This window comes from Mustela erminea, chromosome 9 (genome assembly GCF_009829155.1).
Source record: "Mustela erminea isolate mMusErm1 chromosome 9, mMusErm1.Pri, whole genome shotgun sequence".
In the NCBI taxonomy this organism is placed as follows: Eukaryota; Metazoa; Chordata; class Mammalia; order Carnivora; family Mustelidae; genus Mustela; species Mustela erminea.
The window spans coordinates 40,522,392-40,594,480 of NC_045622.1; the positions used below are offsets into that span (position 1 = coordinate 40,522,392).

Below are 72,089 nucleotides of genomic sequence, written 5' to 3' on the forward strand. Positions count from 1 at the left end.
AATATAATCAGTTATTGAGTCAATAGCCTAGGAAATAAGAATCAAAAAAATAAAAGTTCCTTTAGTGGCTCTGCTTAATGTACAGTGACTCATTTCTCAGTTTTTAGGTGCTCTGATAAATCTTGAATGAAAAAAAAATTTTTTTAAGACAGACACAATTTTTAAACTGTGGTTAGGCTTAATTAACTTTCTAATCATCTTCTGAAATTTTAGAAATACTTAGATATTTCTAGATAGGAATAGAAATCTTCTATTTAGATAGAAATATCTTCTGGGGGCACCTGGGTGGCTCAGTGGGTTAAGCCTTTGCCTTCGGCCCAGGTCATGATCCCAGGGTCCTGGGATCGAGCCCCGCGTCGGGCTCTCTGCTCAGCAGGGAGCCTGCTTCCCTTCCTCTCTCTCTGCCTGCCTCTCTGCCTACTTGTGATCTGTCTATCAAATAAATAAATAAAATCTTTAAAAAAAAAAAAAGAAATATCTTCTGAAAATCTTCTGAAAAATTTGGCTGAATATGGTTATCATAGAATCCAGTGTTTAGTATTTCTAGAAGGTGAAGGCCTTCCTTGATTCAATTCCCCTTTTCATTTAGAAGATAGAGATAATTTTAAAGTAATTTAGCTAATCCACATATCTTCAGTACCATTAATTTTTACCAATAAAACCCATTTCCGATTTCCATTGTTAGCAAAACATGGTGAGGAGAGGAAAAAAGATGGCCCAGGTGTTGTAGGATTGATTAGATTTTCGTTAAGTGGGTTTTGAAAATAATGTGGTAATCAACCAAGTACTACTAGATTAGAGAAAAAAGCTGTGTATCAGAGTGTGGCTTCTTTTGTTTTGTTTTTGTTTTGGTTTGGTTTTAGTGTAAACTCTGTAATAGCTGTGCAGAATGGTTCCTGGATGACTCACACAGGCAGAGACTGCAGCAAGTGGAGATGTCCAGAGAGGACCAGACGTGTGTGTCTAAGAATCAGGGAGGCTGTAGCCCAGAGGATAGAGAGGAAATGATGCTAGAGGGGAGGTCAGGAGCCAAGTCACATAGTGCTTTACTGTCCATGGTAGAGACTTGTTTTTTATCCCAAGGGAATAATCCAGAATAGAAAAGCAGTGGGGGTGGGGGAGAAAAGAAAGGGATAGAAAATGAGAGCCACAATCCAGATAAATGAAGGTTGATGATTTAAAGGAGAAGGGGATGAGATCCAGAGCACAAGCAGAGACACCTGCATCGCAGAGGAACAGACACACTCCCCAGGCTAGAAAGTGGCAGTAAGATGTGGGAAGGTTTGTAAATTTATTGGTAGGAGTACAATAGAATCTTTCCTTTGTTTCTATAGTATCGGTAAATCTGGAAGGAATTTTATTAGATGTTAATATCCATAAGTGGTGTGGTGGTCCTTATGAGGGGAAAAAAGGATGGTATGAAGCTAAATCTCCAATTGGTATCTAATTTGGATTCACAGAAGAGGACCTGTACGGTGTGGAAGAAGAACATGGTGGAAGAATGTTTACTGCAGCACGCAACCTCTCCTCCATCTTTCGCAACGAGTTAACTCTGGACCCTCAAACATTTGCTCCATCAAGTAAAATAAAAATCTCACAATTAACACAGCTCAGCACAGTTCAGTCTAAATAGCATTCCCCTTGGAGATGATGTCTTCCCATGCCCAGTGACTTATCAAAGTGTTCTTTCCAACTACCTTTAAGTGCTTCTGGCTGGATACACGGGTGATTGCTGTGTTTTTGTCCTTTTTATATTCTCAGAGATGTTTTAACACTCCAGGTTCTTTATTTTCCAGTATAGACTGATATCCTAGGCAACCTTCCGTCCCTGAAATCAGGCTTTGTCTCTTTGCAATTATATTTTTACTTGACTCTCAGAGCCTTGAAGTGCTCTTCCAGAGTAAGGACTATCTCATAGTTATCAGTGTTACTAAAAGTCAGTCGACTCTCAAAAAGACTTGCTGAGTGGGAAACACTGATTTAGGGGAATTAGTAGAGAACTCATAGGCCAATGCAATTGTTTGTATTACGTAAAGTTAGTCAATTCAAAGAAAAATCAGCCTTAAGGAATTGCACAGCATAGTAAGTTATTGGGTATTCGACATTTTCATTTTTAAAAGAAGAACTTATATTGGTGGTGTTTAGTTTAGGCTTTCTTCTCAATTATAATTTGTAGGAGCTGTAACCATGGTGGAGGTGAAGTCTGGGTCCAGCGGGGTTGTGCTCTGGGCTGACTCTGCCTATCTGTGAGTGGCAGACTAAGAGTAAGTGCTGACAGCCAAGGCATGAACCTGGGGGAGCAGTAAGGATATTACTGATAGAAATAGGTCAGGAAGATGGGGAGGAAGTGGCACAATTGATTCTTGATTGATATCCTGAACTGAGGGCTGTGGGCAACATATCCCCAAGGAAATGTGGGTAACTCAGTACCTCTCGTAGGCCCGGGAAACCAACATAAAGCCATTTGACATCTTGGCAGACTCCTCAGTAGGGCTTGGATAGCTCCGGGCACTGTATCTTGCTTGGCAAATGGGAAGGCTGTAAATTTTCACCGAAAAGATAAATGAAGCAGGCACAAAATTTGTGACTGTCATTTCTGTGTTGTCACAGCAATTAGAAAAGGGCTTTTGCATAGTAGGTGCTCAATAAGCACTTGTCAGTTTAGGGGGGGGAAATGACTTCAACTCTTGGACACTTCAAACTAAAATCTCACCTAAGTCTTAAAAAGTCTGGATTAACTTTATTAGCTTCATAAACTTTCTCAGTGCTCTGAAAGCCTTTACCAACTGAATTTATAGTGCTTTATGAACTGGTTATGGGTTTATGACTAAAAAAAAAAAAAGTCCTCATTCCAACTTACATTGAATTAATCATTGCTTTAAAATCACACTTTGCAACCAGCAAGAGACTTTCATATACATTATTTAATTCTCACTAGGATAACAGTGTTTTTAATTATAGTTTAAAGGTATAAAATTTAAAGGTTTGAGATGTTAAGCAGTATACATAATGTGTAATCTGCATAATCCTTTGAGATAATAATTTTCACAGGTTTACGATCTACAGATAAAAGATTTCATCTTGTATATTTTAAAATGACCTCCTACATGCTTCATAATTATATCTATTATTTATCGAGTTCCAGGAATACGCTAGTTCTTTACACATCATGCAATGCAGTATTTATAATGAAATTATGAAGTAGGTGGCAGGAAGTGGAAATCAATACTCAGGCTGTCTTATCGCTGGTAAATTGAGTTAATGTAATACTATCTTTTCAAAGAGCTAATCAAACCTAATTTGCTATCTGATTCTAGTGGACTCTTTACCTGCAATTGGAGGTACTTCATGGTCAGTTTGCAAACTTTTCCTAGATTCACCTCCACTTTAATTATTCCGTATACCACTTCTATTGTCTCATCTAAACATGTTCATTTTCTAAATTCCTACCTTTGTCTGACAGCCATGCTGCATGTTGCATTATTTGAAGTTCTACTTGAATATCGAAAGCTAGTTGGGCTTTAAAAACTTCAGTAAAATTAACATATTTTGCCTAATTCAAATATGTATTTGTTATTTCTATGTTGTAACCTTATAATATTGCTGCCCATTCTTCTGTATTGGTAATTGCATGCTTTATGGTTTATAGCTTAATGATTTTACAGTATTTTAATTCTCATGATAACTCTTTGAGAGAGTATATTATTTTACTTTTTAAAATGTCAAAAATGAGACTTGGAGAAGTTTAATGGCTTGCTCAAGTTGATTACGTGTGTGTGCATATGTATGGATGGGTAAATATACAAATGAAAGAGAACAAAAAAAGGGGAAAGAAGGTCCTTTCCTACTACCATACATTTTGCTAAACATTTACCATGTGTTACCTTCTTTGTTCTCATTAAAACCTTTTGAATAGTAGTTCATTATTCACTCCACTTACAGGTGAGAAAATTTAGGAAGAGAGATGTGAATTAACATTCTTGAATTTATACTATAAATAGATGTTAGATCTGGATTTAGAGTAAAATAATATGACTGAAGATCTCTTGTTATTTTTTTATAAAAATTTCTTTGTCATTCTTTCCATATTCTCAAGTTCTGATATCTGTGTCTCCTTCCCATTTTCTCTGTGCCTATTATCTACCCTGAAAACTAATTCAAGAGTCTTGGTTAAAGCCTCCAAGTCTTTGTTGAGGAACATTCTCCAATTCATCCTTTATTTGGGATTAGAGATTTCCAGTGCATTCCAAGCTTGTATTGGGATCAGAACTGTTGCCAGATTGTGGAGAGTTTTGGTGGGGGGAAAAAAAAAGAAGAGCCGCACATAGGGGAATTTGGTAAAAAGCACTACCTTAAGGCCCTCCAAAATCAAGGGTTGCTGCTTCGCAGATAATCCCTAGTTCTCCTTCCCATGGGCAGATTCATACCCAAACAGGAGTACATAGCTTGGTATGCAGATCATGAGTGGATTTCAGCCACATTCACTCCTTTCGGCCAGGCATTGGCATTCAGCACACACTGTTCTGACTGGTTCTGCCTATGACTACAGAACTGTGATTTCATGTATTCCATCGACCTCTATTCCCAGTTTATACTGAGTAGTCCCCAGGCTTCTTATCTTCACTTATAAGCAGGATGTCCCTGTTAATAATTCCAGATCAGCTCTAGAACTATAGGAGACTTGTCTAAACTCCAGCTCACACCACTTGCCAGCAATGTGCTTACAAGAACAACAGAAAGTTTTGCTCTTGTTATTGTTGTTACTGTTCAATTGTATATATTTTTGGATCGGTGCCAAATCATGGTAAACTTGCAGTTCAATATACTATGTAATATTTCTATGTCTGTAATTTGGTCATGAAACCTCATACTGCCTCTTTAAATTGTTGCCTTTTTATGTCTTCATGCTTAATTTCAGGTGCTAGTTTCCTTCCTAACTCTCTTCCTAGCATCTATATTGCTTGCAAAGAATTCAGGCTATTTTTCCAATTTTCCAGCTTCCATGAGGGAAATTTGGAAGGCGTCCAGATGATATACCAGATCTCTGACTTGCTCAATTCTAGAATTTCAGCGCTTCCTCATTTTGTTTTATCTCTTTTATTGTGCCTTCATTTTTTGTTGCTGTGCCTTACGTCTGTGTCAGCTTCCCATTTAAGATTAGTGACTAAATCCCTTTATATCATATTGTGGTAACAACCTGGAAGTCCTGCCCAAAATACCTACCCCAAAATCGTTGCTGAGAATCTGTTTCGACTGATGAGCCTGTCTAGTTCTAGATCACGAACACACCCATAAGTGTCTGGTAATATATTAGGGTGGTTTGGATTGCAGAGAGGCATACTGAAGAAACCCTAGATTTTTAAGTCATTTCCTAGGATTTGAATCTTGTCTACCGTGATTATCTCCTGGATCTTGGAAGAATTACTTACACTGGTGTGACCGTATTTCCTCACCTGATGTAGTACCGTTAAAGAGATTATCAATATAATCCATTTAGAGTGCCTCCGTGCTGGGTTTTATAGTAGGTTGCAATAAAAAAATTGTTTATCTTGTTTTACTAATAATCTGATAATTGAGTATCTTGCATACTTTAGAACTAAAATCTAGCTAGCACCTGATTTAAATAAGGTGTGGGGAGATTGACGAGGGAGAGAGAGAGTCTTAAAGTAAGTTCCATCCCCAGCACAGAGTCTGATGTGGGGCTTGATCTCACAACCCTGAGATCATGACCTGAGTTGCTTAACCAACTAAGCTACCTGGGCGCCCTGATTCGGACTTTTGTTTGTTTGTTTGTTTGTTTGTTTAATTTCAGAGGGAGATCACAAATAGGCAGAGAGGCAGGAAGAGAGAGAGGAGGAAATAGGCTCCCCACCGAGTAGGGAGCCCGATGCGGGGCTCGATTCCAGGACCCTGAGACTATGATGCATGCCGAAGGCAGAAGCCCAACCCACTGAGCCACCCAAGCACCTCTGACTTGGACTTTTTATTAGATATTTTTCCCCTCACTAACAAGTTAAGCACTTACCTTATCACTTTTCCCAAACGCCCATTTGTATATGAATTTGGTTCTCACTATGCTTAAAATTTTGTTTTGAATCCTTGTCTAGCTAATAAATGACTACACATCTTTCAAAATCTGGCTCAAATAATATCCTTTATAGGACGTTTCTCTATACTGACCATCTCCTTCTACCTCATATCCACCAAGTAAAGTTAATCCTGCTATAGTTAACATACATACTTCCATGTGCAACACAGTATTGATATTAGTATACATACACATGACTGTGTGTGTACTTACACACATATACTTAAAAATAGATGAGCTGCTTTAAGGCAAGGATAGCATGTCACTCATTTTATTTCTAAGTCTGGCACATAGTATGAGCTGAATTTTAAAAGAAGGTCTGATAGACAAAGTATTAGATCTTCTTCTCTATCCTTAATTAACTGAGTCTGGCTTCCTACGGTGCTCTCTTTGAAGGATTCTTGGACTTTGATCCAGGTTCATGGAGAAAGGTATCTTGTTTGGATTTGTTGTTGTTATTGTCGTTTATTTTTTGCTTAAAAAATGTTTTTCATGCTATGGTTTTAACTGTTAGCTTGACTTTAAAAAAAATGGTTCCTACCTCTTTCCTTTTCTGTTACTATCTGTTACTATCTATACAAGAGCTTAATATTTGGAAGGTAACTCCCAGTAGATCTGACTTGTAAGTCTACTCCCTTTACACTATACAATGTTATGTTTATACCAGAATGCTATAAACATCTGGTATAAATGTTTATACCAGATGCTACCACATGAATGAAGGTGCATTCATGTGGTAGCATCTAACAGTACTTCATGCCTATATTTGGCTGAATGATACTCTATAATATGGATGTATCCCAATTTTTTTTTTTTTAACTGCAGAAGGGTTAGTAGTAGCAAAGTTTTATTTTAACGTTTTTTTCTGCTCATAAATGATTCTGAAAAAGCCCATATGCAAGAGGCAAACCCACCCTTGTCTAAAGGCAACATCGAGGTCACTGAGAATGCTGCTCAGACGAGACCTCGAGACCTCCCCTCTGCCGGGGTGCAGGCAGCAGGAGGCGTGGCTCTGGGACAGAGGAATAAATACACTTGTCTTAGCTCCACCATCAGCGCTGGCGGCCCAGAGACCGAGGCGGGCCACCAGACTGACAGCTGGGAACGCCCAGAGCTGCCTGAACGCTCCGGTGCTTTGGGGAAGATGCGGAGGCTTCCAGAGGGCCCGCGTGCCCACCAGAGGAGCCCTCGGTCAGGCCCCGCCTCCTACTCCATCCTGCGGGGGGTGGGGGGGTGGGGGTGGTAGGGGGACCAGCTCCCTGCTGGCTGGGGCCTGCCTGGGTCCTGGGGTAGAGGTGCAGACTCCCAACCCCACGCATGGCCCCTGCCCAGAGGACTTTTGGGTGTTACCTGTCATGTAGCGTCAGGTGCTGAGGCCTGGCCACGGCCCTGAGCAGGCAGTGAGGGGTGGCTGGTGAGGGTCCAGAGGCAGTGGCTGGGGCATCCCTGGCACCTGCCGCTCTGGGCTGCCTGTACGTTTGCGTTTATTTGCAGACTGTGGTCTGCCCTGGGAGGGGTGGGCGGAGCATGGCGCTGGCGCCTCGGCCTAGTAGCCTGTGGGTGGGTGAGGTGGAGGGAGGGGAGGGCCGGCCCCGCCCAGCATCCGGGGTGAGAACCGAGGAGGGCCAGACCCGAGCCTGCCCCAGAAGGTGGCCAGCGGCGGCGCACGTGTAGGAGAACCCTGCTCCCAAAGGGGTCCCTGGGGGAGCTCAGCGGGATACCCAGCCCAGCACAGGCAGGCCAGGCTGAGCCCGGGGCCACGGCATGAGATGTGGGAGAAGGAAGTGATGTTACAGAACAGTGACAGGAGGAGTGAGTGTGGACAGGGCACAGCGAGTACGCGGGGCGGGCGTGCAAACAGCCAGGGCCCTGCCCTCAGAAGGCGAAGCAGCGCTCCTTGGGGTGGCCCACGCGGTCCAGGTTGGGCAGGCAGGCATACTGGATCATGGGCGGGGGGCCGCACATCAGTATCAGCGGCTCCTCCTCTGGGGGAGGAAGGTGGTCCCGGATCATCTCTTCATTTACGAAGCCCTGGCTGTAGTCCCAGGCTTCAGGGGCTTTGTCCACAGTGTACCAGAGCTTGAAGCGAGCAGAATGTTTGTTCCTCAGTTCCTCTAGCTCCGGCCGCAGCAGGATGTCCTTCTCAGTCTGGTTGGCAAACAGGAGGTGGCACACGGTGGGGTCATGTGGGTCTTTCATGATGGCGCGGATCACCTGTAGCATTGGGGTGATGCCCGTCCCGCCAGCGATCATGCCGACCGACTTCACTGTCTTGATGACGGGGCTGGACTTCTTGTCTAGACCGATGGCAAACTTCCCTTTGCCCTGGTAGACCAGCAGCCCGTTCGGGCCCCGGAACTCAATGGTGTCGCCAATCTTCATGTTTTCCAGGTACTGGGACATCTTCCCTCCAGCAGGGAACTTGGGATGGGTGTCTTTGAAGTAAACCTTGATGACCAGGTCCACAAAGCCCTTGTCGTCATCGCTGGAGACGGGCGTGTAGGGCCGAATGACCAGGTTGCCATCGATCCGAGCTGAGAGGTAGATGTGCTGGCCGACGGGGAGGCCCAAGATGTGCTGGGGTGACGGCAGGGCGAAGCGGAACCGCCGGGTGTCGTGGCTGATCACCTCCTTGTTGATGAGCCGCAGCGGGTACTTGATGTCCGGGCTCTCAAGGGTGATGGCCGGGGCTGAGCACTGGAACAGCTTCATGAGCAGGTTGTAGAGGAACCAGACTGGGGACAGGACCACGTGGCCCAACGTGCTCAGCTGGGCCCCCATCGTGGCGCCGCACGGTGCTCCTCCGCCGCTGCCGAGACAGTCGGGCCGCCGCGCCTGTATCCCAATTTTTTTATCCAGTCATTAGTTCATGGAAATTTGTGTTGCTTCTACCATTTGTCTATCATGAATAAAGCTGTTTTGAACATTTGTGTACAGGTATTGTTCATATTTTTATCTCTTGAGTTATACATAGCAGTAGAAACACTTGGTCAAATGATAACTTTATATTTAGTTTTTTGAGAAAGTTTCAGACTGTTTTCCAAAGTGGCTGCACCACTTACATTCTTACCAGCCACATATGAGTGTTCTGAGTTCTCTGTATCCTTACCAACAGATGTTATTATCAGACGCTTTGATCACAGTCATCCTAGTGCATATAAACTGGTATCTCATTGACATTTCAATTTGCATTTGACTAATGATAATTTTTTCATGGGCTTATTGACCATTTATATATTTTCTTTGGAGAAACATTCAGATAATTTTTTTTAGTTGGGGTATTTGTCTTTTTATTATTGAGTTGTAAGAATTCTTTAGATATTCCCAATACAAGCCTTTTTCAGGTATATGATTTGCAAATGTTTTCTCCTATTCTGTGGGCTCTCTTTTCATGTTTTTTTTTTTTTTAATTTTTATTTGGGAGAGAAAGCATGCAAGTGGACATAAGGGGAGAGTGAGGGGAGAGGGAAAGAATCTTAAGCAGACTCAACACTGAGCTGAACCCCACGTGGGGATCAATCTCACGACCATGAGATCATGACAGGAGTCAGATGTTTAACCAACTGAGCCACCCAGCTGCCCCTCTTTTCATGTTTTTGATAAGGTCCTTTAAAACAAGCTATTTTAAAGTAGGGTCCAATTTAGCAGTTTTTAATCTTTATTGCTGGTAATTCTGGTGCTGTATCTCAGAAACTGTTGCCAAATCCATCATTATGAAAATGTATCTCTATATTTTCTTAAAGTTTCATACTTCCAGCTCTTACATTTAAGTTTTTAATTCATTCTCTGTTAATTATTGCATATGGTGGGAGTTAGGGGTCCAAGTCTTGGTTGTTTAATTTGTATTTTAAAAAAGCATACCTTAGCATATCATTTCCTATTGCCAATCCAAGTCACAGGAAGTATTTCTACTATAAGAGCAAGCACAAATGTGGAAGAAGAGATTTTAAATATATGTCAAAACCTTTATTTTAGTTGTTCTTTTTCTTACAAGGCAGTACAGTGTATTATGAAAATGTACACAGGTATTTGAAAAACAAGTGACCTCAGTTTGAATTATATTTTACTACTTTTTTGTGACATTGTAAAAATTAGAAAGTTTCTTCGATCTTAAAATTTTCTCTGAAAAACAAATTACAATGAATAGATCATCTTACTGTATTGAAGGTTAAATGAGATAATTTCTGTCAAACACCTAATACAGTTCCTATGAGAAAATGTTAAAGTGGTGAGCTTTCATTTTCTACCATCCTCCTTTTTTTGTAGTCTGTGTTTCCCAAACTACTTGCCTTAGATTTCTGTTTGGTTTGCTTCTCCAACATCTTCCTTAGATGGGCAAACTTAACTGACTTCTTCCTCACAGTCCTACCACATTTAACGCACTCCTCACTGAATAATAAAGCCAAAATGTATGTACGATTAATAGACACACACACACACTTCCTAGGAAATAGAAAGTGGAAATAGAAGGAAGTAGAAATACCAGCATTAGTACAGAAGCAGAAACCCGAAAATGGCACAGGAAAATAATGTAAAACAAAACAAAGTGCTAAACTAAAAACAGTTCTCTTTTCATTCAATACATGTCTGAGTCTGTTCCAGACTCTGTTAAGCAATGACCGTGCATAGTACTGCAGATGTGATCTTTGCCCTCCTGGATCTGGCAGCTTTTCGTGAGACTTTCCAAGCTAAGTAGTGGATAACTGGAGTAGCATTTTCCAGTTCAGAGTGTATTTCAATTGTCTCTAATGCTTTGAGAAATTTTGAGAAAAAGTTTTCCCTAGTCACTTTTCTCAACATAAATTCCTTGATATTCTGGACTTTAAAGGTAATCATTGAGTAATTCAGCCCTTAATAAGCACACAGAAGTCATTCAGATAGTTTGTTACTTGGCCAGGGAGCTGAAATCTATGGTGGAAAGTGGTCAGTGTGAAATATCTAGTATTTCTTACTGTTCCATCAACCAAACAACTTTTAAAGTCTTTCTCTCTCTATCACCTCCCCTTCCCCATTACCACACACATGTTCAGATAGTCACACTGCCACAGAAATAATTTAAAAAGAGGTTAGGTTTCCTATTTAAGTTAACCCAGAACCATGAAGAGAAAACAGCAATGTGATGTGAGATGGAAATCAGATAAAAAGCTCTGTAGCTACAAGAACTAGGAGAATGTGGAACTCTGGTGGTATATAAACCTATTTGGAAAGGGATAGGGATCTTGAAGGGAGATGGACCTAAGAGTTGGAACTGTTTTTTGTTTGTTTGTTTGTTTGTTTTGTTTTTCTTTTTTCTTTTTTTTTTTTTAATTCTTGAAGGCTACTGTAATCTTGGAGGAATCTATGGACTCACTGACTTCCAAGGGGCATATCCAGCTTTGCTTTTACCATCAGCTTACCTCACCCAGAGTTTTTATGCCATCTGTGCTACTCTTTGATTGAGCCAGTATGAGCAATGAGGTCTATGACTGAGAGTTTGTGCTCTGTACACTCTGGGAGAGGAATAAGACTGTGAAGGGAGATGAAACTTACTCGCCGTAGGTGTGACCTCAAATTAACCTAAGTCTATTATGAACCCCACCTAAAGTTCATTTATCAGAGCCATCTTTATAACCATTGATAATTAACGTGTTTGTTGAGAAATTACCTCTCCAAAATGGATACATGCGCTATTTACTCTCTTCTTGTAAATTAAATGGAAAGCTTGCTTGCTTTATTTACATGATATGATATCATTCACCACTGGGGAAAGGAGAGAGAAAAAAAATGCTTATCTACCATCATGATCCTCCATTAACTGCTGCACCCTGTAAGTCCCTGTTTTCTCTGTATGGCTAAACTAACTAGCATTTTAAGAAATGCAAAGGGAACAAAAAAAACATACTTGAGCTCTTGAGTCATTGTCAGCCAATCTCTCTCTGAACCCTGCAAGAGCAAGGACAGATGAATAATGCCTCACATCCTGTCTAAAACTGAGAAAATAAGCAGCTTGATAAAATGCAAAGAACCCTTTGGAGCCAGAGCAGCAGAGTTTGAGTTCAGGCTCTACATCTTACACAGGCTATTTTCTAGCATGTGTAACATATTTTTGCCTCTACTCCCTCATCTCTGAAATGGGTATGCCAGTATTTCCTCCAAAGGATAATCCTCCATGGATTACCAGTGATAGTAAACATAAAACTATAGAATAATAATTTTAATATAGTAAATATTCTTCATCTCTTCCCTTACTCATACTGACCCCACAAAACACAAATGCAATAGAGAAAACAAATCTCATGAGAACAAAATACACAGTTGCCTAGGCTCTCAGCAGATTGTTTATCTAAGTACATGTGCTTTCTGTTTCTCATCCGTGAGCATTTATTGCTTATGGTAAATGAGGCCAACTAAGAGTATGATGTATATATATCATATACATATATGACATATATGTATATATATATGTATACATCATAGATACATGGTACAAACATATACATAAAATATAATGTGTGAGGTATATATTTGTATATGTATGTATATGTATATGCCATATGTGTATACATACATGTGATGTATAGTGCATGTATATCATAGATTAATGATAAATATATATACATAAAATACATACATATAAACTAATATGTTTGATATACCTATGTATCTATTATATATGCATATATATCATTTGCACTAACATGATATACATCACACACATGCAATTGCATGCATATCCTCAGTATATATTTGTATATTATAGACCTAAATTATATATAAAATGTATATTATATATAATACATTACCTATTAATACATTCTATACTATATATGTATATATTATTATAAATTAATATCTGCTTATTTAGCATTCATTATCTTCTTGAGATATTTGTTTATTCACATATAGTATTCTTAATCAGACCAATTTTTGGAAAATCATAGACAGCTTTTTGGAATCAGAGAAATGTGTTTTTCCTATGAAAGAGTAAGAACAGTTTTTGTGCATGTACAATTGGAAAGTATTTCTCTTTCCTGCAAAAGGTAAGAAAAAAAAATAAGGCTATGTGTTTCCAAGTTCTCAAAAAGTTTAAAAAAATTCAAAAATCTGGCAGCAAGTGTTTTAAGGATAGTTATGTGCATTTACCCAGAAAAAGTCCTGTGAATCAGGTTTAATAGATATAAGTCCACTACAGAGGTCATTTAGCTTTGGAAATTATTACTCCAACAGATTTTACAGTGAGATATGAACTTGCAGTTATGACCTGGGTATCTAAATTTTAGTACTTAAAAACTCTAAATTATATGAACTTTTAAAAATTTTGCATGTAAGTATTGAGGACTTGCTTTATTCTTATTTATGGAAATATAAAAATTGATACAGGACAAAAATACAATATGAACATTTCAGTCACAAAATAAAAAGGATTTAATTACCACATGTCTCCCATCAAAAACACACCACAGATGTTCTTCTAAAAATGCATATGTTTAAATTAGAATTTTCTACAAATAAAAGTGATTTATCTTCTACTCCAGGTCTTAGACAAATTGTGTCACTTCTTACATGATAATCAGCCACCATTTTAATTAGAAGTTGTCATTCACCCCAGCATACCAATCTCTGGAAGAGATCAAGTAACAGTTTGTACAGCTGCTCCCATGCTTTGCCTGTCATCTTTAGTCTGACTTTGAATTCCTCGCCCCATCTCTTCCTCTCCTTTAGATACTTTCCCTCCTCCTTTTCCCCATTCCCACTGAGCTGTCAAGAGTTGAAATACTGTAATATGAAATCATTGCCTCTATGACTCTAAAAAAAGGAGAGCTTGCACTAGATTTTGATCAAAGGGAATCATTTATAAGATAGATGCAGCAAAAAAACCTCAGGGAGTGTTTTTTTTTCTCCCTGAAGCATCAGGATTATATGAAATAACAAAGACAAAGAAACATATTTTTAAACATTTTTTTGTCTTAACAGCATGATTAAGGTTTATACTATACAATGTTCATCATTATTTTTTCTTTGTTATTCAGCACCACCTCAGAAAGATGTCACCAATGAACATGTAACTCCACTAAAAATGGGAAGGGTGAGGAATACAAGAATTACAGCTCTCACTTTTGTGAACAACAATGAATGGAAAATGAAAAGAAAGTTGTAACTATTTTGTAGGGGCTGGAAGAGCTCTGGGGAAAACGCATAGGGTTGCCGTCATCAAGTGATAATGATGTTTTCAATTCTCCTTGCTGTCATTCTTATAAAGCTGTATTTATGTTGTGCCACATCTCATTAGAATCTTAGCCCCTACAGTAAAACGTATGGTTGCTAATGTTCAGGTGAAAGGAGACCACTGTACTTTGTTCTTTAGGGGAAGCTGTTTCATTGGAGCCCATGCAGTTGTCTTTGTTACACCCACCTGAGTGAGAGCTTGCACACTAAGGTCACGGTCCTCTTAGGAGGCTTGCGCGCTGTTCTCCGTGTCGGGTATCGAACATTAAAATTCGGATGCCTCCTTCACACAGAAAATGGCACTAAAAACCTCTGCACCAGAAGTAAGGATAATAAGTATAATGAAAGGGCACTGGTCATTTTTATATCTGTTTTTTTTCCATGACATTCCTCTTGTCTGTTGGATGTGGAAAGTGACATTTGTAAAATGTGAAATGAAATAATTTAGTTTGCATAGGGCATTCTTTACCCAGATTTTGAAATGCTTATTTATTTGTATTCTGGTTTTGAAAATGGAGCCATTTCCTCAGTCTCTGGGCAGATATACAGGAAATGACACATCTGTTTATAATTTATTCATTTAATTTTTAGTTATATAAAAATGCACCCATTGCCATGGTCTCTAGGTGAATATAAAACATTAACCATGCAATAACAAAGACAAAGTCAAATAATAAAAGCAAGTTACAAAAATGTGTGGGTTTGAGGTCTTGAAGGTCAAGGAACCAAGATATCCTCAAATTAATAATATAAAGGCATTAAATATTTGGATCTAGAATTAAAGAAGGGAAGTAAGTAAAAGGAAACAGGGTAATCAGTAGGATAAGGAGAACAAAGAAGAAGCAATTAAAATATGTAGACTTGAAAATTATCCAGGCCTTCCAAAACAGCCTGTTGTTTGTGTGCAGATGTGTATATAAAAGAGGGGCTATTGTAAAAGAGTTATTGGATATGTGTTGTGTGTTGGGAAGAATCAGATCTGATTAAGGTAAGATGTCAGCCATTGCAGGGACTTGGGGAAAGAACTAAAGTCTAGATGTATTCCCAGAGACGGTCCACAGTATCAAATGTCATGGGGAAACCAGCGTCCATTTGTATTTGAAAATAATGGGATTCAAACACTTGGAGAATGCAAGTCAAAATGCAGATTCAATGACTACATGACAGAATTGTATTTGGGATAATAGAGTCAGACAAGAACAAAATGAGGCTTCCAGGGAGACTATATATGTTTTCTCACCAGTGTTTCCCCAGAATCCAGCCCCTTATTCAATGGTTTGCTAGATGGAAATGAACTGTGTGGTTCTAGAATTCTTCTTTATATGCTGAGAACTTCCTGATTTGTAAGGGGTTCAGTAGGATGAAAGTGCTGGGGGCAAACTAACCAAAAACAAAAGTTTAAAGAAGTCCTAGCGGTTGGTATTTTTGACTGGATTAAACTGAGAATGAAAGATACATGTGCATAAATTAATATCCCCAAATCCAAAGCAGTGAAAGGGAGAGGATGTCCTTATAAAAGTGTGTCATGTCTGATGACACATGCTCTAGGTCTTCACATACTGCACTGCACCAAGAATCTTGCACTTTAGTGGGGAAGGTAGAAGAGAGCTGGCAGTAGAAGAGGCATTAGAATGTCCTTAAAGTTTAGCAGTGATTAAATAAATGAAAGAGGCTGGCATGAGAGTGAGATCCATCCACAGTCAAGAGAATTATGAAGATACCGTAGGACAAAGCCAAAGTGATCACCCACTCCTCTCAGTGAGCCTTGTGCCTTTTATCTTCCATGGTTCAAAGAACAAAGTAGAAGAAACATGTATTGGAAGAAAGATGAGAAACTGTTTGTTTGTTTTTGGAACATTAAAAGTCTTTATGTAGAAAATAATAAGATGTTTTATTACCTGAAAGGATAGAAGAGAAAGACTCAGGCTAAAACTGTGGGATATCAGGTTTATGTAAAATAGTGATATAGATTTTGAGGCATGAAGATTATTTAGTACTATGATGGTTTATCAAAAGAAATGTTAGAATAAGTTTCTGTGGAGGTCTTTACACACATTTTTTTTCCCATGAGGATTAATTCTTCAAAACTAGTTTTGTAAATAAGGAACTGGATTTGAATTTGATACACTAAACTGTTTCTGAAATAAACCAGAAAAAAAAAATTGGTTGTTCTCCTTAAAAAAGAAATATGGTCTGGCATTGTGTTTTAATAATGTACCCTGCAAATAATTTTAGAACATGTAATATTACCCAGGAATCTAATTGGAGCTCTGTTCCAACCACCAGTACTGATGTTCATCATTTGTTGTCTGCTGCAGTTTGTGGCTCTTAAGAGTTCTGACCTTGCATTAAATATACTGCATAAGTAATAAGAGACCTGTATTTTTTCACTGTCCTATTCTACTAATGCTTACAAAATGGGTTTCACTCACAATGCTGACAGATTGATGATGTAAATTTGTCTGCGGCTATGCTGTTTGATTTCAGTTTGTGCCTTTTTAAATTTGGAATGGGGATCTAAACTATTTTTATTTTCCCTTTAATCTTAGAAGATCACCTTTATACAATTGTGAGTGTGGTTAGGAGAGAAGCTGTTGTGACCAATTTTGCTTTGATGTTCACACTGAAAAACAGTGTTGACTTTCAGATTCTGCTGCTTGAAGACTACTAGGCTTTTCCTCAGATGAACTTCTCTGGCTCACTGTTGGTACAAGTCAGTTTGTTCTAGCTGCCTGATTGATGGATTTCCATAGCAATGCAGCAACTTAAATATCTATGTGTGCATAAATACATTTACATGTGTATTTATCTATGTACATATATATAATGCACATATATAAAATATGCATATATTTATATATAAGCACATATATTTTTCTGAAGTTACTGTAACTATCAATAAGCTAGGGAAAAACATATATATGGTAAAGATACTTAGAAAATCAGGAATGGGAAGAAATGTCCTCAACTTAATAAAAAGCATCTATAAAAAATCTATAGCTAATACTATATTAAATGGAGAAATACTGAATGCTTTCCTCCTCAGATCAGGGACAAGTTTAGAATGCCCACCCTCTACCCTTTTTGTCAACAGTGTATTTGGGATCTGAACCAGTACAATTAAAAAGACAAAAAGACTGGTAGGAGAAGAAGAAATAAATTTTGACTTATTTCTAGAAAACATGATTGTATAAATAAAAATACCAAAGAATTTACTCAAAAGCTACTGTAGGTATGAGAACACTTAATAAGGCTATAGGATTCAAGATGAATATATAAAAATTAATGGTGTTTCTATGTGCTTACAATGAACAATAGAAAGATTCTTGATACTAAGAAAATGTGCATACTGAAAACAACAAAATACTGCTGAGAGGTATGCTTTCTTTGTTCATGGCACAGGCCTTCAAAATTGTTAAGATGGCAATTATTCCAAATTACTAAGTAGATGAATCTCAATTTCTACTTAGATCCTAGCTGGCTATTTTATAAACATTGACAAACCAATGCTAAAATTTAGGAAAAAATGTAACAGACCTAGAGGAAAAGAATTGTGAAACTAGGGGGATGGAATATACACTGACTTCAAAGCTTACTATAATGAAAGAATAATTAAGACAGTTTGACACTAGCATAAGGATTCACAGATCAATGGAATAGAATAGAACATCCCAAAATAGACCCCTACCTTCTGTCCAATTGTTCAAAAACAGCCAAGATGCTTTAGTGGGGAAATAATATTTTCAACAAATAGCGCTCAAAAATTTGGACTTCCTTATGCAAAAAATGCACCTTGATTCTTGTACCATGTACAAACATTAATTCAAAATGGATCATGGACTTAAATGATAAAGGCTAATATTATAAAACTTCTGTAATGTAATATAAGAGGGTATCTTTGAGTCTTCAGACAAGATAATTTTAAAAAATAAATAGCTATAGATTTTTATATGTTTCCAGCATTAAAACATCAGTACAATTATAATAATGAACCTATCGAGCCTGGGTGACTAAGTCAGTTAAACATTTGTCTTCAGCTCAGGTTATGAGCTCAGGGTTGGCTCAGGATAGAGCCCAGTGCTGCCTCCCTGCTCAGCAGGGAGTCTGCTTCTTCCTCTTTCTCTGCTCCTCACCTCCTGTTCATGCTGGCTTTTGTGCTCGCTCTCTCTCTTTCTCAAATAAAGAAGAAATATTTTTTAAAAAGAAAGATAATGAATATACCACTCATTAATTTTCTCATGTATCTTTCTAATCATTTTCCTCCTTTGTCTTCTCCCCATCTCAATAACACTGATCTGCTTTCTGAATTCATAGTTTGCATTTTCCACAATTTTATATAACTGGAATAAATTATGTTCTTTTTTGAGTATATTATATATTTTTAGCATTAAGTATGTTTTAATAAGAACAATTTTCATAATTATACCTCAACTTCATATGTCCATTTAAATTGGATTTTTCTGCTGTTCTAAAATATTTTTACAAATTTGGTTGCAAATATGTTACCAATTTTTTAGTTTCCTGTGTACAACAGGAATTTGGTATTTATATAAATTATGAAATGATCACCACAAATTATGAAATGATAGCCTGTCATCACACAAAGTTGTTACATTATTGACTATATTTCCCATGATGTACATTACATATGTAGGTCTTAATTTTATAATTGGAAGATTACATCCCTAATTTTCTTCACTTTATTTGTCCACCCGCCCTCACACACACACCCTCTCTGGCAACCATCAGTGTGTTCTCTGTTATCTATGAGCCTGTTTCTGTTTTGTTTGTTCATTTGCTCATTACACATTTAAGTGAAGTCCCACAGTATTTGTCTTTCTCCTTTTTTAGGATGGCACCCTATAGGTCCGTCCATTTTCTCACAAATGGCAAGACGTCATTCTTTTTCATATCTGTAATACTCCAATTTGTATGTATTTCCACATCTTCATTATCCATTCTATTAATAGACATTTTGGTTGCTTTTAATCTTGGCTATCTTAAATAATGCTTCAGTGAACATAGGGGGTGCCTATAGTTTTTGGAATTACTGTTTTCGGTTTTTTTTTAAGATTTTATTTATTTATTTGACAGAGAGAGATAAGAAGGCAGAGAGGCAGGCAGAGAGAGAGGGGGAAGCAGGCTCCCTGCCAAGCAGAGAGCCCAATGTGGGGCTCTATCCAAGAACCCTGAGATCATGACCTGAGCTGAAGACAGAGGGTTAACCCACTGAGCCACCCAGGCGCCCCTGTTTTCATTTTCTTTAGGTAAATACCTAGAGATGGAATGCTGAATCATATAGTATGACTTTTAATTTTTTGAAGAGCTTCCATACTGCTTTCAAATAGTGGCTCCATCAGTTGGAATTCCCAACAGTATACAAGGCTTCCTTTTTCTCCATGCCCTCACCAAACTTGTTATTTTTCTTTATGATAATAGCAATTCTGACAGATTTGAGGTAACAATTTTACTGTGGTTTTGATATGCTTCTCTCTGATGATGAGTGATGTTGAGCATCTGATTCATGTGCCTGTCAATATCTATAGGTCTTCTTTGGAAAAATCCCTGTTCAAGCTTCTGCTTATGTTTCAATCAGATGGTTTTTTGATAGAGTTTTGGAGTTCTTCATTTTAGATGATAAAGAGTTATCTTTATCAAATGCATCACTTGTGAATATCTTCTCCCATTCAATAGGTTGCCTTTTCACTTTGTTAATGGTTTCCTTAACCGTGTGAAGGTTTTTTAGTTTAATGTAATGCCACTTTATTTTTGCTTTTGATGCCCTTTTCTGAGGATACATATCCAAAATATTTATGTCTAAGACCATTGTCAAAGAACTTACTGCCTGTGTTTTCTTCTAGAGTTTTAAGTTTCGGGTGTTACAATTAAGTCCTTTGGCTATTTTGTGTTTATTTTTGTATATAGTATATAAGAAAGTGGTCCAATTTCATTATTTTGCATGTAGCTGTCCAATTCTCCCATCACCATTTATTGAAGAAATGGTGTTTTCCCCATTGCATATTTTTCCTTTGCTGTAGATTAACTGACCATATAAATATGGGTTTGTATTTAGGATCTCTGTTCTATTTCAGTTGCTTTGTAGTATAGTTTGAAATCTACAAGTGTGCTACCTCCAGCTTTTTTGTTCTTCTTTAAATTGCTTTGGCTACTTAGGATCTTCTGTGTTTCCATACAAATTTTAAGATAATTTGTTCTAGTTTTATGAAAAATGCTATTGGTATCTTGATAGGGATTGCACTGAATTTGTAGATTTCTTTGGGTAGTGTGGACATTTCAAGAATTTTTTCTAATTCATTTTAGTTCATCTAATTCTTTTCAATTCATTTTAAGATTCTTCCAGTCCATGAGAGTGATCTGTCTGTGTCATCTTCAATTTCTTTCTGTGATGTTTAATAGTTTCCAAAGTATAAATTTCACCTCCTTGGTTAAATGTATCCCTAGGTATTTTATTCTTTTTGATGCATTAAAAGTGGAATTTTTAAAAATAGCACCCTTTCTAGCAGGAGTTCAAAACTTGAAACCGCTAAAACTAAATAAGTAGTTAGCTGGTAGACGGTACAGGCTTTTCCCATTGTATATTCTTACCTTTTGTCATCGGTGAATGGATAAAGATATGATACATACATAATGGAATATTATTCAGCCCTAAAAGAAAGAATGAAATTCTGCCATTTGTGACATCGATGGACCTATAGGGTACCATGCTAAGTGAAATGTCTGTCAGAAAAAGACAAATACCATATAATTTCATTCATATGTGGAAATTAAGAAACAACAACAGAAAAAACTCTCTTTAATATGTATTTATTTAAGAGTGAGAGAGTGCACACAAACAGGGGAAGAGGTTAGGGAACGGGAGAGAGAGAATATCAAGCAGACTCTCCTCTGAGTGTGGAGCTCAATGCTGATCTCAATCCCACAACTCTGAGAACATGACCTAAGCTGAAATCAAAGAGTTGGAGGCATAACTGAGCCACCCAGGTGCCCCAAAACCAGATTCTCAAATATAGAAAACAAACAAGCGGTTGCCAGAGGGGAAGCAGGTGAGAGGATGAGTGAAATAGATAAAGGGGATTAAGAATACACGTATCTTGATGAACACTGGGAGATGTATAGAACTGTTAAATTATAATGTACATCGGAAATTAATACAACACTGTTAATTATACTTGAGTTTAATTTTTTTTTTAATACTATCTTTTTTTTTTAATTTTTATTTTTTATAAACATATGTTTTTATCCCCAGGGGTACAGGTCTGTGAATCACCAGGTTTACACACTTCACAGCACTCACCAAAGCACATACCCTCCCCAATGTCCATAATCCCACCCCCTTCTCCCAAACCCCCTCCCCCCAGCAACCCTCAGTTTGTTTTGTGAGATTAAGAGTCACTTATGGTTTGTCTCCCTCCCAATCCCATCTTGTTTCATTGATTCTTCTCCTACCCACTTAAGCCCCCATGTTGCATCACCATTTCCTCATATCAGGGAGATCATATGATAGTTGTCTTTCTCTGCTTGACTTATTTCGCTAAGCATGATACGCTCTAGTTCCATCCATGTTGTCGCAAATGGCAAGATTTCATTTCTTTTGATGGCTGCATAACAGATGAATGGATCAAGGAGTTTAATTTTTTAAAAAAAATTTCTTTCTGATAGTTTATTAGTGTGTAGAAATACAACAACAAGAACAAAAGAAATACAACATATTTCTGTAGATTGATTTTTGTCTCTTCTTACTTTACTGAATTCATTTATTGTAATGGTTTTTTGTAGAGGTTTTGGGGTCTTCTATATATAGTATGTAATCTGCAAATTGTGATACTTCTTCCTTTTCAATTAGGATAGTTTTTTGTTTTGGTTTGTTTTTGTTTTTGTTTTTTCTCCCCTTGCCTAATTGCTGTAGCTAGGACTTCCAATAGTGTGTTGAAAAATACTGGGGAGAATGGGTATCCATGTCTTGTTTCTGATCTTAGAGAAAAAGCTTTCTGGGGGTATGTCATATATAGTCTTAATTATGTTGAGGTATGTTCCCTCTAAACTCAATTTGTTCCCTCTAAACTCAAGAGTATTATCATGAATGGATATTAAATTTTTCAAATGCTTTCTCTTCATCTGTTGAGATGATCATATGATTTTCATCCCATTTTGTTAAAGTGCTTTTGTTAAAGTGCATTGATTGGTTTACAAATATTGAACTATCCTTGCATCTCTGGAATAAATCCCACTTGATCATGGCATATAATTTTTTTTTTAAGATTTTATTTTTTACTTGACAGACAGAGATCACAACAAGTAGCAGAGAGGCAGACAGACAGAGAGGAGTAAGCAGGCCCCCTGCTGAGCAGAGAGCCTGATGCGGGGCTCCATCCCAGGACCCTGGAATCATGACCTGAGCCAAAGGCAGAGGCTTTAACCCACTGAGCCACCCAGGCACCCCTGGCGTATAATCTTTTTAAAGTATTGTTGAATTTTGTTTCTGATTCAAGGGTTTTGTATCTAATTCCATCAAGGATATTGACCTGTAGTTTCCTTTGTGTGTAATGTCTTTGGTTTAAGTATCTGAGTAAAGATGGTCTTGAGGAATGAGCTTGGAATTGAATTTTTTGAAATAGTTTCAGAAGGATAGGTATTTACTCTTCTTTAAATATTAGATAGGATTCACTTTTTGAAGTCTGGTTCTGGATTTTTGTTTGTTGGGAGTTTTTGAACACTGATTAAATGTTATTAGTAGTAATTAGTCTATTCAAATTTCTAGTTCTTCCTGATTGAGACTGGAAGATTGTATGTTTCTAGGTATTTTTTCTCAGTTGTACATCTGTTGGCATCTAATTGTTCTTAGTCGTGTTTTATGATTCTTTTTATATATGTGGAATTAGTTGCAACTTCTCTTTTTTTTTTCATTTTTTTGTCATTTATTTGGGTCCTCCATTTCTTGATAAGCCTTACTAAAGGTATATCAGGTTTATTATTTTGGTTCTGTGTTTCATTTATTTCCATTCTGATTTTATGATTTTCCTCTTTCTACTAACTTTGGGATTTGTTCTTTTTTTTTCTGGTTTCTTTATGTGTAAAATTAGATTTTTTTTCTTGTTTGTTGGGTTAGGTCTGTATTACTATCAGCTTTGTTTTTATAACTATTTTTCTTTTTCTGTGTCCCATTAATTTTGGAGTGTTTTCATTTGCCTTAAGGTATTTTTTTTTAAATTTCCTCTTTGTTTTTTTTTTTTTCATTGATCCTTTGGTTATTTAGTAGTATGTTCTTTAGTCTCTACATGTTTGTGTTTTTTTTTTTAATTTTCTTTTAGTTTAGTGATTAGAAAAGATGCTTGAAATGATTTAAACCTTTTTAAATTAACTGAGACTTATTTTATGGCCTAATGTGATCTATTCTGGAGAATGTTCCATATGTACTTGAGAATAATATTTAGTCTGCTGTTTTTGTATTGAATGTTTTATATATATACATATATATAAAATATTATTATATTATACACACTCACACACACAAAGTCTATATGATGTAATATATTGTTCAAAGCCACTGTTCACTTACTGATTTTCTGTCTAGATGATCTCTCCATCAATGTAAGTGAGGTGTAAGTCCTGTCACATTATTGCTTTGCTGTCAATTTCTCTCTGCATGTGTTAATATTTGTTTTATGTATTTAGGTACTCTTATGTTTAGTTAATATATACTTGTAAGTGCTTTATCTTCTTATTATATTTGTCCTTTAATCATTATATGATGCCCTTCTTTTTTTATTTATTAATTATTTTTATTAACATATAATGTATTTTTTGCCCCACGGGTACAGGTCTATGAATTGTCAGGCTTACACACTTCACAGCACTCACCATAGCACATACCCACCCCATGTCTATAACCCAACCACCCTCTCCCTACCTCCCCAACAACCCTCAGTTTATTTGTGAGATTAAGAGTCTCTTATGGTTTGTCTCCTTCCTGATCCCATCTTGTTTCATTTTTTTCCTTCCCTAACCCCCAAACCCCCCACTCTGCCTCTCAAATTCCTCATAACAGGGATATTATATGATAATTGTGTTTCTCTGATTGACTTATTTTGCTCAGCATGATACCCTCTAGTTTCATCCATATTGTTGCAAATGGCAAGATTTCATTTCTTTTGATGGCTGCATAGTATTCTATTGTGTGTGTGTGTGTGTGTTTGTATCTCACACACACACACACACATATATGTATGTGTGTATATATGTGTGTATATATATATATATATATGTGTGTGTGTGTATATATCTTATCTTCATAAAGAAGATAAAGAATCTTCTTTATCCATTCATCTGTTGATGGACATCTAGGTTCTTTCCATAGTTTGGCTATTGTGGACATTGCTGTTATAAACATTTGGGTGCACATGCCCCTTTGGATCACTACATTTGTATCTTTAGAGTAAACCCCAGTAATGTGATTGCTGGGTCATAGGGTAGTTCTATTTTCAACTTTTTGAGGAACCTCCATGCTGTTTTCCAGAGTGAGTTCACCAGCTTGCATTCCCACCAAAGTGTAGGAGGAGGGTTTCCCTTTCTCCTCATCCTCTCCAACAATATGATGCCCTTTGTCTCACGTCACAAACTTTGTCTTAAAGTCCATTTAGTCTGATAAAATATTGTTACTTCATCTTTATTTTCATCTCCATTTGCATGGAATCTGTTTTTCCACCCAGTCATTTTCAGTGTGTATGTGTCTTTAGAACTGAAGTGAGTTTCTTAAAGGCAGCATATATATGTGTCTTTATTTTTTTTAATCTATTCTGTTACCTTGTGTCTTTTGATAGAGTAAATAGTCTAATAGACTAAACAGTCCATTTACATTGAAGTAATTATTGATAGGTATGTATTTATTGCCATTTTTTAATTGTTTCTAATTGTTTTGCAGTTGTATTTATTTTTCTCTTGCCCTCTTCCTCTTCGATTTAATGAATTTTAGTGTTCTCTCTGAATTATTTTCTTTTTCTTTGCATATATATAGGTTTTTGGTTGCTGTGAGGTTAATATAAAACCTATTTTTTTAAGGTTTATTTACTTTAGAGAGAGATTGTGTGTGAGTAGGGGGAGAAGAGACTCTCAAGCAGACACCTGCTGAGCATAGAGCCCAGAGTGGGGCTCTGTCCCAGGACCCATGAGATCATGACCTGAGCCAAAATCACAAGACAGACAGTCAACCAGCTGAGCCACTCAGGTACCCCATAATAATCTATTTTTAACTGATGATCATTTAAGTATAAGAACAATCTAAAAGTGCTACATTTTTACCAACATACACAAATATTTTGTTTTTAATGTATCTTGGATCTTTTTTATTTAGTGTATCATTTAATTATTCTAGATTTAATTGGTTTTACTACTTTGGTCTTTTAACCTTAATACTAGCTTTATAAGTGATTAATCCACTGGTGCAGTTTCAAGACTCACCTATGTTACTTATTTTACCAGTGGTTTTCAAAAAGCCTAAATCAATACATCATTTTTTTTTTATTGCTAAGTAGTATTTAATTTTATGAATATACTGCAGTTTACACTTTAACCTGTTGATGGACATTTGGTTTGTTTCTAGTTTTTAGTTATTGAAAATAAAACTGCTATGAATATTAATATGTTTTTGCAGGAATAAAGCTTTTATTTCTCTTTAAATACCTAGAAACAGAATGGCTTATTCATATGCTGTTTATGTTTAAATTTCTTTTAATCTTCCAAACTGTTTTTCAAAGAGGCTGTACCAGTTTATATTTCTACCAGATGTGCAAAGAGTGTCAGTTCTTCCACATTATTGTCAGTACTTGGTGTTATGACCAATGCTTTTAGACATTCACATAAATAATGGGTTTTTATTTATTTTATTTTTGTGGTTTTAATTTAGTTTTCTTTGTCCAACAAATGTATAGCATTTAGTGAGGTATCAATTTAAATTGTCCATTAGTTTATTATAGAATTTTGAAAAAGTTTATATATTTGGAGTATCCATTTTCAGACATAAGACTTACAAATTTATAAAATTTCTGTTACTCTGTCCACATCAGATGGTCCCTGCTAAAATAATACTGCAACTAAAGAATGAACTCATGAAGAAAATCATATATATAAATATATATATATATACACACACACACAAAATATATATATATATATGTATGTTTATATATAGAGAGATTTTTCTTTTAAAGACATAAGAAAATGTAAATATAAATGACTATTCTGAAATAGTGGCTTGGGGGAAATTGAAAGTATTATACTAAAACACAAAATGGTAGAAATATAGAATGATGAAACTCTGAGTATTTAAAACAAAGATTTGAATGACAGATTCAAGAGCTCTAAGAGCAAATATATTTCCTAGATTTAATATACTGCTCTGTGAAACTATCTTGTCCTGCTGCCTTCTTTTATAGTAATTTTTTAAGGCAAAAACATTACCTTTACATACCTTCTTAAGTTATTTGTAATTCTAGCTTTTCTTCTTGGATCAATTTTGGTTATTTATATTTTGCTAGGAAATCAACTGTTGCATGATATCTTTTTTAAAAATCTCTAAACATTTAGAATCATAATAGATTTTTAAAATATGTGATGAAATAGTATAGAGCTTATTCTCACAAAAATTATTTTACTTTGGTTTGCAGTGGTTGTCAACCATGAATAACTCATAAATACAATACTATTTTTAAAGGCATTTCAGAAATCTTGAAAGTGATTTGTGCAAGCATAATCCACTTAATTGAAAAATTGGTCATTGGTCTTTTATTTTCTAAAATTATAATCCCCTGGAACAGCAGACAATTAGAGTATCTGACTGAAAATATAGCTTTCTTTAGAACAAGTATAGAATTGATTTTGACACTTTTGTTTGGAAGAGGGAAGTAAGAACTATCCAGGAAACAAAAAACAAAAAAAAAGGGTTTTATACACAAACAATTTTTAACCCAGATTTAACTTATGGGCTAAAGTAATACTCTAAATCAAAATGGTGTTTAAAAACATCACCATTTTTTCTCATCTGTGGTCAAAATCAGTGGGAGTCCTAGTTTGAGATCATTGTTTTGTTTTGTTTTTAATAAAGCGTGACATGCAAGTTTCAGGAGATCATTAAAATCGGTCCAGGCATTTTACTCTTGCTTATTTTTTTTTATATAAAGTAAGATTTTGAAACATTCAAATATCATCCATGAAAGTTTTAGGGTTTTTTAAAATCCCAAGTACACTAATAGTACTTGACCAACTCCTATTGGGTAAGTAGCATCAGGGAAGGGACTTTGTGAAGGTCTGTTACTGGAGGCAGGGGAGGCTATCTTGAGGTAACTGTTTGAAGGGCAGAGTTTGGAGAGGGCTGCTTTGCATTTTAAAAACAGAGCTGCCCTATGACCCTGCAATTGCACTACCCCAAAGATTTACCCCAAAGATACAGATGTAATGAAAAGAAGGGCAATTGTTCATAGCAGCAATGACCACAGTTGCCAAACTGTGGAAAGAACCAAAATGCCCTTCAATGGACGAAGTATTTTCCCCCCATCAGAAAGGATGAATACCCAACTTTTGTATCAACATGGATGGGACTGGAAGAGATTATCCTGAGTGAAATAAGTCAAACAGAGAGTGTCAAGTCATATGGTTTCACTTAGTTGTGGAGCATAAGGAATAACATGGAGGATGTTGGGAGATGGAGAAGAGAAGTGAGTGGGGGAGATGAACCATGAGAGACTGTGGACTCTGAGAAGCAAACTGAGGGTTTTGGGGGGGGTAGGTGTTGGGTGAACCTGATCGTGGGTATTGAGGGCACGTATTCATGGAGCACTGGGTGTGGTATATAAACAATGAATTTTGGAACACTGAAAAAAAGTACATTAAAAAAATTATTTTCCCTATGGCAAAATGATGAGCAGACCTGTTAGGCTTGAGTAGTAATTGATTTGACCATTCTTCCTTTGCGTTCTGGGCAGAATGAGTCAGAGTTAGAGATCAAAATATTGTTAATAAACCTGAATCGAAGATTGAAGCTTGACATAACATCAGAGTTGAACTTCATAATATTTCTCATTAAAATAAATAAACTTACCTGAAACTTTTTTAAAGACTGAGTATTTCAGGGTCGGCAATAGAAAAGAGGGGAAAAAGAGGAGAAAATGTGTCAACACTGAGGATGAACAGTTTCCAACAATCAGATAAATCACTTCACCTTGGGGACAAAAAAGAAAAGGGGTAGAGCCCAAACTCCTTCAGTATACTCCTTTCCATGGAGTAGAAGCTAATTCTATGAAAATGTGAGGATTTGGAGTACTCCCTGCTAAGGCACATATCTAAGCATGAATCTATTTACTTCCCTTGAGGGAGGGTAGATTCTCTTCCCTTTTTTGTTAGTTGAAACATTTGGTATGGTAGCTTAATTTTGGATGGAGAGATTTTTCTACAGGATGTTTGTAGGCCTTACGTACTTAGAATGTTGCAATATATATGAAAATTTAGATGCTTCCTAGGGTACTAGAATATCTTACTTGATGGACAATACACAATATTCCATCTTTTTTTTTTTTTTTTCCAGTAGGAAGCAACAAACACATTAACTATATGCCAGGGAGTAGTGTGTGTGTGTGTGTGTGTGTGTGTGTGTGTGTGTGTGTGTGTGTGTTTATAAAACAAAACATGATCAAAGGCCATTTAAAACACTCTACTCTGTAGTTATCCCTGTGAATACATACAAACTTTTTAATAGCTGTGTTAATCATACCTCACACTTCTGTCTCACTCATGGTACCCAGAATGGAATGCCCTATTCTGTCTTCTGTCTGTGGAATCATTTGGTATTGTCTAAGAGTTCTCCCTAGAACATTCCAGGATTTCTCTCTTGGGCTTTCTTAGCATTTTCTTTCTGCTAATATTTTTTTTAAATATTATTAATTGTTGTGTTTAAAAGACAAATTTATAGTTTTTTTTAAAGATTTAATTTATTTATTTGACAGATAGATCACAAGTAGGTGGAGAGGCAGGCAGAGAGAGAGGGAAGCAGGCTCCCTGCTGAGCAGAGAGCCCAATGTGGGGCTTGATCCCAGGACCCTGGGAGTCCTGGGATCATGACTTGAGCTGAAGGCAGAGGCTTAACCCACTGAGCCCCCCAGGTGCTCCCAAATTCATAGTTGTTTCTTTTTTTTTTTTTTAAATCTATAGTAAATATAGAAGATGTAGAGGAGATATTAGCAACATCAATAAATCATTTATATTTACTGAGCCTCAGGTGTATGCCAGACACGTGCTAAAGGAAAACGATGAATATGACCAAAAAGGTCAATACATTCACCAAGAGTTACCATTCCTGTATTTTATTTGAAAATTTTCAATTAAAATTAATGACTAGGATTAATTACAGGATTTTGATACGATTTTTATTTAAATTACTTATGATGCATCTTTCCCCTCAAAAACATCAAGAATTTCACTAAAAAATGACTATGCATTTTTATTCTTATAAACAACCTAGTTGATTTAAATGCCAATCCCTCTTGTTAGTTTTAGTTTTTGTATTTAAACTTGGTTTGCTATATTAATATTGTAACCTTCCTAGTGTTATCTGCAATAGGATCCTAGTATCCATTCTCTCATTCTTTCTTAATATCAAAGGCTCATTTTGTGATGGCACTAATGTGCCTGGATAAAAATATTTACTTCCCAGGACTCTCTTACATCTAGGTGTGGCTATGTATCATAGTTCTGCCTAATGACATTAAGCAGAATTTCTCTGAGAACTTCTAGAAGAGATTTTGATTTCCTTTTAGAGGTTCTGCTCCCTTTTCTTCCTGTTTGGGTGTGGAGAGGAAGCTGGAAGTTGGTTAGCTCTCTTGAAATCCAGAGGCAACAAACATTAAAACAGACTGACACTGTTATGACAGAACTAAAACATCAAAAAAACTTTGGTCACTAATAGCATCCTTGAGTTACTGTGACCTGGGCTTTTTATTCCATAAAATAATAAAATTCAAGCAATTATTTTGGGGTTACTTACCAGCAGTCAAACATCTAAATTGATATAACACCATACAGATTTGTTCAGTGTTAAGGCAGGAACAAGCAATCTTCACTAGGTATTAATACTATAGATTCTTAAAATTAACTGGAATTGTGTGACTTAAATCAAGAATATAATAAGTTACGGGTTGAAATATATAAATATAGTACAGTCTAAAGAAAGAGTCATCCTCTTTTAGAAGTTATTAATTTGGTGGCTAAAGTAATAGCTTGAGCACACATGGGACTTTCGAGATGAATATCACACATTCTTGGATGCAAAGGTAGGGGCGAGTTGGTCCTCAGGAAGGGAATAGACCTAAGAATTTGAAAGCCATTTCCCCATTACTCATTTTTCATTTCAGCTTAGAGCATGAATCTTCTCTATTGTTCTCTCCCTGCAACTAATGAAAACTTCTTCATGGTCAACATAGCCTTAAACAGCCATTCCATAGCTCTTGGAGTACAGAATTTACCATCTAGCTCCTCGTGAAGTCTGATTCATCTTCTATCTTACATTACATGATTCCACATTTCTGGGAAGTGATCATTTGGGTCAGGTGTCTACTTTAGTTCAAATAGTTATTGTTGGACCAAATTTCAGGGAAGGAAAACTCAAAAGATCAACTGGGGAGAGAACCCAGAAAAACAAAATCATTCACATATCAACAAAAAATGGCACCACATTATTTTGCCTAAGCTTATAAATGTTGGAGAATCACTCTGTTCTTATTCTCAGATTTCTCAAATGGGACTTAAGACTTAATGCAAAATAATGCTACTAGCTCTCCTCTCCATCTCTCACTCATGCTTTATTTTCTAAGAAGGGGCTTACGTAATTGAAAACAATAGAGAACAACTAAGCATGTGTATCTCCTGTCCTTCTTGGCTCTTCTTTTCTTGTTCCATCATGCTGATGTTTTTCATCAGACCATCTGTGGCCTGCTCTGCTTCTGTTTCTGTGCACAAATACACTCGAGCCACAGTTGAATTCTAACTTCTGAAGGCATTTCTGTGGTGTCTTTTCTCACTAGCCCTCCTGTCAGGTTTTAGTAGATGTAACACAATAAAGCAGAAATTCCCTTTGCTGTTTTCTATTAGGTGTGTTTGTTTGGCTCTGTGAAGTTATGTGCAGCTGTGAGCGTTAAATGCAATAAAATGAGAGCGACTCTTTAAGTTTATTTTTTTCACGTATAGAAGTTAAGAGATAAGCAGTTTGATTCTTCTCTGGTGACCCTGTAACATTAGGGTCTCAGAGACGCCATCTCTTTTCAGTTCATTTCTCTGCAACCTCCAGATGTCGCACTCATCCACATAGACCAAAACGGAAGCTACAGTTCCTGCCATCATGTCTGTATTTCAAGGATATAAGCAAAGAAGGGTTAAAAAAAAAAAAGATTATAAATAATTTATTGAATTTGTTACAGAACACTTCTGTCTTATTGGTTAGCACACTGTTATCTACAGACTCTACTTAGAAAATATGAAATGGAAACTTTATTCTTGATGACCATGTAACCAACTAAAATCTAGATATTTTATTCTAGGGGAAAAGGGGAAAATACTAGGAGATTGTGCCCAACATAGGTCATGAATAAAAATACTTAATCAGGCAATGTGTTTATCAGTCTTCTTTTAATAGTTCACTATTGTTAAAATATTTGTCCCTTCCACAATATTTATTAAGCATCTGCTATGTGCTGGATATCATGCTTGGCTCTAGGAATACAGAATTGAATTACTTACCAATACCACCGTTGATGATTTTATATTCTAGTGCTAATTATGCTATTATTCACTGTATAATTACATAGGTCAGTCTTTAGGGATTATTTACCTTCTATTTTTTTAATTAAACAAATTAGACATTAAATTATTCATACTATTGGAATACCTATTTTCTTTGATTTTCTCTCTTCTGCATTCTACATCCATTGGTAGAAATTTCAAAAGAAAAATAAATGTCTAGTCCCCTTATTTAAAGAAATGTTGATTCCTCTACCTCTCTGGCTGAAAAGTGCACACAAGAACACTGCTAAGAAGCCTGTAGGGATTAAATTCATTATCTTGATGAATTTATTAAGTTTCAGATATGGCCCTTTGCTGGCTCAGCACATTGATTTTATCAGCATACCAGGAGTACATTAATATCTCAGAGGTAGGAACACTTTAAGCAAGCTCCTAAGACACTTATAAATTCAGAGTTGTGAATGATTAATTCACTGAGAAATGGAAATGCCATAGGAACAACATTTGCACCCCTCATAATCACCCATTTTTTTCTCACCCTAGGTAGACTTATATAAGCTGTCATGTCATACTCTGAAAGTCAACTTCTCTTTCCATAAGATGTAATTATCACAGGTACCATATAAAGTTCAGGTTTATATGACCAGGAATTGTATTTGATCTGACACACCAAAGTGGGTAATGAGTGCTGCTAATGACAAGCCACAATTAATCTGTGCACAATTACAAAAGCTGGACAGATTTCTCCTTTACCTAATGCCTAAAAGGAAAAACAAAATAAAAACATTGCACTTGTATTAGGGTGCATTAATTAATACGAAACCAGGTGTGTGTGTGTGTGTGCATGTGTGTGTGACAGAGAGAGAAAAGATTCATGGAGTCCTGTCGCCAAAATGACGACCTGCCTCCATCTTCCCCCAAAGACTGACAGCTACCCCAGACCAAAAGCAGCTCTTAGGAAACTTTTAGCAAGACACTGCTGCAACAAAAAAAGACCTGAGAATGACTGCTAAGAAGGTAATCCTACGAGAAGGAAGACCATTTCACTAGCCTGCAGTCATCCTGTTCTCCAAGGCAGCACTGCACTGTGCTAAAAGGGAACTTCTCAGCTAAAAAAAGCTCCCTTGATTAGGAACAGAAGAGAGGGTTGGGTGGCAGTTTCCTCAGACTTTCAGGGCACCATATGAAGGTCTCACCTCGGTTTCATTCCAGCAAAGCTGAGAACTACGGAGAGATCTAGGAATAAGATGAAAAGCCGGGGCTACCAACAGCGGTCACATAGTGGGAGCTATGGAGGTTCATGGATCTGCTCTGCAGCCAGCCCTGAAGATTTTGCCACTTTAATGGCTAGCAAATGCCTTGGACCCCCTACAGATTTCAACAATTTTTGTCCCAAGGGCATTCACATTTGTGGGAACCAGCCACCCAAATCCTTCCATTCCCTCTCTCTCTTTTCCCTCACAAGAGCCCAGGTCCTAGCCCAGGCGCCTGTGCAAGTGCTCAGGTACAAACTGCCAGCCTAGGTCCCTACAAGAGGACCCCTACTGCCATGTGCAGATGAGACTGGCCATTCCAGCTGTGCACATACAGAGCATCAGCCAGCACTGAGCATTCTGCTTTGCTCAGCTTACTAACTTAAATGTTAATTTCATCCAAGGACACACTCATAAATATATTCTATGCTAACATTAGAATATTTGACCAAATATTTGGACACCTGGTGGCACAAGTCAAATTTGATGCATAAAATTCACCATCACAAGTAGCTGTGAAGGGATAGTGTAAAATAAAAACAACACAAGGGCCATCAGTGTGACTGGTCTGAGTCTCCCACTTTCATTTACTGCTTATTCCCTGAGAGTAGGATTTAAGTCTTGTTCCCTCTTCCATCACTAGCACCTACATGGGTCCTGGCACATGAAGTGTTCAAAGGTTATATTAAAAAAGATGTTATAAAATGACTTGGCATCTTGATTAAGATAGGAAAAAAGTATGGCTTCTCTGAAATAAGGTCATATAATCATAGTGCATAGACTTAGATGTGAAGATAAGAGCCAAAGATGAAAAAAGGTAAGATATGGAAACATTTTAGCAGAATTAAAAATCGTCTCAAATAGTTAGAAGGCTCAAGTATGTATTAGCTGTATATAAAATTATATATAGGTAAACTAAAAATCTTAAAATACTGAAAATATGTTTGAATTTTCCTCTGAGAGATACATAATCAATAGGAAAAACATATGTGGAATTGTCAGTAACAATAGCAAAACGCAGGGTTAATCCTAGGTATTTACTCTTAATAAGGCTAAGATTTAATAAAAAGTGAGAATGTGTGTGAGAATGATTTGGTAATAATGAGTGTTGACAGTTTCAAACTTCCTTAATTAAAGATTCTGAATTCGTGAACAAGGAAAAGTTCTAAATCCTCACTTAATATGGTAGAGGGTTGTCTTACTCCATTCAGTGTGCCATAATACAATATCATAGAGACTGCAGCATACAAACAGCCTGTATTAATTTCGCGTGGTTCCAGAGGCTGGGAAGTCCAAGATCAAGACAACTGGTAGACTGGTGTCAGGTGAGAATTTACTTCTTGGTCCACGGACAGCCATCTTCTTACTGTGCACTCAGATGACAAAAATGGCTGAAAAAGCTCTCTGAGGCCTCTTTTATAAAAGCACTAATTCATTAATGGAGACTCCACACTTATGACCTAATCACCTCCAAGAAGGTCCCACATTCTAATACTGTCACATTGGGGATTAGTATTTCAAGGTATGAATTTTGGGGGGACATAACATGCAGTCCATAGTAAGAGTCAAGACATATGATTCAAGTATTGACCTCCGTAAATTTAGGGTAGCATTTACATACGGTCTTCCTCTCACACTGGGAAGCCATTGTTTTGAAGGCAATTCCAATGTGAGTCACAGGAGGTCCCCTATAAAAGTGATCTGCTTTCCTGGGATAACCTGCAGTTGCTGTTAAGTGCGCCATCATATTTCTGAGTGTTATGAAAGGAAATTTGTTTTGAAGGTAGAAGCGTGAAATTTTTGCTAGAGGAGACACAGACTATAATCCATTTGATTATTTAATCTTGGGCAAATTACTCAATTTCTCAGCTCTTCCGTTTTCTTTTCTATAGAACACAAAACAATAAATTACCTCATGAAACTGCATTGTAGAGCAAAGTAGACAATGTTTTTAAAGCTCTTGACATAAAACCTAGTACATTCAAAATATAATACCGATGAAGATGGTGATGATGAAAGAAAGCATTTTTCTGCTAAAACCGCCTCTGTGCTTGTCCCTCGAGATATTTTTCTGCCCATTTTGAGGCTGTTGGTATTTTTTTAATTTTTAAAATGTTGGCAGTGGCTAGTCGCCTGACTGCCCAATGCCTTTCTGTGGTCTATATCTGATTTCAAAGGGAGCGATGCATATTAATTTTTTTCGCTGGTGTCTTCATTTTCTCTTTCTTTCTGGGGGTGTCTGTGTTTTCTTTCCTTCATGCTCCCTCTCCCTCTCTGTGGGCCAGTGAGATGCTTATTGTTTTAGTTAAAGAGCATGCTTTCCCTTTGTTTATCCTAAAATGACTGACAGATTTTCTCCTTTGTGGTGACTCCTTACCATCTAGTCATGATAGTTAGGTTTTTGTTGATTTGTTCTTGTTTCTTCTGTTTAATTGTGATAGATTTGTAAACTTGATTTCATAGACTATTATAGGGCGTGTGAATCCAGACAAAAGTGAGGTACATGCAGTAAAATGTCGGGATATCTCACAGATTATGAGGTAGGCACTGAGATAACAAGTAATTAATTGTAACATTAATTCCATTGTAATCCTGTGATGACAGATGATAGTACTCAAAAACAAGCTGTCTGCAGATGTTTCCACCATTCACTTTTTTTACCCAATAAATGAGGGTAACATTTTCCCAAGTAACCTTGGGGACTTGATGTGAGCATCTAATAAGGAAATAAAAAGCTCTTTGAAAAGAATAAAGCACTTTTGTTGAGTTTGGGGAATTGTTAATTATTGATGTTGTTAAACCTAATTAGGAACTAACCTTAAATAATTTATCTAATTCTATACATTATGTTCCTTGAAATCTCTGCCATTCTCTCAACAACTCGTATAATTTGTTTTATAACTGAAGCAAATTTTTTTTCACACTATAATTTAAAATTCTTGCTATGAATAACATTTTCTTTGAATACAAATTGGCCTTTGAAGTCAAGACTCAATATGAGTGATTGCTGCTTGGCATTGTTTTAAATATTCATTTGAAAATCACATGTAGTAGTCAAACTTGCCCATGTTTTTACTCTCTGATTAATGAATTTTAAGTGATAAATCTTAATTTATTTTACCTATTAATGCATGAACCTATAAAGATATGTAGTATATTTCTTATGTATAATTTCACAACTCCTCTAATAGTCACAATTTTCTGAAGATTCCAAAAGTGATAAGGTCTGCTTATACTATTTCTAAGGATGAAATATGATTATTTACTTTAAATTTATTTAGACTTTTTTAAAAAAGTAATCACTTTCTTAAGAGTCATATTTTCTTAATTTAATTCAAGTTATATACAAGGAAATCCATTTCTCCATCACTCACCATATTCACAATTCCAGTGAATTTTGGTAATTTCAAAAAATCCAAATCTTCCTGTTTTGAAAATTGCATCTCTGCATTTCTAACAAGCTCCCAGATGATGTCAGTAGCTTCTGATCCACCAGGAACACCAGACCTACGAAATAACACCTATGAAATTAAAACCTATAACTTCATACTCTCATTTCAAATATCTTTGCTGAATTACTACAATACTCTTCTACTTCAGACTGGGGTGGGGGTCTGGGAGGATTGGGGTAAATCCCAGTAAGTTATTGATAGCCCAATTGGCAAAAGAAGAACTCTGTCCATTAATTGAAAAACAATAATAATATCAACTTAGTGACTATTTTTGACTAAACTGATTCGGATTTAATTAACTAGAAACTCAAAAGGAACTGTGTTTCAATACATTGTCTTTAGGACACATTAAAACAAAATCAACTTTTAGGTGATGTATGAGATACTCCCTACTCCGTCCAATCTCTCTCTTTTGGTTCAACGTATACTCCATGTAACGATGAGATCTGGCTTCGGTGATGATGATTCTGGAACATCAATTAGTTCTTCAAATGTCAAAAATATAATTGAAGGAATCCATAATAAATAGGATTGTGTAATCACTTTTTATAGAGTATATCTTTCAAGGTGAAGGGATGAATATGTATACGTATATAATCATGTACATGTATATGTTAGATATTGATATAAATAGGTTATATTATATAATACTTATAATGTTTTATAGTACCATTTCAAGTGTTATATATGCATTAAATTACTTAATCTTTTAACCTATGAGTTAGGACTGTGATGAATGTACTCGAGGATGAGTACACAGAGACCTCACTTAACAGGAACTCTGATTTCTAAGGTGTAGGCTTTGTCTGGCAGTGGTATGTGTGAGCCTCATGCTGAAGCTGAATCTGGTAATATTTTTTAAATTATGTACTGGAACTGATGGCTGCTGCCATTTCTGGAGAAATGCCCACAGTAACAACAAGAAAAATAGTAGAGAAAATGCTGTCCTCCCCTACTTCTACCTCTCAGTCACACTGTAAGGCAAAACCCTGGTAGTTCTCTGAAAACAGAAGTGCAACCTGTAGCAGCCCAGCTCCAGCATGAGAGAACTGAGTAAAAGTGAATAATTTTGGAATTAGGAGATAGTGGCTAAGTAACTGGCACCTTAGGGTAATGACTATAAGAATATTAAAGAATGGAAGTGACCTGGGTAGCTCAGTCCATTAAATGTCTACCTGTAGCTCAGGTCATGATCTCAGGGTCCAGGGATTGAGTCCCACCTCAGCTCTCTGATCATTGGGGATTCTGCTTCTCCCTGCCTCTGCCTCAACCCCTGACTCCCCACTTGTGCTCTCTGCTCTCTCTTGTGCTCTCTCTCTCAAATTAATAAAATCTTAAGGATTATTAAAGAATGTATAACTTTCAAGATAAATTTATGTAAGCTTATATAGCAGAATAAGAATAATAAAAATTATAATAAAAATACTTTTTCAGAGAAACAGGAATAAAGAGAAGTAAAATGGAGGAGAAGCAGATCGATTTTAATCCCTCTTCTATTTGTTTTCTAACACATCAATTGCATGTTAATATTACTTGGACTATATTCATTTGACAGAATAAAATGGTTAGGATGGATGACAACCTAAACTATACATTGCATGGATATGCATTTAAACTATATATTGTATACTTTCAATTTAAGGACATATAAGGATTGAAAGCAAAATTATGGCCAAAAAAAAAAAAAGTCTCACTAATATTAACCCAAAAAACTTTATGGCAATATTACTACAAGTGAAAATACGTTTTAAGTCAATAAGCACTAGCGATAAGGCAGGGTGTATGTCATAATCTTGCATGACCAATGCAATGGGAAGATTAAAAAAACTTCTAAATATCCCTCTATCCATCTATACATATATGCCTATATAACAAAACTCTTAAACATATAAAACACAAATAAAAAAATTAGAAAAATTTACATAGTGGAAGATCTTAATATATCCATTTTAATTATGGATACCTCAAGCAGATGGAAAATCAAAAACCTATAGAAAATTTTAAGGCAATTAATACATTTCATTATAGAAAGTGCTACCGAGAAGAAAAAGCTCTACAGAAGAGTTGCAGAATAGTTTTTTAAAAGATTTTACTTATTTTAGAGAGAGAAGGTATGTACTGGGGAAGGGGCAGAGAGGGAGGAAGAGAGCAAATCCCAAGCAGACTGTGCACTGAGCATGGATCCCAGTGGGGACCCCTATCTCATGACTCACGAGATCATGGCTTGAGCCAAAACCAAGAGTCAGAGGTTTAACTGACTGAGCTACCCAGCACCCCATGTTGCAGAATATATTTAAATAAAGTTGGAGGGATTATCAAATTGATAACAAGTCAGGTCATAAAATAGTCACAACAGTTTTTAAATGAGTTAAATTATATAGATTGTTTTCTGAATAGAGTAAAAGTTACAATAAATAATAAAAGATAACAAGGAAATCCTCAAATGTTTGGAAATTGAACAATATATATCTAGACACTATATAAATCAAAGAACAATTCCAATGGAAATGTATTTTGATAATGAAATATCAAAAAATTCGTGGGTTTCAAATAAAGTCGGGTTTAGAGAGAAATTTGTAGTTATTAAAAAAAGGGTTAAAGACTGAAAATCTATAATCGGAAGAAGCTGGACAACTTTATGAGAAAAGGGAAGTAAGAAACCATGATATAGAAAACAAACTTGTAATAGAGAATATCAACAAATACAAAAGTTATTTGACTAAACTTGTAACTCAACAGAAAAAAGTGGAAGAACATAGTTGGAAGAAAATGATGACTTGAATACTGATTCTAAAATCATTAAAAAGATAATGGGAGGGAAAAAAAGATAATGGGAGAGTATTACTTTAATGTAAAACTTCAACATAGCAAAATTTAAATTTGGATGCAATTGTTGAATGACTAGAAAAATACATTGTTAAAAATGATCAAGAAAGATTAGAAAATCTAAATAAATATTATAGCAATGGAATCTGTAACTAAGAACTTACCACAACGTTATCTCCAGGCCTAGGTGGCTTCGTCAGTAAATTCCTTAAGCTTTTATAGAGTAAATCAGTCTTATCAGAGTACTTTAGAAAATGGAAAAAAGATCTCAAAGCTCCTTTCATAAACCTTTCATAAAACTTATAAAGATATTACAATGATAAAACTTATAAACTATTCCGTGAATTCTAAACAAAGCGCTACCAAATCAAATTCAAGAAATACATTAAAAGGATAATATATCCCAGCCACGTTGTTAATTCCTGAAAAAAAAAATTTTTTTTTAAACCTTCATTAACCAGTTAGTATGAGGAACAGGATTCTTGAAAGATGGCGGAGTGGGAGGTACCAGGAAACCGTCTCCCAACCTCTACAACAATTGCACTGGCAGAATCTGTATGTTGTAACAATTTTGGAAGTCTGGCGCCTACTGAAGCTTATGACTTAACAGAAAAAGACTTGGAGGCAAATCGTGGCTGATGTCCCGCAATTTCAGCTCTTAGCTCTGTAGCAGCTACCTACCCTAGCCCCCGCATAGACAGCTGTGCACATGTTCCTGGAACAGCTTAAACATAGCTTTTAGGAACAAGAGTAGGCAAAAAGGTCTTTCCTCAGAATTTTGAAGATCTGTTTTCTGATCGCTGATTGTTCCTTCTGATCACAGCCTTCTTTGTGGATATAACTTCTCATTCCTTTAGAATAATCTGTGAGTGAGTAGAATTGGTGAATAATATGGTAAATGTATCAGAAACTACCAAACTAGTTTCCACCTCATTAGAGTACTTTACACAATCCACACCAACGTGTGAGGATTCCCAGTTGCAGTACATCTTTGCCAATACTTGGCATTATTGTACTTTTATTTTAGTGTAAAGTAGTGATTAATTGCGGTCTTTAATTTGTATTTCTTCTGTTACTAATGATAGTGTGATATTTACATATGCTTATTGAACATACATCATAAATATATTTCCTTTTTGATATAGGAGTCCAAATCATTTGTAAATTTTATGGGGTTGTTGTTTTTTTCCTGTTTTTGGACTTCTCTTGATTATGAATTGCATTTTTTCTGTTTCTTTCCATGTCTCATTTCATGTGTACCAGACATTAATTATGACATAATTTAAAGGTACTGTGTCCATTGTTTTCCTCTGAAAGTTTCTGAGTTTTGTTGTATTAGGCAGTTCAATAATTGCTGATGGGCTTACATTGTGTAATGTTGGTTTTACCCTTTGTCAGGATAAATTTGCAGCAAGTCCAAGTCACTGTAATCAGATTCAAACTCCAGACTTGGTCTTTCCTTAGATCATCTGAGTTTGCCTTGAGAACTTGTTGGGGGGGTGGGATGTTTAGAGTAGCTTGTACTCCTGAGAGCATCCTTGTTCCTAAAGGTAAGCCTTTCTTGTGTCTCAGTTTTTTCCTAGTGTTAAGGAATTCTTTCTGTCCTAATGGGGGCAGGTCTCTGCTGTTACAAATTCTGTCCTATAATGCAACTGCTTTCTACTAAGCCTTGCATAGTCTCACTCTGTGTATGCAAACCTAGACTTCAGCTATGGGGGTAGAGGGACCCTCCTGTCCAGTTCTTTGCTCCACTAATCCCAGCTCCGTCAGTAGCTACAAAGTCTGATTTTTCATCCTTCACAGCAGAACTACTGTCCTACTAGGGTTCCATCTTGCTATAGACATTTAGAAATACTGTGCAGACAGAAAGAAAGATGATCATAAGGCTTACCTCAAGAGTTCCCATTCTCTCAGGGACTACATTCTTGGGCTTCCCTGTATAATTCCTGGTGCATTCCTTATCCCTACATTTTCCTCATGTTATGATGTCTGAAAAATTTCAGGGCCCCAATTCAGGAGATAGGCAAACTTCTTAAGAAATTACATTCTTGGAGTAGAGTTGTCTTCCAGCATCCTAAACGTAGCCTCTCTAATATGCTATCCTCTTCCAGTTTCTCACATTTATGAATGCTAACTATATTCCAGTGGATTATCTCAGTTTGTTGAGACATGATGTAATATTATAAAAATATACAAAAATTTGAAAATCATGTTCTTTAGATAGTAGATTTATTTGATTTTCCAAGACTAATTCCTAAATGCCCAAGTCCTAGTGCAGTAGAATATGATGAAAATGCTGAGAGTCAGTTCCACAAAATGTAAAATACTTAAATAAATTGGAACGCAAATTAATTTTACAGTCCTTTACACAACAACATCCACCATTATGTCCTTCTTATGATTTGCAGATGAAAACTAGGTTTCCATTTTTCTCTGTGATAAGTGGCTGCCTTTAACTGAGAATGCAAATCAATGTGTTCATATGTGTAAGAAAATACTGATGCAACTTTTGACAGAAACCGAAAGCCTAATTTACACTTCAGAAATATTGCACCCTTAGGCAATCGTTTTAGGAGTTAGCAGCTACAGAATCTATAGAGTTTGTAAAACTTCTGGCTATAAATATAACTTTATTTTGAAAAATAAGTGATAAAAAGATATTTCTGTACCCAGAACTATATTTCTTACACTCTCTGTCAAGCAAGTAATCTTCCTGGTGCTGAGTCAGCAGGACATTTATTTTGGTAAGTTATACAAAGTACATTAATTTTCACCAAATCCTTAAACCTAATTCGGGTATTTATATAAGCTGTATATATATATATATATATATATATATATATATATATATATATACTATTACATGGTGGTGTAAATTTCCTCTAATGATATTATGCCTCAGAATTCACTTTGGTGAATCAGTGTAAAAATCTGTTGTATCTTTTTATCATCCTGCCTTATGTGAAGTATATTGTCCTCAAGGGACTGTAGGATTTTACAGTATCCAAACCATCATTTTCTTGTTCACTGAAAATACACAGAATAGCATTTCCTGCAGCCATAAGTAGGCCCAAACTTCCCTGTTGGGTCCCAGAGGATGCAAGCCAGTTTGGATGAATTAACTGTGAGTTGAGAGAGCACCATGGGTAATGACCAGAAAAGATCTCACAAGCAAGGAAAATGTACATTGCCAAGATTAGAAACACTTTCACCTCCTGGGCTTGGCTTGCAAAGTCAGCTTGAATCTCTGGGGACTCAAAAGGAGGTTTTGTTTGTTTGCTTCTCTTGAGAAAATTGGTTTCTCATTTATAAGAGAATGGGTACCAAAAGGTTTATAAAATAGGCCAATGTACTTTGGAATTCAGAATTGCTTTATCAGCTCAAATTTTGGGGGACTTGAATACAGCTGTTAATCAAACCCCAAATCTATGTATATACTCCTATGTCTAATAAACTCCATATACAAAAATGCTGGTTAAGAGAGGTTTCCTCCTCTATATTCTTAACTACCCTCTTGTGAAGACTTGATCTACAATCAACAACATTATGAGCTTGTTTTCTCTTAGATGTATTCATTCTTCCCAAGAACAAAAAAATTAATATAAAAGCAGGTGAGAATGCAATACTAAGGAAAAATTTTCCTTCAATGGCTTGATTCTTTGCTCATCTTACAGTCTCATCTAGACTTAGTCTGATCAACCAAAATTTATATTGCACTCGCCTAATCTCCCAGCCTCCTTTACCTACTCTTTTTCCCACCTAACACTTACTGTATTTAAGCTAAAAACTTATTTATTATATTTACTGTTTTAGTCTTACAATATAAGCTTCACCAGGAGGAACTTTTGTCTGTCCATTAATTATTGAGAGAGTTCTGCATGGCCCATTTTCAGTTTTTTCTTTGCTGTTTTGTTTGGTTGAGTGAGTGAGTGGAAGAAGGGTCACAGGAGAAGGGATAGAGACCTATTAATCAGGCTCCACCCTGAGATTATGACCTGAAGCAAAATCAAGAGTTGGCCACCCAATCAACAGAGCCACCCAGGTGCCCCAGATCATTTTCATTTCTACACTTCTTATAAGCAGAGGCACTGTAGCCTTTTGATCTGGAATATTTTTTTCAGGGATTCTTGTATAGCAAACCGTCCTGGAAGATATCATAGATAGCATCTTCCTTGAAAATGGAAGGCAAGTTTTTGTTTATTTGTTTCCCAGTATAATAAATATAGTATCTCCCAGCAGGTCAAAAGTTGGGCATGTTTGCTAGCGTCCTGTTGTAAAAGATTGGAGTTGACTGAATTTGGGCTTTCGCAGGAGTAATGCAAACCCACTATGTGCACGGATTGCTCTGAAGCCATTCCCTGCCTCTCTGTATGTCTTTAGGACTAAGGGAGCTGGTGCCAACACACATTTATATTGCCTGCTATTCTAGAAATAATAAATTCCTTTGTCTTTGGTCCAGGAGTTCTTCTTTGTCCACATCTATGAAATCATGACAGATTAACTGATTAGCTTCCAAGTACGGAAAGAATCTCAGACCCTTCACAGTTGGCATTAATGTAACCCAAACACCTATAAAAGTGTATACTTCACTGAAGGTACTAAATAAATGTATGTGTGTTAATGGATGTGTGGGTGAATAGAAAGAACTACAACACTTATGTGGATATATAATAGTATTTATGAAATGATAGACCTTGAAAGTCATAATTTTTGAGCCAAAATTTATATGTCAACATGACTGAAATATTGTAGAATAGAATGGTTTAGAGTTTGAGTTGTTATATCAAACAAACATTGCAGTTCTAGAGGCCCTTCTTAGTCTCTGTGTGAACTTGGGGGGAAAAAAATCCAAATTACTCAATCCTAATTTCCCATTTGTAAATTAGAAGAAAAAATAATATAGTGCCTATACTGTTGTTGAGTTAGATGAGCTAATACAATAATACAATAAGTCTCTTGAAATTTATTACATGGCTATTTTGCCCAGACTCTTTCTGAGTCATCCTTATTCTCTGAATAATGTTATTTGACAGAGAGATCACAAGTAGGCAGAGAGGCAGAAAGAGAGGGAGAAGCATGCTCCTTGCTGAACAGAGAGCCCAATTTGGGGCTCGATCCTAGGACCCCGAGACCGTGATCTGAGCTGAAGGCAGAGGCTTAACCCACTGAGCCACCCAGATGCCCCTCTAACACACTTCAGATTCATAAAACTTCTTGCATCTGCAGCTCACTCTTTCCTCCTTCTGAAAACAAAACAAAACAAAAAACTTCAGTCCTTAACATAGGAAGTATTGCTTCTGCTTTATTCTTTATCCTTTTCCCTTCTCTTCCTTCTCTTCCTTTCTCTCCCTCCTCTCTGTCCTTCATATACAAGGTCATATCCTAGAGATTCAGTTACACATATCACTGACTCTTTAAAAGCAGCATCCTCAGTAGCTCTCCTTTAATGTACATAGCATTTTGTGTTTCTGTGCTTCATCCCCAGTATTCTCACATGTCCCATCTTGCAGTGCCTTCCTCATCGGTGTCTAACAACTGTTAAACACTGTAAATTCTCACTTTTTATTGTTGTACCTTCCTGTTCTAGAAATTTCCTTTTCAAAAAAAAATGTTTCCCATTCTCTAACAGATTTTTGACACTTTTATTTCTGTTAACACATTCAAAATAGTTATTTTAAAATCTCTGTGTAATAATCCTTTATTTCAAGACCTTAATGATTTGTTTTTTCTGTTTGCTTGGATTTTGGCTTCATCTCCTATCCTTCAGTGCCTGATTATTTTTGTTTGAGTGATGAACATTGCATTTTCTTAGATATAGTGGGGGGAGGGAGACTAGAGGCTAAGTATAATGTTATCTTCCTTCAGAGAAAATTTACATTTGCTTCTGGCAGATGGCTAGAGGCACTAGCCATTTGGATCACATAAATATAATCTCAGGGAATAAGGTAATGTAAATTTTTGCGTTCAGTCCTTAAGGGTAGTTCTATTTGTATCTCTTTCTTAATCCTATAATGTATCCATTTGGTGTTTCTGTCCAGAGTGCTTGTGATTTCCCATGACATTCTCCCAATGAATAACCTTCAACTCTACTTTTTGTCCTTAGACATTCAAGACTATTAGCATTCTTCCCCTTCCTTGGTTCACAGGTGCTTTCCTGGAATGCACCGATACCTTAGAGACAATATGATCCCGTATGTACCAAAAGCAACATTTCTATGTGTCCTTCATTGTGTGTCATTTCTATATGGCATTCATTTCTATGCGTCCTTTCATTGCCTTGTTAGTTTTCCAGTGCCTTCAAACAGATCTTTACAATCTCAGCTTCTATATGTGTTTTCAGTAGATGAGTTGCAATTAGTGGAATTCCAGCAAACTCAATTTTTCCATTTTTAGAACTTGTTCTCTATACGGAGCTAAGCAGACCAGCAACTAATTAAGATCAGGGATTTTTTTAAAATACAAATTACGTATTTACACATACATGCATTTACACATACGTATTTACAAATATGTATATATATTTGTGTATGAGTTACTGTATTACCTGGAATTATATTTAAAATGCATTCAATTATATAAGATAGATAGAAGTATAAGAAATTTTTGAAAAAACTTCTGGAATAATTAGATTTTCTATTCACACCTATAACCAATCTTGAGAATACAGATTGGTTGAGAAGCTTGAGAATACAATCTTCAGAATCAATCTTGAGAATACAGAGAAACTGTTGGAAGTAGAAAAGTGTCAAGTTAAGGAGGAAGGGGTAGAAGGATCAACTTCTAGAGCTTTTAGGGAGGAACAAAATGGTGCACTGTAGTCCTAAAATTTTAGGTAACCCTGGGTTATCCAGATGAAAAAAATATGTGCTGGTTTTACGATAATTTCTTCATCTAGCAGATCATAGAGAATGAAGTAAAGGGGGTTGAGAGGGAGAGAATCAATCATGAAATGTGAGAGCCTGATTGTCTCCTGCTGAACAAAGTGGAGAGGAACAAGGAAGACAAACCAGGACCACTTGTTTGATCTGCCTATGGCTGGCAGCTTTGCTCTTACCTGAATTATTATACTCAGAGGGGATAATAGGCTCTCTTTTCACTACATTTGACTGTGGATACAAACTGATAGGATAGTGTAACAGATAAATCTTCATCTCCTCTAAAGCCCCAGTGTCTTGCCAGAGCACTTCCTTTTTTGTTTCAGAAACATTTTTTTGTCCATTTTATTAGAGTTAAGAGTACTTAACAGTCTTTAAATCATAATTTGCTTTCCACGCCGCTGACTGTGACTTCTGCCCTAAATACAAGCAAAACTAAAAATCCAGCTCACTGACTAAATCATTTAAAGACTACAGTAGATAGTTTTTATATAGCAAATGATGTCAAAATTGCTGTCTAAAATATGGACTGACTTTTAAAGTATTAGTGGAGAGCAGTCTTTCTCAGTGAACTAAGGAGGAAGTCATATTTTCAATTTTCAGTCATTCTTTAAAAACGTATTCCTTGACAAAAATTCTCTTTAAAGAACTTGGCCAAATTACTTCAAAGATGTTTTATGTATTATTTTATACATGTGAAAGGTAATTCCCTTCCCTTCAACTGTTTGATACTTTAAGTATAATGCTGCCCTCCACTGCATTATTGAGATACAACTGATACATAACATTGTGTAAATATAAGGTGTACAATGTGCTAATTTGATACACTTATATGTTGTAAAATTAGCAGGTCCATCATCTCCTATAAAGGTCATTGTGTGTGTGGTGAGAATATTTGAGATCTTACTTAGCAGCTTTCAAATACATAATTCAATACTGTTGACTATAGTCACTATGCTGTGAATTAGATGCCCAGAAATTTTTCATCTTCTAATAGTAAATTTGTACCCTTTGACAAGCACCTCCCCATTTTCCCCACACTCTAGCCTCTGGCAACCTTTAATCTACTCTCTGTTTCTAGGAGTTCAGCTCTTTTAGATTCCACATAAAAGAGAGATCTAACAGTATTTGTCTTTTTCTGACTTATTTCATTTAGCATAATGCCTTCAAGAGCAGTCCTCAGAAATACTCATCAGAAATACCTGTTGTTTTTTGTAGTGTCCTTATTTTGTTTTGGTATCAAGGTAATGCTGGCCTTATAAAATAAGCATGAATTTATTCCCTCCTCTCCAATTTTTTTGAAGAGTTAGAAGAACCGGTATTATTTTTTCTTTAAATATTTGGTAGAATTCACCCATGAAACCATGATCCTAGGCTTTTCTTTGTTGGAAGGTTTTTGACTACTGATTCAATCTCATTACTCATTACTGATCTGTTCAGATTTTGTACATGATTCAGTCTTAGTAAGGTATCTATTTCTAGCAGTTTATTTCTTGATTGGCTGGTACTTAATTGTTCATAGTAGTCTTTTATCATATTTTATTATAATATGATATAATATATATAATATTATATTATTTTATGATATTTGATTTTTGTGACATTAGTTGTAATGTATCCTCTTTGATTTCCGATTTGAGTCTTTTTTTCTTAGTGTCACTGGAGATTTGTCAGCTTTAAAACAAAAAACAAAAAACAAAAAAACACCAACTTAGTTCCATTGATTTTTTGTCTTTTTTGTCTGTTTCATTTAATTCCATTCCAGTCCATGTTTTTTTCTTCCTTCTGCTAGCACTGGGCTTTGTTTTTCTATGAAGTTCCTTGAGGTATAAAGTTAGTGATTAAGATTTTTGTTTTTTTCTTAATGCAGGCTTTTATTACTATACACTTTCTTCTTAAAACCGCTTGGTCAACATCCCATAGGTTTTAATATGTTGTGCTTCCAGACCGATTTGCTAACAGCCTCCCTTTTCCTTCCCCAAGGGCTATGCTAAAGTTTGTGGGTCTTCCTGGCCCACAGGTTCAAGCCAGTTTTCTGAACGTGCTGTCCGACTGTCTACCAAACCTCCCTCTCATTGCAGTCGGGAGTGTGTGCAGGGAGGCTGCTATGGGTTAGAAGAGTTGTGGATTAGGCATCTCAAGCACTGGATAGGCCAGTTCAGGAAGTCAGGGGCATCCCAGTGGCTTGTGTGTAAGTTTCCTAATGGAGTTCATGACACACTTATTAGTAAGATCTGCATGCCTTTGACACATTTCTGAGTCCTGGCTGCTCTTCTCCCAGCCACTCTCATTCCATTTCTCAAACTCCACCACTTTCATGTAGCTTTTAGTTCAGTACTCTGAACGGGGGGAGTAGGGGAGAGAAAAAGGGGCCTTTTTGACAGCAGGCCTAACATCTGGGAAAACCTAGTGCTCCCATATACACCTTCATGTTCCTTCACTCCTGATGGCTCCTGTGCTGCCTTTTGGGAGGGGTGACATAGTTAAAGTCAAACTGTTCCTCTTACCTTCTCAAATGCACCCAAGTCTCAATTTTTTTTTTTTTCCCTTCAGTGGGGGTACTGGAATTTCACTGGATGCTGGGTTTCCACAAAGGTTCTCTTGTATGTTGGTGGTTGTCTAAGTCAGTGTTCTCCAGGGGCTTCCAGACTGCAGCTAAGAGAGGCTAGAGCTGCTCCACAGGCTACTTCAGGGTCTGTAGCTGGTACCAAAATCTGTCTGCCTATTTTTCAGTGCATGCGTGGGCAAGACTCTAAGTCCCGAGTCTGTGGTGTTGGATCCCACAGATTCCACGAAGGCACTTCTGTCCATGGAAGGATCCCAAATTTAATTGTCGTTGTCAAGTGGAGGATATGTTGGAAGACGAACTACTCAGCCATCTTGCTTGATATATTGCTTTTTTTTAAAATTTTATCAATTCCTTTTCTTTTCATGACTTATGAAACTGAATGAATTTTATTTAAGAAACTTTCAGAAACTCACAGAATACTTTTTAATCAAGAAAAATATTTTAGATATGAATATTTATATACATACTGTTCAACAACTCAAGCTCGGCATCTAGAGTGCCTCACATTAAGTACACCTTCTGTTTAATTCATGCAGTATAAGTGCACACTCGTTGAATTGCTTAAGCTAATTAAGCCCAAGGCATAGATTCAATTTCCATATAGGCCAGCGCTCAAAAGGAGTGCAATCTTCTTCTAATGTTTCCTGTATCCCTTTTCTTTCTTTTTTCTTTTTTTAAATGTATAAGCATATCCTTTTACTTTTTCTTCCCTCTTTTGCTTCATCTTTGCCTCCTACATAGATTTCATAAGTTTCCTATACTTTATAAGACATTTTTTTGGATTCCCCAAATATTCACCTACATATAACAAAAATAAGTTCATCCACTTTAATTTTTTTGTTCTCAATACTTTTGCTTCATTACCTTCTACCCTCCTCACTGTGGATTATATATATATAACATGTATATAATATATATAGTATATATAAAACATGCACAAGTTATATGTATATATGTATACATACATAGGCACATAATTAGCACATCCTGTTTTATCTGAATAATTACATATTTGTCTGACATTCAGGGTAGGTTATAAAAACATACAAATAGAGACAGGAATTTAAAGTCATTTAGAATAGATTGACCATTAAGAAGAAACATGAGTAAGTTTCCAGATCTGTTTTATTGAGTCCTAAATCAGGAAATACCAAATATTTTTCTATTTTGTCTTTTTATAGAAAAGTCTTTGCTAATTTATATACATTAAGTAATTTTATATATCCAATAACAAATGACCTTTATTGACAAGTATACAATGAAAACATCAGGGAAAGTCTTGAAAAATTTGAATCGAAGCCACTGTTACTTCAGGAAGAGATTTGAGATGTTTGTTTTAACTATAAAGTCTGGAGCTATATAAGTCAGGAGCTATATACGTAGTTACTGAGTATGGCTGCCTGTGAAGTACAGCTTCTTATTGAATCCATATTTAAGTTTTCTATCCATGAATATGCAGTAAAGAAGAAGAGTCTCAAGATACCTTTCTTAGGCTATATTTTTCTATTGGACAAATTCAGCACGTTTCAAAAGATATGCATATTTGGCTTACACTATTTTGTGAACATATTGGTGGATTATGAAATAGATAAGCTTCACAGACTGTTTCCTTCCCTGTCTTAGTGAAGTGGCGACAGTTTTTAAATAAGCTAATAATATGCACTTCTATTTTTATGCTTCTGAACACATGACCTTTGTTTCAGTTGACCTATACTACCTCTTCCTGGAGTGTGGATTAAATTTTGTTACAGAAGTCATGAAGAGAGAGAAAAGTAGTATTTATCTGTTGACATTCAAAAATAAAATTTGGAATAAAAGCTAAGCTATTGGTTTGAGAAAGTGCATTTTAGTGTTCTAAATGGAGTTTTCTCCACTTAGTGATCAAGAGAAGTTTCAAATTAGGCAGTCTTTTAATACCTATTTAAGGGTACCTATTTTTCCACTTAAGTCTTACACAGAAAGTTTACAGTTAAGGGAAGGAAAAATTGAGTTAGAGAAAAAGAGAACTTGAGCAAAAGGAGCCCTTCTTTTCTGGCTCCAGAGAATTGTGAAAAGAAAACGTTACCAGTAATGATCTTGTTTCCTTTGAGGACAGAATGCCCTGGTCCCAACCCAGGATACAGCCACATAAACTAGTCTTTAGTATACTTCTCCCCTTTCTTTCCTGAAAATTTGCTGGAAGGTAGAGGGGAGATGGGTAATTCAGAGGAAAACATGAAAATTCCTCTCTCAATTAACTATGCCTTAGGAATTCTTATGTATCCCATGAAGAGGTTGTAACCTTAGGGCAGCAGGTAGTCATTTCTCTCATAGCTTTCTAAAATAAATAATCAGCATTCCCGCCTCCCCTCCCCCCCACACACACACCAAATTCCTCAATAATGCACTGAGTAGGTCTCTGGAATGATACATGAAAAGTTCTGTGATGAAATGAAAACAAAGGAAGGTTGGAGTTTACTCAAATATATTGAGAAAAGTGCACCTTGGAACTCATAGCCAAGGCAAAATAAAATGGGAAATTATAATTGAAAAGGAAGAAAAATTAAAATGTGAAGCCAAAGGCCTAGGTGATAGGAATACAAATAACACATATCTAGTTCAGCATCACTATTTAGCATTTAACTTATAAAAGCAGAGCTCATAAAAACAATCAATATCCCAGAGTCACTAGAATTGAATTATGCCTTAATCAACAGCTCTCCTTCTCTCATCCAATTTGATTAAAGCTCTGCAACTGTATTGGCTGTTTTAGAATTAGAGATTATATGCCTCATACTTAAAATGCATTGATTTAAAGAAAGCCCAGCTACATAGCTTCAGTGCCTAATAGCTTCACCTATAACAATCTCCAGATCTCAACCACATGGAAGAGTCATAGAATTAGTGACAGATAATTCCGAAACTTTCCTTTCAGAAGAACCATTCAAACACAATATAGTTTTATGCAATCAATACAACAAAAATTGTTGAAATATGGTTAATATCTTTAGAATCTAAGTCTGAGTCAGAACCCTGGAGGATTCCTAGGACCCCATAGGGGAGATGAGGACTTTAGTGGCTTAAAAGTACCCAACAAAATGTCTGGAAATATAGTTTCAGAATGAAGCATTACCTATTCTGAATTCAAAATATATAAAAATAAGTTTAACATAACTTCAAGTGTATCACATTGAATTTCATGCACATTTTTTAGTCATGAAAACAACATAAATATGTTTCAATGGAGATTTCTAATTTCTATGGACTCATCCAAATGCAGTGCAAAAATGTAATGTTTGTATTCTAATATATCCCTAAGGATGAACATATGCAAATGTGACCAACGCATTCCTTGCCCATGTGAAACTCCTAGCCTGGTAGACTTGCTTATAATACCTAAAAAGGAGGTAATAATATAATTCTTTAGTCTATTTTCCTATCTGCGATGGACCCTCACCTCTCCTTGCATGTGCTTATTACAAGATCAGCATTTACATTATGAAGCTGAAAGAATGCCTATCGTTGTAGTGTCACTGAGATGTCATCTGATTGTTCTTAGCCCCCATAGATGTTAAGTAAATGAATCCTCCCATACACAGAAGAATACATAGCAGAAAACAAGAACTTTGAAAGGCCCTCTGAAAATTTCTATGGGACTTAAACTGTCGACTTCCTGGGTTGTGCTTCAGGAGTTGTGGGTACTGACACTAGGTGTTAAATTTATCTCCTTTAATTTTTTATGTATATCCTTATGGCATAATTTACAAAAATTCATAAACTGGTCTGCATTACTGAAGATTGTGGAGAAAATATATAACAATTATTATTAGGACAAATTCTTACTCTATCACTTAACCATTTAACACCAAATTTTTAATGGTCCTTCGTTTTTCAACCTGTTTCAATTTTGTCAGCTCCCCCATGTCCCTTTTCTCACCATTTAGCTCTTTACAAGTTACCTTACTGTGGATACTGGACAGAACATACCTAGTATCATTTGCGTCAGTATTGTGATTGTGTGTGTCTGTGTGTGTGTGCACGCACATGCGTGTGAGCACACACGCCCCCATGTCTGTTCACACATGGCAGAGGGGAGGCATGTTTGACATCCCAATACTCAGTGGTTACAATATAACTCAAGTTCCAATTTTTTTTTGGAATCAGATTGGTAAGCTGTATTTCTCTAGGAACTTATACATTTTCAAATTTGTTGACATAAATATTTTCTTAAAAGTTTAAGTTATATATTCTTCTTCTACCCACTTAAGCCCCATCTTGCATCACCACTTCCTCATATCAGGGAGATCATATGAGAGTTGTCTTTCTCTGCTTGACCTACTTCGCTAAGCATGATATGATCTAGTTCCATCCATGTTGTCGCAAATGGCAAGATTTCATTTCTTTTGATGGCTGCATAGTATTCCATTGTGTATATATACCACATCTTCTTTATCCACTCATCTGTTGATGGACATCTAGGTTCTTTCCATAGTTTGGCTATTGTGGACATTGCTGCTATAAACATTCGGGTGCATGTGCCCCTTTGGATCACTACGTTTGTATCTCTAGGGTAAATACCCAGTAGTGCAATTGCTGGGTCATAGGGCAGATGGAATTGGGAGGGAGACAAACCATAAGTGACTCTTAATCTCACAAAACAAACTGAGGGTTGCTGGGGGGAGGGGGGTTGGGAGAAGGGGGTGGGATTATGGACATTGGGGAGGGTATGTGCTTTGGTGAGGGCTGTGAAGTGTGTAAACCTGGTGATTCACAGACCTGTACCCCTGGGGATAAAAATATATGTTTATAAAAAATAAAAAATTAATTTAAAAAAAAAAAAAAAGGTAGCCTGTAAAGTTGGGAGGGCTCGCTCTCTTCAGAGGCGGCCCTGACCGGTCAGTAGTCAATTCTTGAGCCTGTAAATTGGGGGTGGTCGCTCTCTTTGGAGACAGCCCTGGCCGGTCAGTCTGACTCCTAATGCTTGGCATAGAATAGAGTTTTGCATAACTTTAACTTTGTTTCAGTCTCGTTCCCCTGGCAGATCAGTCAGATTTCCAATACTTGGCATAAAATAAAGCTTTAAATAACTTAAAAAAAAAAAAAAAAAAAAATGCTTTTTCTGAAATTAAAAGAAAAAACAAATGCAGTGAGCCAGTGGATTTTCTCTGGCCCCTTCAGAATTGATACCCATCAAAGGTGGTCCCAATACTAATTTCTATCTTTATAGATTAGTTTTGACTAATTTTGAAATTCATATAAATGAAATAATAAGGATTTTTAAACCAAGCTTATTTCACTCAACATTATATCTAGAAGAATTATGCATCATGTGTCTAGCCATGTTTTGGGGTTTTGTAAATTGTTGTATATAATATTGTTGTCTGAATAAAACTCTCATTATTTTCAAACTATTTTTATGATTTCCATTTGGTTGCATATTTGAACCTTGAATTAGAATTTTTTATGAATTATATATTATCTTATATAATTATATTATATTAGATAGTTATTTCATGAATTATATATTATAACAGTATCAGGTATTTCTAACTATGTTTTTGTTATGGATTTGCAATTTAGTAATATTTTGGCAGAGAAAATAATCTGATCCTATCAATTATTTGAAATTTGTTTCTTACCAAGGATATAGTCAATTTTTAAAATGTGCTATTTATGCTTGAAAGGAATGTGTAACTTAGAGTTTTGTAGTTATTCTTTGATATATCAACTTATGATTGCTAAATACTGGTGATACTGTCTATTTTCTTATAGGTTTGTCTGGTTTTTTAATTGAGAAATAATTGGAATATAATGTTTTATAAGCTTAAGGTATCTAACATTCATATGATACATTTATATACTGTGATATCATCACCACTTTAGCATTAGCTAATTCTCTATCATGTCACATAATTTTTCACTTCTTTTTTGTGAAGAGAACAGTTAAGATCTAGTGTCTTGGGAACTTTCAGCTTTATACTATAGTATTGTTGTCTATCATTTCTTTTGTGTATTAGATTTCCAGGGCTTCTATATCTGCTAGTAGGAAGTCTATACCCTTAAACAATATCTCCTTAATTCCCCCACCTCATAGCTCCTGGTAATGAGAGAAGGGTTTTAAACTCCCCAAATATATTAAGCATTTTACTATATTTTTATATATGGTTCCCTGGTTTTTGCTTTATATATTTATGCTAGTGCATTATAAGTATTTTAATTATTATACCATCTATTGAATTTCAGATGTTAAAATTACAAAATTACTTATATATTCCCAATAACATAATATGCCTCAAAGTTAACTTTTGTGGCATGCCACAAAAAATTCCTTTGGATTTTTATAAATTCCTTTGGATTATTATTTGTATTTTTCTGGTCTTTTACTTTAATTCCTTTTGTATCCTTTTTGTATGTTGTGTAACTTAGAGCAAAATAGGTTTATTTTTTAAAACCCAGTTACAAATCTTTGGACACTGATGGACACCTGGTTGGTGCAGTTGGTTGAGTGCCCGACTCTTGGTTTCAGCTCAGGTTATGATCTCAAGGTTGTGGGACTGAGCCCTGTGTCAGGCTCCAGAGTGTGGACTCTGCTGAGAATTCTCTCTCCCTCTGTCCCTCCCCACCCCCATCCCCACACGTATTCATTCACTCACTCTCAAGATAAATAAATCTAAAAATCTTTGGGTGCTGCTTTTATGTATTTATTTTTGAAAGGTTAACTATATTATTAGAACTCAAGGAACATGACTCCATAAAGTGATAAAGTGTAAATATGGAAAAAATGTTAAGTTTATCAAACTATATATAACATTTAGATTGAGGCATAATAAAGGTAAATACTCAGCACTGAGTCTTCTATTTGAATAACATGGCATGAGTTTTATGCTGTGATTAACTACATTGGAAAAAAAACAAATAGTCCTCATCTTTTCATAGTTATTTATACCTCTAAACACACATATCAAATTATTAGTATTTCCAGAAATCACAACATCCACATTTTATAATGTAAAGGAATCTTTTATCTTTTGAAATGTTAGCCATGATCCTGAGAACACTAATTCCTGATTCAATGATCTCTTAAAAGAACCAAGATTACCTAGAGATCCCCAGGAAACTATAAATTTTTAAGAACGAAGCAAGCAATCCAAGTGGTCTGATGTATAAGGTAACTGAGAAAAAGTGTGTGTCAAGATTTTAAGAGGTATTGTCCATGCAACATCAGTGGCTACAAGCGTTAGCAGAGCCTCACCAAATTTGAATGTGGATTGATTATCCACCAGACCATAGAGGACTATTGTGCCAATGAAAAACACTGCAATTTTGATACTTTGGTAAATTTTCCCCATTGATCCCAGTTTTTCTTTCTTTTTCTTTTTTTTTTTTTTTCCAGTTGTTGACAGAAAGATAAACCAAGGCTGACTACTAATAACATACCATTATGGCAACCACTTGGCATAGAATTGGACTATGGAGTATATCTAATACATCCCCTTAATGTACACCAGGAAAAATGCTCCTATACTTTTGTTCAACCGTCCTGAAGGTTTTCTACTAATTAGATTCTGTAGAGCCAAGCTACATCCTCAGAATCAAGCATTTTATGTTCCCTTTACTGATTTAGCTAAATCAGAACCTTCATTTTCATCAAAGGTTTATCATAGAGCCATGTTACTGTCTGCTTCTAACATTTTTTCTATAAACCTGACAAGACAGCAGAGAATACTGTTGAAACACACTGAGTGTCTGGACCAGAAGAGATAGGCTCTAAAATCTGAGATAGTTCTCAGTGGCCTATAGAAGTTACAAAAGTCCACAGATGAAAGAAGTTTCATATTTCAGGGTTTATTTTTATTTTTTTGGCAAAAACAAGATGCAGACCATGAGGGATGAGAGGTGTTGAACTGTAATGCTCAGAAAATGCGTTTGTCATAATGTGTTTTCCATCCATGTGGCACATATTGTGCTGCTGCGTTTCTGAGTTTTATTATTTAATTGAGCCACATTAGTGATATTGTATAAGACACCTAAAGATTCCAGTGATTTAACCAAGACATAAGGTTCAGCCCGTGGAGTTTCCTAGTCCTATATCAGAAAATTAAATAAAATGGAATTTGGTTTATAAGTCCTTTACTTTAAAATTTTGCTTTTACCCTAAACTTAATTACACAAGCACACTGTATATTATTCACCTAATTTCTAGTATTTTTTATCCTAATATAGACATTACTTGAATTCTTTAAAACTTGGTTAAACAATTGATCTTTAGTTTATAAAACTATCCATGATGATTTTACACAGAATTTCATGGAACTTATATTCATTGTTATGAATTTTTATTCTTTAATACGTAATTTGCAAATAAAGGAATGGGTTACTAATAGAAGCAGTCTGGGTCAAAAGGATGAAAGGGAAATTATTGAAATAAAAACAATATAATTGTTGATTTATGAAAAATATTTTAACATATTGAGGTTATCAATATTTTTCGTTTACAGTGGGAAGCGAATGATACAAATCCAGCAACTCTCAACATCAAAACTTAACAACTAGTGAATTTAGGTGTCTTGGCTACTGCACACAGGGCTTACTTGAGCCTTCTAGACTTGTTTGAAATCTGTACCATCTCCATTTTACTGTGGACTACTGCTCAGACCATCTGATTTTATAACTTGACAAGTATGACAAAAAGGAGCTATTAATAGTTTTGAATGCCTACTCACTTGGTATCCCGTGGTCAAGTGTTCTTTTCTCTACTGTGGTCTGGTAACACAAGAAGATCTGTTTTTGGAAGGTTGTAAAACACCTTGCTACAGAGAGCATGGTCTTATCTGAAGTCCCAGGGTCCTGCATTGTGACTATGCCCTCCAGAACTTTCTCTGAGTTCTAGATTGCATCTCTCTCTACCACCAACACTTCTGAAGTTCTAGGTTCTGTGAATCCTATGTCCTGAGAAGAAGGGCTGATTGGATTGTGGCCATGCTTACTATAGTGCCTTTCTCTTGGCTCCACTTAAGCTTAAAGCCTCCTGTGCCAATATTCGTGGAATACATTGCCTCCTGAATGCAAAAAAAGCTACCAGGCACAATGCTGTTTTCTTCCGGGTGGGGCATGCAAGATGTAGTCGTTTATCTTTTACTTTGATGAGGGTATCCTGACCACTGCACCCATAAAAATTGATAGCAGTTCTCACTGATGGCCAGTCTATGAATCTTCACAGGTTTTCTCTTCCACTTTGTCTTACAAAGTCTTCCATTGTACTAGTCACCTTGCTTCTCTTTTCAATCTGCATACTATTGTCAGTGTACACATAAGTGTGATTTCTCTGACCCCACACACAGTTGATTGAGAAGATCTAGATCTCTTCAGATTATTTAACACAGGATGAAAGTATAAACAGCCCTGAGACAAAAGTATAAGTGAATATTTTCCATTCCATGTGAATGCAAACTGTTTCTGATGCCATTTTGACTGTAGTGGGAAATACTTTTGCTAAATTAATAGCCACATACCATGGGCTGCTGTACCTGGTCTAACAATTACAGTACATGCAGCAGAACAGTTGTGATCAGAGATTCTATCTTATTACATCAGTGGTACTCTGTGTCCATTCTCTAGGATCCATCTGGTTTCTGTGAGGGCCAGGATGGCACATAAAATGGATAAATTCTAGGCTCCACCAACTATGATTGCTTTAGGTCTTCTTATGGTATCATTAGTCTCTGTCATTCTGGCCTATGTTGATGTCTGTGCATGTTGAGTAAGGGCATTTAGAAGTTTTATTTTGACATTCCTTATAATAATAGATCTTACTCCATAAACCTGGTATCTGATGATCTAAAATTAGAGTTACTCCACCTGCTAAGTCAATGAATTTCAACAGTGCCCTCAGATACTCAGGAAACCCACACACACACAGACACAGACACTCCCTGGATGGGTTCTTGAACAAAGTGCACTCACTGTAACTAGACTTTAAATAAGTTTCCATTTTAAAATTTATTGTAAGACTCTAATAGGCTCCAATTATAATGGGGTCATCATGACCCTGTGGGTCTCCAGCTGTGGGTTCCAATTCAGCTTCAATAGTCAGTAGTCCTCAGTATATCTTCTCATTTCCCACTTCCCCAGGTACAGTCACTTGAGTGACTGGCTATAGGTGTCTATGAGGAAAGACTGGAGAATCTTCAGAGTGTATATTCCCTTTGGTACTATAGGGTTTTTCTCCCTAGATTTCCGTGGGTCTGAAAATCAGTTCAGGTCTTAGAATTACACAAGGGATCATAAACTTTTTTTTTTTTATTAAATTGATTTACTTATTTTCAGAAAAACAGTATTCATTATTTTTTCACCACACCTAGTGCTCCATGCAATCTGTGCCCTCTATAATACCCACCACCTGGTACCCCAACCTCCCACCCTGCCGCCACTTCAAACCCCTCAGATTCATCAACTTTTTATCACCCTGAAATGAGTACCTTCTTGTAGTCTGTCTCTTTATTATTGATTTTTTAATATAACAGATATTAAATAACATCCTTGTTCTCTTACCTTTATGGACACTGTACTACATTAATGATCTCAACTCCCCAGAGGTCAAATGCTATTGCCTGCTCTCTTGACCTTGTTGGTTATTATGATAATTGAAGATTCCTGGTTCTAGTTGTTAACGCAGGACCAAGTGGCCCCTCCTATTTTAGGAACTTATCATCTCCATGTATGTTAATGAGAAGGCTATGTGACATCATTCTACAGCTGGCCCTGACTTACAGAGGAGAATCACCACAGAACTTCTTTTGATCCTGGAATTACTTTCTCCAGTGCTTTCATGATGTTTTTGGCCAGTGATAAATATCTTGAGCTGCCTTATGGAAGACAACTCACCAGATCTTCTAGTTTTACATCATGTATATCTTGCAACATGTTCATTTTCCTTAGCTTCTTTATTTCTTCCTTTGCCATATATCAGAACAAAACTTAGGTATTTCTACTACACGGAGTATTGGCTGTGGTTTTTATCTCCCAGGCTTATAAGAACTATATACACAGTGAATTTGCCCTATCATCTCAGCTCATGGCCAGTGTGTTAAATCCTGTATCTCAAGAAAGTATCACTCACTTTATGTTTAAAGTTTTTATTACCTGGTCTTACACTTTGACCCCATTAATCAAGAATCCTAAAAGTCCAATCCTACAAATATTCTTCCTAGCTCCAGCTGATACTTGTAAACCTGCTTTAAAAACAAGCAAACATTACACAGCACTACCCATGATAAGTATAGTTTTCATCTTGTTACAAGGATATTTCAGTATTATTTATTATATTTCCTGACTGTACTTCTCATCCCCATGACTTATTTATAACTCTAAGTTTGTACCTCTTAATCCCCTTAGTTTATTTTATTGTCCCTCTACCAACCTCGCCTCTGGTAACTATTAGTTATTTTTCTCATAAATACAGAGAGATACTAGCCATTTTGACTGTTGTGAGGGGATATTTTATTGTGGTTTTGATTTGCATTTCCCTGATGATTCTTGATTTGGAGCATCTTCTCATGTGTTGGCCATTTGGATACCTTCTTTGAATAAATGTCTATTCAGATCTTCTGCACATTTTTAATTCAATTATTATATTTTGATGCTGAGTTGTAAGAGTTCTTTGTATATTTTATATATTTACCATATTAACCCCTTTTCAGATATATCATTTGGAAATGCCTTCTCTCATTTAGTAGGTTGCCTTTTCATTTTGTCAATAGTTTCCTTTGCTGTGCCAAACTCTTTAGTTTAATTGTATTCCCAATTGTTTATTTTTGCCTTTGTTTCACATAGCTGGGGAGGCAGTTCTGGAAAAAATATTGCTAAGGCTGATGCCCAAGAGTATACTGCCTGTGTTGTAAGAATTGTATGGTTACCGGTCTTACATTCAAGCCTTTAATTCATTTTCAGTTCTTTTTCATATATGGTATAAGAAAGTGGTCCAGTTTCATTCTTTTGCAGGTAGCTGTCCAGTTTTCTTGTTATCATTAATTGAAATGGCTGTCCTTTTATTATTTTATATTCCTGCCTGCATTGTCATATATTAATTGATCACATAAGTGTGGGTTCATATCTGGGCCCTCTGTTGTGTTCCATTGATCTAGGTGTTTGTTTTGTGCCAGTACTGTACTGTTTTGATTACTACAGCTTTGAAATATAGTTTAAAATTGGGGATTGTGCTACCTCCAGCTTTGTTCTTCCTTCTCAAGTTTGCCTTAGCTATTTGGGGTATCTTGTGGTTTCACAGAAATATTAGGATTATTTTAGCTCTGTGGAAATTAATAATGGCAGTTTCGTAGAGATTGCATTGAATCTGTAGATTGCTTTTGGTAGTATGGGTATTTTAACATTATTCTTCTAATCCACATGCATGCTAGGTATTTCCGTTTATTTGTTATGTCTTCAGTTTCTTCCATTGGTGCCTCAATGTTTTTCAGAGTACAGGTCCTTCACCACTTTGGTTAAATTTATTCCTATGTATTTTTTTTCCTTTTGGGTAATTGTAAATGGGATTGTTTTCTTAATTTTTCTTTTTGGTAGTTTGTTATTAGTACATAGAAATACAATAGATTTCTACCTATTTTGTATCCTGCAACTTTATTGAGTTTATCAGTTCTCATAGTTTTTTGGTGGGATCTTTGGGATTTTCTGTATATAGTATAATGTCATCCACAAATAGTGAACATTTTATTTCTTCCTTACCAGTTTGGGTGCCTTTTATTTCTTTTGCTTGTCTGATTACTGTGGCTGGTACTTCCAGTATGGTGGTGAATAAAAGCGTCACAAGTAGATATCTGTGTCTTGTGCCATATCTTAGAGAAAAAACTTTGAGGATTCACCATTGAGTATGATGTTAGCTGTGGGTTTTTCATATGATCTTTATTATGTTGAGGTATGTTTACTTTATACTTGTTAGGAAGTTTTATCATGAATGGAGGTTGAACTTTGTCAAATGCTTTCTCTGCATCTATTTATATGATCACAGGATTTTTATCCTTCATTTTGTCAATGTAGTATATTACATTGATTGATTTGTGGATATTGGACCATCCTTGCATTCCTAAAATAAATCTCACTGATCATGGTAAACTAGGCCTTTAAAAACCATATTGTTGAATATGGTTTGCTAATACTTTCTGAGGATTTTTGCATTTATATTCATCAGAGATATTGTTCTTTAGTTTTCTTTTTTCATAGTATCTTTGGCTTAGGTATCAAAGTAATGATAACCTTGTAGAATGACTTTGGAAGTGTTTCTTTCTCTTCTGTTTTTAGGAATAGTTTGAGAAGGATAGCTATTTACTGTTCTTTAAATATTTAGTAGAATTCTCTGTGATGCCATCTAGTCCTGGGTTTTGTTGTGAGTTTATGATTGCCAATTTAATTTCACTGCAAGTAATATATTCAGGTTTTCTATTTCTCCTTGATTCAGTTTTGGTAGATTGTATGTTTCTAGAAATCTATCAATTTCTTCTAGGTTGCCCAGTTTGTTGGCATTTAATTTTTCAAAGTAGTCTTTATATTTTTATGGTGTTGGTTGTAATTTCTCTTTCATTTCACATTTTGAGTCCCCTCTTTTTTTTTTTTAAATTAATGAATCTGGTGAAAAGTTTGTCAGTTTTATATTTTCAGGGCATCAGTTCTTAGTTTCATTGGTCTTTTCTATGATTATTTTTCATCTCCATTTCACTTATTTTCTGTCTACGCTCTATTATTTCCTTTCTTTTTTATAAATTTGGGGTTTGTTCTTTTTCTTCTTCCTTTAGGTGTAATGCAACTAGTTCTTGAAATTCTTTACATATGTAGCTTCTTTCCTCAATTATCAGAACCAGTATATGCAGAGCTGAGTTATCCTAGGATTTAACACTACTTTTTGGTCTGGCAGCTTGGAAAGGTGATGGGGCAGGGACCTAAATAGGCCACATACCACCTCCTGAGAGAGAGAATTGTGCAGTCTATTCCATTTCAAAAAATTTACTCTTCCAAGGGAAGTGTTGGCTATCAGCACAAGCATAGGAAGTCTTGGTGAAGATATGTGGTTGTAACATCAACATCCCTAGGAGCATCCATCCATATAAACTTTTCTGAGTTTTCAGGATCATAGTTTTTCCTACCAATGCCCTCTTCTTTGCATTATAAACCTGCCTTGACTGAGCATTCAAATGTTTTTTGCAGCTCTATGACTTCTAGCAATTATGTTTTTTATTTATTTTTTTTATTTATTTTCAGCATAACAGTATTCATTATTTTTGCACCACACCCAGTGCTCCATGCAATCCGTGCCCTCTATAATACCCACCACCTGGTTCCCCCAACCTCCCACCCCCCTGCCCCTTCAAACCCCTCAGATTGTTTTTCAGAGTCCATAGTCTCTCATGGTTCACCTCCCCTTCCAATTTCCCCCAACTCCCTTCTCCTCTCTAATTCTCCATGTCCTCCATGCTATTTGTTATGCTCCACAAATAAGTGAAACCATATGATAATTGACTCTCTCTGCTTGACTTATTTCACTCAGCATAATCTCTTCCAGTCCCGTCCATGTTGCTACAAAAGTTGGGTATTCATCCTTTCTGATGGAGGCATAATACTCCATAGTGTATATGGACCACATCTTCCTTATCCATCCGTCCATTGAAAAGCATCTTGGTCCTTTCCACAGTTTGGCGACCATGGCCATTGCTGCCATAAACATTGGGGTACAGATGGCCCTTCTTTTCACTACATCTGTATCTTTGGGTAAATACCCAGTAGTGCAATTGCAAGGTCATAGGGAAGTTCTATTTTTAATTTCTTGAGGAATCTCCACACTGTTCTCCAAAGAGGCTGCACCAACTTGCATTCCCACCAACAGTGTAAGAGGGTTCGTTCCCCTTTCTCCACATCCCGTCCAACACATGTTGTTTCCTGTCTTGCTAATTTTGGCCATTCTAACTGGTGTAAGGTGATATCTCAATGTGGTTTTAATTTGAATCTCCCTGATGGCTAGTGATGATGAACATTTTTTCATGTGTCTGATAGCAATTAAGTTTTTAATCTGCCATTCAGTTGCCTGCATCCTTCCACTATAGCTGATGAGGGCTTCTTTATATGTTGCTTCAGAAGCTCTCTAGTTCTTATTTACCCATTATCAACATTGATTATCATGTTTCTCCTATAGAGCATCAATACAATTTAACAATAATCTTCTATTTCCTCCCTTCACATAAGCATCATTTTCTGCATCTTATTCAAAATGGCTGCATCTATCACACCTATCACATTACCCACTTCTGAACAGAAGGCAGGCATTTGATATCTATCCAACTGTAACTTGTTGATGATTGTCCTTTTCTAATTCAGCCATCCAGATCATATCCAAATATCAACATTAAATCAGAGTTGGGAGTGATAGTCCATGGTGTGCTTGCAATGAAACAAGAGACCAAGTCCTTTCAAAATTGACTTGTGGGTTATATGTCAGCTCTTCAGAAGAGACTGTTATTGAACCAGAATATGGTAACTGAGGCAAAAAATATACAGTCTACTGAAAGCATCTCAGCATTCTCTTTGAAGTATATTACAAGTTATATCTGAATGTTTCAAGTAAATCAGAGTTCACAGTGTGAGTCTAGAATAGTTTTCTGTGGAGACAGGTATATCTGAGTTTTTATAGATTTCTTATGCTGTCACAGGTCTTCAGTTCATATTTAGAATGCAGTCAGGAGTACCTGAGGTCAGGGTGAGGGTTCAGAAGACCTTGTTGATCAGAATCAGTAGCATGCTGTGTGTATTTAAGAAATCTTCCCAGCAGTGATCTCCCTAAAGAAGAAGAACACAAGGTCATAGCTGGGGAGCTTTCTCACATATAGTTAAGTGCCTGATGGTATTAAAATTCAGGTGTGTATGGCCCCCAAATTGATGTCCTTAACTTGTACTATGTTATGGTATAAAAAAGTAAGATTTTTTTCTACTTAGAAAGTAGAAAAATGTAACCCCCAAAACAAGTGATGAACTCACAATCCCAGATATAGAAATTTATGAGTTGTGAGAATATCAACAGTCGTAGACAATTCAAATTCCTGAGAACTTGGGATATTTTTTCTGAAGTACAGAGCTATGAAATGAAAGAGCTTTATGACCATCAGAGTTGATCTGTCCTTCTCTAGATGTTAATGGCTTTAATCACTCACAGTGGTGATTCTTACCATTTAATAAAATTCAGGGCAGTTGGAGTATGTCTGGCTATGGGTTAGAACAAAAATCTATTAAGCTGAATACCAAAATTGAGCCATTTTTCCTCACATAAAGAATGAGGCTTATAGACATCCAAATACAGTACAAAGTAAAGGTTATGTTGAAAAATTCAGATTAGATGGGTATGATGAAGAAAGGAGGTTCAACTTAATTACTTTGTCAAGGGTAGAAATTGAAACTCAATCTCAGGGATCCATAAGGGAAGAGTAAATTAGACAAAAGGAATTATATAAATAGATTTCTGGATGTGAAGAAAATAATTAACGAGAGCAATTATAGGATACAATCCTAAATTATTAAGGGTTTAACACAATAAAGGCTCCATTATATCTCATATCACAGTCCATGAAGCTGTTAGGCATTTGGTCTTCTGCGTGGTGACTGATGTGTCAGACTGCCTCGGTCTAGGGGTTCTGGCATGACCCAAGGCTGTCTCTAAAATCTCTGTTTTACCTGTCCAATGAATAAGCAAGGAGAAAAAGTTATTTAGACAATCTCACAGACTCTTACGCTCCAGAATATTCCTCAGAAGACAAAAAAAAAAAAAAAAAAAAAAAGCTCTACCCAGGATAATGTAAGCCTAGTAATCTTGCAGATGAACTACCTCCTCTCCCAAAGTTTCCATACAGTATAACTTTTTAAATTTTTCCCCACAGGTCTTTTATTGATTTTGATAATAAGAAAATATGAGTATAGGTGAATTCAGAACAGAATAAGAATAAGTGATTAATCTTTATGTCCTGGAGCCAAAATGTGCCTAGTTCATTTGTGTCCTTAAAGAGAACTCTGATTTTATAGAATTGAGTGGTATCATCTAAGGTAGAATTCTGCAGTTCTCAGTACCCAAGGATCTCATTAGGAAGAAAAAAATGCCAGTTGAGATTATTGAAAAATGAAATGATGCATCAAAAATATTTAGCACAATATCTAGCCTATATTAAAAAAAAGTACTCAAAAATGTACTTTTCTTCTACTACTGTTAGCTATCAATACTTTACATAAGGAAATATATAGCAAGTATTACTGTTTTAATTAACGTGTATTGTTTATATTAGTTGTCTATTGGCTGTCAGTTTCTTTTTGGCTTCTGGCTGCATTACCCTCATCACTCTCTCTCTTTACGTTACCTTGTTTTCTGTGTGACCGTCAAATATCCCCCATCTACCTCTTAAAAGGACACTGGTGATAACATTGAAAGCCCATACAGATAACCCACTATCATCTCATCACAAGATCCTTAAACACCTCCACAAAGACAGTCTTTTCAAACTCTACAGTATTTATAGGTTTTACAGGTTAGGAGCTGATATCTTTGGGGAATATTTTTCAGCCTACCTACCACAACGGTATAATGTAAAATTAAAATAATAGAATAGGTAGATAACAAAAGATTCTGATTCTGCCATTTAATATCATTTAAAACTTACATAATAAAATTGTTTGAGGTGTGATGAATGCTTACTCTGTACCCGGTTTCCAGGCAAGAAAGGGTTTTATGCAGCTTGTCTCATTTATATTCAAAACAACCATGTAAGATAGATATGGTTATTCTCACTGTACTGGTGAAGACACTAAATTGTATTCAACTTACAGGTAGTCAGTACTCACACAGCCATTAATATTGTCAGAATTGAAATTTGGGTCTATTGCACTCCAGAGTCCACCATTGTAGGTGTTGCACATGGCTACATTGCTTCTCTACACTGAATTGTGCTAATTACTAGTTTTAGTGCAGGAATTTATAAAACAGTGTTAACACTTGTCTAACATACTCCAAAGGGTATTGTAAAATCCAACTGACATAAATATATGTAAACTTTGTAAATTGTGACCCTGTAGATCAAATGTAAAATATTATATATTTTAGAAGAGCAGTTTCCAGTCCTTTGTCATTAGAATTATCACAGTGTAATCATTTGAAATGCACCAGCTCTTTGTTCCATTAAACCAGAGTTCTCTATTATTGACGCTTGTGCAGGGGTGTTTGGTTTCAGAGACTTCTCTTCAAGTCCAACTGTGACCACAAAATCTGAATCATTTTAGAATAGACTTACTTTGTAACACCTTTGTCTAAAACTCTTGAATAGCACAGGTTACTTCTAGGATAAAGGTGCAACTTCTTTAACTGCTATGACACCCCACTTAATTTTACCACTTTACCTTGACCACTTGCCACCCCTTCTTTCATTCTAGCAACAAAAAAACTTCTCATTTTTCTCTTCTACAAATTGAGATGTGTAGATATCTGTTCGTATAGAACAGAACTTGATTTTTTTTTTTTTTTTTGAAAGTCAAATAACAGGCCAAAGTCACGAAAGGAAGAAAACTAAGCTTAGTTCTTGGCATTTGTATATATATAATTACTTGGCTCAATTTTCAACTTGTCAGCATGTTGTTATATAATCCAAATGGAGTTTTAGACCTTGTAGTCATTTTAATATCATAATGATTTTACTAGACATAATTTGAGATTCTGGAATAAAGTGAAAAAAAATGAAATGACACCTTCTAAATGCAGGAACAGTAAATGTGCAGCATGCATAGCTCAATCCATGGACCACCTTGTATGAAAGGCTACATTTCAATAGAATCCTAGCCCTCTTTGCTTTCTTGTTGATCCTAGACAAATTGATAGGTTGCTAAATAAAATCACCACAAAAGTATCAAAGTTTCTGTGTTATGAAACATATGCTTTATCAAATAATATTATCTTGAGTAGTTAAAGTCAAGTCTTAAAATAGAGAGCTAAAAATAATTTCAGATTTGATGATATTGCAACTAACAAAATACATAATTTTTAAAAATTAGAAAGTCAAAAACATTCCAAAAAACTAGGAAAATGCTAGTAACAAATAGGATAAAGGTGAGTAACTATTATATACATATCACATTTTTAAATATAAAGTATCTGTAAAGGGTGCCTGGATGGTTCAGTCGTTGGGCATCTGCCTTCGGCTCAGGTCGTGATCCCAGAATCCTGGTATTGAGCCTCGCATCTGGCTCCATGCTCTGTGCAAAGCCTGCTTCTCCCTCTCCCACTCCCCCTGTTTGTGTTCCCTCTCTTGTTGTATCTCTGTCAAATAAATAAATAAAATCTTTAAAAAAAGTACCTGTAAGTGAAAAAGTTTTAAAACTCAAGTTACAGAAAAGAAATGCAAATAATCAAATTTGAAAAAGTTCTACCATATTAATAATCAAATAAATGTATTAGAGTTTCTTTTATCTAATTTTACCAATTATGAGGAAAAAACTTGTTTAATATATACATGGTATTTATGCAACCACAATAAAACATTAATTCATTGCTAATTTCAATAAAATTTTTTTTTGAGATTTTATTTATTTATTTGACAGAGAAAACACAAGCAGGGGGAGTGGGATAGGGAGAGGCAGGCTTCCCACTGAACAGGGAATCCAATGTGGAACTCGATCCTAGGATTCAGGGATCATGACCTGAGCCAAAGGCAGATGCTTAATGACTGAGCCATCCAGATGCCCCAATGAAAAATTTATTTTAATGATAATTTATTAGTTTTCTTAATATAAAATGTGTGTCTATTGATGATAATCTTGAATATACATATAATCCAAAAACTAACAGAAAATCTAATTCATACTGCAAATATCCAAATATTCTCAATTAATTTGAGGGATACATATCCTTTCTGATACTCCCCACAAAACATGCATGTTTGTTTGTAATATTTATACATAAAGAAATATATGTATGATATATATACACTTATATGTAGTATGTGTATATATATACTCATTTATACATAGATGCATGTATTTATATACATAAACAGCATATACCTATAGGCTATATAAATGATAAAGTGTATAATCTGCATATATATATGCAGATTATATATTTAAATGTTATATTGGACATTCTTTACCTGATTTTTTTTTGTATTTAACTATATTATCATGTATTTTGTCTTTGTCATTAAATATTATTCTGGGACACCTGTGTGGCTCAGTGGGTTGAGCCTCAGGCCTTCAGCTCAGGTCATGATCTCAGGTTCCTGGGATCTGGTCCCACATCAGGCTTTCTGCTCAGCAGGGAGCCTGCTTCCTCCTCTCTCTCCCTGCCTGCCTCTCTGCCTACTTGTGATCTCTCTCTCCGTCAAATAAATAAATAAATAAAAATCTTTAAAAAATAACCTGTACCCCTGGGGATAAAAATATATTATATGTTTATAAAAAATTAAAAATTAAAAATTAAAAAATATGTATATATATATATTTTAAATATTATTCTGTCTCATCAATTTAATGACTTTATATTGTTGCATATTAAGGGGACATAGAATTCATGTAATTGCTATTTGATATAGAAAATGATACAATATTTTAAGTTGTAATTATTTTATAGCTAAGTAAGGTTAAGCATGCTTCAAAATGATTATTAGCAATGGTACTTGCTTTCATGAATGTCTTTTTCGTGTCCCCTTTTCTATCCATAATTGTTGATTTGTTAGAACTCTATAGTAGGAAAAAAATTTTCTTTTCCAATAAAATACTTGCTAATGTTATTCCAAATTTGTTATTTTTTTGTTTTGTGATTTCTCTTTTCATGTTGCTGTTATTTTACTTGCAGGAAAATCAGTGAAATCACAAGCTTTGTTTCTCGTTCTGTGGTTTTAGAAGATTCTTTTATACAAAAGACTATGCAAATTTACTGCTTTTGTTTTCTTATAAGACATTTTGATTTCACTTACTATGTTTAAATAATGTAATTAGTTTAGCATTATTAGTATAAGGGATGAAATAGCTGTTTTTTTCTATTCTTGTTTGATCAAAATGTTATATCAAATTTGCATACATCTTTTTATAATACAACTTGGCAATATTAAAAATAAACAGTTTTATAACCTTTGTTATAATAATGTATCTCAAGGAAAAATTCTAAGCAAAATGCAAGCTTGAGAGCAATATAATGACAGTTGCTTAAATTACTAAGGTCTATTATATGTCAACAACTGTATTAAGGAGATGATCTTATGATCTTATGTAATTGCTAGCTGAGGAAGCAAGCTGTGTTTTACCCATTTTGCAGATGAGGAAACTGAGGATGCAGAGGTTAAGCAGCTTTAATGATAGTGTGTATAGTATTTATACTATGATTACAACTATTATTTCCAGGCATATCAGATCATTGCAGGCTTAAAACCAAGCCAGGAAGAAGACAGAGAGGGAGAATAGAGAGAAACAGAACAATGGGAGGATAGGAAAGAGGCGAGAGTGGGAGGAAGGAGGGAGTGTATGAGGAAGAAAAGAAGGAAAGAGAGAGGAAAGAAAGGGAAGCAAGCAAATACTACAGGAAAAAATACCCAATCCAGGAATTATACAATTGGTATAATGCAGCAACAATGGTGGGCAAAAATTACAATCTTTCTAAAAATTATACTACAGGGGTGTTTTATTACCACCTGTATAGTGTTATGAAATGTTATTGTCTCCTCATAGTAATAAGTAAATGAAAAGGCCCTCTATAATCTCTTTATTTCCACCTTAGCTAAGAGAGACAGCTTTTTAAAAGCCTTTCTTTTAAAAAAACATTCTTTTAACCTTCCTTTGTACTTTGCCCCAGCTCTGCTGTGATTCTTCCAGACAGTCTGAAGGGCAGCTGGAGCAAGAGTGGTTTCTAGACAGTACAATGAGTTCAGTTGAGCCTGGCACATTCAGTGTATTTTTTTTCTTTTTTTCTTACCACCTGGATGCCAATTTTGTACATACTTTCCTGATGTGCCTTACATAATAGCCGGGCTAAGGGAAAGAACACCACTGCTGCCACCCGTCTGTGTGTTCTGGCAATGGGCAGTGGCTCATGGTCCTCGATCAGAGGACATGCTGGGCTGCCACACAAGCAGGGAGCTAAGGAGATGGGGAGGTCTGAGGCTTACAGATGCCACTCATAGCTTGCCTCCAACAGAAAAGATGATGATGCTTTGAGATTAAGGCTGTGTATGCAGCACACAGTAGAGAATGAACCAATTACGGGGTGCTTCAGTTCATTATAATTGAACTAAGTTTGGTTCAGAGCAAAAATTACCTTGGTAATTGTATCTCCTTTCTTTGCCTCAGCTGCTCCCCCATCTTGGGTCCAATAAAATTCCATGCTAGTTCCATAATGACACAGATCTCACTGTACTCTACTTACTGGTTCTTTGCCAAACACTCCCTTTCCCCAGGCTTGCTTGCCTCCAGGAGAACCTTGACCACTGACTTTGATTACACATTTTTCAGCTCTCAGAAACTAAAACAGTCTAGTGCATAATACATCCTCAATAAATACACACTAGTTAAAATAATTTAAACATGACTTCTTGGAGTGTTTTTAATTTTATTGGGGCTAATAGGAGATGACAGCCTAAATAAGGTTATAAACAAATATACTTGAATGGAAGTAATCACTTTATCTGAAAGCTAGTGGCCCCATAGAAAGTAGATAGCACATGATTGAATATATAAGATCTAATTAGAGATTTTTTTCCTTCAATTCCTTCAGCTTGTGAAACCCTCTTTAAATTCACTTATTTTCTGATATTGTCTTTATTTTGTGAAAATTACATAAAATTAACCCCTCTTCACCACCAAAGCCAATTATGGAAGAAAAGACCAAAAATAATGCTATTTAGAGGAAAAAAGTGATTTCTGCTAGTTTCCTCAATTTTGTTCTTCTTTCTCATTAGGATTTACTAAACTTTGTGATGATCAACACATAATTATGTTTTTCAATTTCAGTATAACTTTTTTGTTTCC

At 35.9% G+C, this 72,089-nt stretch overlaps 1 protein-coding gene and 1 long non-coding RNA gene across 2 annotated transcripts; both read right to left on the reverse strand.

Annotated features, from left to right (window-relative positions):
* Nucleotides 1-6,917: 6,917 nt before the first annotated feature.
* LOC116599276 (NADH-cytochrome b5 reductase 3-like) lies at nucleotides 6,918-8,918 on the reverse strand. The gene has a single exon (XM_032359072.1). The coding sequence runs from the start codon at nucleotides 8,867-8,869 to the stop codon at nucleotides 7,964-7,966; it is 906 nt and encodes a 301-aa protein (XP_032214963.1). The 5' UTR covers nucleotides 8,870-8,918; the 3' UTR covers nucleotides 6,918-7,963.
* Nucleotides 8,919-33,149: 24,231 nt separating this feature from the next.
* Nucleotides 33,150-57,910, reverse strand: LOC116600344. Its single transcript, XR_004289594.1, has 3 exons — nucleotides 57,770-57,910; nucleotides 36,720-36,852; nucleotides 33,150-33,328 (listed from the first exon to the last, which is right to left on the reverse strand). It is a non-coding gene; the product is annotated as an uncharacterized LOC116600344 (long non-coding RNA).
* Between the last annotated feature and the right edge of the window lie 14,179 nt (nucleotides 57,911-72,089).

Bases quoted from the DNA above. Each gene is read 5' to 3' on its own strand.
- LOC116599276 (XM_032359072.1), bottom strand. From the start codon at position 8,869: ATGGGGGCCCAGCTGAGCACGTTGGGCCACGTGGTCCTGTCCCCAGTC.